General features: G+C 44.9%; 1 protein-coding gene across 1 annotated transcript; it reads right to left on the bottom strand.

The window, feature by feature from the left end:
- Nucleotides 1-16,702: 16,702 nt before the first annotated feature.
- Nucleotides 16,703-71,760, bottom strand: Snx4 (sorting nexin 4). The gene is made up of 14 exons (XM_032900137.1): nt 71,584-71,760; nt 52,915-53,036; nt 50,376-50,511; nt 48,830-48,979; nt 47,690-47,737; nt 42,362-42,417; nt 34,271-34,343; nt 30,635-30,696; nt 29,023-29,088; nt 26,880-26,969; nt 24,225-24,324; nt 22,498-22,643; nt 20,521-20,635; nt 16,703-17,765 (listed from the first exon to the last, which is right to left on the bottom strand). Exons 1-14 carry the CDS (start codon nt 71,722-71,724, stop codon nt 17,718-17,720), a joined length of 1,353 nt encoding a protein of 450 aa, XP_032756028.1. The 5' UTR covers nt 71,725-71,760; the 3' UTR covers nt 16,703-17,717.
- Nucleotides 71,761-72,089: the final 329 nt, after the last annotated feature.

Genomic DNA, 72,089 nt, shown 5'->3' with positions numbered 1-72,089 from the left:
AGTGTGCTCACATATATTAAATAAATAAATCTTAAAAAAAAAAAGACCAGCCAGACTCTTCATAGAGAAACCTTGTCGAAAACAAACAAACAAAAATATTTGTCGTTTCTATTTTATGTGCCTAGGTGTTTCCCTGCACGTAGATGTGAGCATAGCATCAGAAGACGGCTCCGTGCTGGGAGCTGGAGTTTAGGTGGTTGTAGGTGCTGATGTGGGTGCCGATGTAGGTGCTGAAAGGCGGAGAAGCGGAGCTGCTCTTGGCCAACGAGCTGTCTTTCCAGCATTCTCACCACCCCACAAAAGTAATACCTCTGAGAACTAATCAGGAAAGCCCGCCCAGCGGCCTTCGCTGCAGTACTCTTTATAAAAGCAAAAAACTATTTAAGTTTGCACAAATTTTCCTTTTGGAAAAAAAAAAAACAAAACCAGGGAGTAGCGTCGTAGTTCAGTTGATAGATGGCTCGCCTGGCACGCACAAAGCCCTGGCTTCTGTCTCCAGCAGCACATAAACCAGGCACATAAGCTGTAATCTCAGCGCTTTGGAGCTAAAGGCAGGGGATCAGGAGTTCAGGGTCAGCCTGGGCTGTACGTCAAGGGCCAACAGGACTGTATGGGGTTAGGGTAGGTAGGGGACAGGCAGGTGTTTCTCTCTGATGCTTGGCTTCTTCCTCAGTCTGTGTTAACAGCTTTTGATCCTGTATCTGAATTTTTATTATGCACTTAGATCCTTTTAAAAGTTCATTGGAGCATATTTACACTAACAAGCACGCCCCACCCCCATTCTGCCAGCAATTTACAACCCAGAGCCCAATCTAGTGTACAGGGGGCCAATTGCCTGATGGTGGCAGGGGTGTGCATTTTCTGGCATGGGGTTGAAACGTATTACAAAACTGGAGAGTTTGACTCAAAGCTGCCTGGTAAGAAAGCAGAAAGAAACACAGTGAGTTATGTAATTTTCATTGTCTGATTAAGACAAAGAATTCTAACCCATTGCGTGGAGGCAGCTGTGGCGGAGAGCTGGCACCGAGTGGGAATTTCTAACGTGGTTCTTCATTGAGAGGGCACCGAGGGGACCTTGACCATCTCAACAATTACGAGGAAGTCCTCTTAAGCTCATCCACCTGGGGGGCGCCCTGTGATGTCAGCTATCAGCTCCTGAGCAAGGTGAGTGTTTCTGTGGGCGAGCATTGTCTGCACGCCATACACTCACCCTCAGAGCTCCTCCACCTCCAAGGCGCTACCCCAGAGCCTGCTTCCTCGGCTTTGCCATGAAAGCAGCCTCCGGTGCATCTGAGTTGGAAGAAGATGAGAAGAGGCTTGTAGCCCAAAGAGGCCAGCTGTAAGCTAAAAATTTCTTTGGAAATTTGCAATTTATATTTTAAAGATCCATGTGAGTTTTACAGTTGGTTTCATAATGTGTTCATAGCAAAAGTGTGTTTTCTTCCTTAGAACTGAGACCAAAATCGGCGCTCTAAGGTTGGGCTGTATTTATCCAATTTGAGCATCCCTTGGCAGGCGATGTTGGACCTTCCCCTCCAATCCCCCACTTCCACAGACACGTCATGGTAAGCTGATGCTGATGTTGAGCCAGGACTCTAGAGGACTAAACTGCTTCTTTTCCATTGTTAACTGTTTTGGAACAGAACATCATACATTCTCTGGACGTCTAGAGGGAGAGGCTACGGGCTTTGGCCTCTCTCTCTCTTTCTCTCTCTCTCTCTCTCTCTCTCTCTCTCTCTCTCTCTCTCACACACACACACACACACACACACACACACACACACACCAGCATTTATGAGCTAGACTTACTTTCCAGGCAGCAGAGCAAGCTGTTGCCCACACAGCACAAACATCAAAGTGGTACCATAGACCAAAAAACAGTATTTATTATTCAAGAAGGGGCTGTTAAGTCCTAGTGTTTGCAGCTGGCTGTCACCTACCTGATGTTCCCTGGAGAGAAGAATGTCCGGGTGGCACTGGGCAGGACTGACCTCACTCAAATGACAAGGCTCTGAATGAGAGGGTTGAAGCTTCCCATTTGGCACAGGGGCTGCATAAAACATGCTAAGAACGCCTATGTGCCGTCCTTGTGCCTGTCTTCTCAGCCCCTGTCTAGTGGGCCCTTTTTCTGCCCTTTTGGGTATTAAAAAAGAGAATTGTGGGGCTGGAGAGATGCCCCATCAGTTAAGAGCACTGACTGCTCTTCCAGAGGTCCTGAGTTCAAATCCCAGCAACCACATGGTGGCTCACAACCATCTGTAATGGGATCTGATGCCCTCTTCTGGTGTGTCTGAAAAGAGTGACAGTGTGCTCATACATAAATGAAAATAAATAAATAAATCTTTTTAAAAAAAGAAAGAGTTGTGGAATTAGAGAGATGGCTCAGTTATTAAGAGAACTGGCCGCTCTTGCAGAAGACCCAGGCATGGTTCCTTGTACCTACACGGAAGTGCCGTGTCTATTATTCTAGTTCCAGGGATACAGCGCCCCCTTCTGGCCTATTGACAACACTGCATGTATGTGGTGCATAGGTACACACTCAGGTATGCACACATACACATAAAATTAAAATAAATATTTTTAAAACTTAAAGAGAGGGACGTGGTTCAAACAGCTCTAAAGGGAAGGACATTAGACAGATTCTCTGACTGGATTCAGAGCTGACTGGGCTGTCTGCAAGTGTCAGTGCCTGGATAGACCAAGGCGAGGGTACGTTCTGCTACTTCTTCACAAGAGTCTCACAGGACTCTGAGAGTGCATCTAAAGAAAATGAAAACCGTCTCTAAAAAAACACCCAAGGCTGACGCCGAACCGGATACCTCTTCCCCGGGGAAGCCTCCAAGTGGCCGGAGCAGTGTAACTATTTTAAGGAATACTCTCTGTTAGCAAGCCATCAAGAGGAGTAAGCTAGCAGCGAACGACTTCCCTGATCAGGAAGTATCGGGCTGAACTCTGCTGTGCCATGTTTAACGAGTCACTTAAACCTTGGCCCTCAGATACCTAGGGTGACATGGCTGTCCAGTGGGGAGTGCCACTGGGAGGCCAAGGACAAGGCAGCTGTGCAAATGCTTTCCCCCTCCCTTGTATGGCTAATGGCTGGCAGGACCTGCCGCACGTTTCTTTCTTTAAAAGCGTTTTTCCATTCCGTTTTCATTTGTTTTGTGTACATTTGTGTGGTGGTAGGGAATGGTCACCAGAGCACGAGCTTGGTGACCAAAGGACAACTTGTAGGAGTCGGTTCTCTCCTTCTACCCTGAGAATGAACCTCTGGCTTGTCAGGGAGCACCTGGCCATGTCGCTCACACCCGAGTGGCCGCATCCTTCACACATGTCCACAGGCTTGCCTAGTGGCCTTCTCCTGTCCCTAGGATTCTCAGCAAGTTTTGACTGTGACTCCATCCTGCCCCTGCAGGCTTGAGTATGCTGATGTTATTTATTTGCTAACCTGAACCACACACATCTTCCTACCTGGTCCTGTGAACAAAACTCCTCAACTCCCTTTCGGTCTGCTCCGACTTCTGGGATTTCCCTAAGATGATGTCACACCAGGGCTCATCCCATGGGAGGAGAAAGTCCCTCTCCTAAGGAACAGACTTCTTGAATGAAGCCCTATGCAGGCAGCACCGAGAATGTCACTCCTGTCAGCCCTGTTGTCATGACCTTGGACTCACTTGGTGGACGCAGCTAAAACGGAAAATCTGGAGAGGCACCCCGAAACTCCGCCCAGTTAACCACTTTATGCCATAGTTGTGTTCATTTCTCACTTTTATGCACGGCATGTCTGATTCCACTGGGGTAGCCTTTTTTTTTTTTTTTATAGCCCCACCCCTCCCTGGGGTAGTCTAACCTCAACTCTCCATGTCACCCTTCAGATTCATTAACATAGCTGGCATTTCCCCACTGTCAGCTCCCCACATCTGCTTGTCCTATCCTGCTCCAGTGGTCAACACAGCAGAAGCCAATCTTAGCCTGGGCGTGCAGATGCCCAAAGATGTATCTGAGTGTGTGGTTGTTCCCATACATAGGATAAGGGATCCATAGCAAATGGAAGGGATCTCCAAATTAGGCTAGGGGCTTTCGAAGAGCTGGAAGTGGTTTTATATCTGCTGTTTCTGAGGCAACAAAACAAAAATTCTTTCCGTCTGACTGTACTTCCTAGTGACCCTCCTGACCCCAAGCAGGTACGGGTCAGAGGAGCAAGTGGCCTGCCTGAGGCTTAGCACAAAAGCCGCTTCTCATTTAGCCTCTGGGCTCTGGGGATTGCAGAAGCGCCTACTCTATGACAGACAAGCATAGTTTGTGACTGTTACAGTTAGGGTTTCTATTGACGTGATACAACCCCACGACCATGACAAAAGCTTCCTTGGGAAGAAGAGTGTGTTTCATTTTACACTTCCAGGTTAAGTAAGGTTCATCACTGAGGGAAGTCAGGGCCTAGAGACAGGAACTGAAGCAGAAGCTTGCCAACCCACAGTGAGCTGAACTTTCCTACCTTGACCATCAATAATTAGGTAGGTAGGTAGGTAGGTAGGTAGGTAGGTAGGTAGGTAGGTAGGTAGGTAGGTAGTATAGATAGATAGATAGATAGATAGATAGATAGATAGCACCACAGGCCAATCTGGTAGGAGCATTCTCTCAATTGAGGCTCCTCTCCCCAAATGACTTCACCTGTGCCAATTTGACAAAATGGTCGCCAGCAGAGTGACCAAGGTGCTCTGTGTGATGAAATCCTGCTGAGTTCCCCAGTTGTGCCCATTAGAGCAAGCACAGTCCACTCATCCCCAGCCTTTTTGACCCTGTCTTGTTTCTCCGTGTCTGTCATGTCTTACTGCTTGCACTGCCCCCAGGCAAGTGTCTAGAACCATGCAGACCAGGACAAGGCAGCTAGAGGTGCTGCTTTGTGTGAGAAAGTAGGATTGGCTTCAAATTAACCAATCATTCTTCCTTACCACATCTACTTCCTGGCCTTGTTTCTGTCACACACCAGGAGAAGGGTGTTGTCTTCCGGTGCTCAACTAGATGGCTTTGCATGTTGGGAGAGAATTTAGAGGTGACTTTCTGCTGGGCACAGTGCTACGTAGCTTTAATCTCAGCACTCAAGAGGCAGAGACAGATGGATCTCTGAGCTCAAGGCCTGCCTGGTGCACCTCTGAGTTCTAGGACAGCCAGAGCTATAAAAACAGACCTGTCTGAAACAGGACAGATGGGTAACTTCTATCAGGATGCTTTGCAGCGCTCAGAGACTCCGCCTTTTTTTTTCCCAGGGCCTTGAGCTTGCTAGGCAAGCGCTCTACCAGTGAGTTAAATCCCCAACTCCTCTTTTTTTTCTTTTTTGAGCAGTTGAAAGTCTTGAGATTGGGCCTCTCTATGTAACCCTAACTGGCCTGGAACTTGCCATGTAGATGTGGCTAGTCTTAGACCTGTAGCAATCCTCCTGCCTCAGGCTCCCAAACATTAGTATTTTTTTTTTCTTTTTTCTTTTTTTCGGAGCTGGGGACCGAACCCAGGGCCTTGTGCTTGCTAGGCAAGCGCTCTACCACTGAGCTAAATCCCCAACCCCCAAACGTTAGTATTAAAGATGTGACCTGCCATGCCTGGCCTTGGTTAACTCCTTGATCTGTGAGAAATGTCCACATCATCTTTTGTTGGCTATGTGGAGACTCTGAGAGCCCCCTGAGTCCGACTGCTCCCCAAAGCCCAAAGTCAGCTCATCTGTCTCTGATTTATTGGAGAAGGGACTCAGACCTCAGCCTGTCCTCCCTAACCTCATGGGTCTTGTGGTTTCCATGGCTTCTCCAAAGATAGCTGTCATTATTCCCTTCCCTCCTTGATGGGCATCGCCGTGCATCTATCCAGTCAGTCAATGAAACCACACCCTCGACTCCGAGCTGGGCAGTGACTGCCAAACCATCAGCGCGTGGCAGTGACTGGGTACACATTCTAGTCCTTCAGAGGGCTAGGCCGTCCCTTTCCTTCCAGGCAGACACCAGTTTTCATGATGGGGGACAGCACAGAAGCCAAACAGAGGGGGCTCAAGGCCCTCAGTCAACAATCTTCTACTCAAAATGTGGGCCATTTTGAAACTGACAACCCACAAAGATTGGCGAGCTGTCCCTGCAGAGTCCAGCCTTCAGTATCACATGGAGCAAGTCTGTGGTGATGGTGTTTAAGGTACTAACTCGCCAGTGGTTCTGCTGTAACCGGTAACTGGTACAGTGGCTACGGTCTCCCATGGAGGCCTCCCCACAAGGTCAGGCAGACAGACAGCACCCCCTCTTTTACACATTCAGAGTGGACGGGCACACAGGATGGCCACAGATCTCACCAAGAAAGTGTCTTTGCAAATGCGCCCAGCTCTTAACCCCATCGTCTTCCATCTGCTTGGGGAACTCAAGACACATAGAACTGACTTTTAAGAATCATTTTTTTTCTGTTTATGTGTGTCTGGAGGCCAGAAGGGGACATCAGATTCCTTGGCGCTGGAGTTAGAGGTAATCGTGAGCCACTTGATGTGGATGCTGGGTACTGGGCTCTGGTCCTTTGCAAGAACAGCGTGTGCTCCTATCCCCCCACCCCCGCCCCGCCCCGATTTCTTTAGAACCCAAGAGATGATGATTCTTCTTCTTTTTTTTTTTTGGATTCTTCTTCTTTTTTTTTTTAACCTCTTTCCTTTCTGGATGGTGCTGAGGTGCCTTTGTGCTAAGTGCTTTAGTTACACTTTGATTGATGTGGTAAGATACCATGATGGGCTGGAGAGGTGGCTCAGTGGTTAAGAGCACTGGCTGCTCTTCCATTGGACCCAGGTCTGATTCCCAGCACCCACATGGCAGCTCCAGTCTCAGGGGATCTGATTCCCTCCTCTGGCCTCCACACACACACTCGGTATACACATGGCACAGACTTACACACAGGCAAAATACCCACACACATTTAATTAATTAACCGTAATTAATTAATTACGGTGTCAGAGGGTTAAAGTTCCTGATGGTGGAGCGAAGGTTTGGGGGCTGAAACTGCTGAGAGCTCACATCTCAAACCTCAGTTAGGGCTCAGGTAGGAGACAGAAACTAGGAATGATAAAATCTTTTGAAACTTCAAAGCCTACCCACAGTGACACACCTCATTCAACAAGGACACACCTCCCAATCCTTCCCAAACAGTTCCACCAACTGGAACCAAGCATTCAAGCATATGAGCCTTTCAAAACGCCATATTCCACTACTGAACTACAACCTGAGCCTAAGACTTCATTTTTAACAAAGATTTATTTATTATATATATAATGTTCTGCTTGCAGGCCAGAAGAGGGCACCAGATCTCATTACAGATGGTTGTAAGCCATCATGTGGTTGCTGGGAATTGAACTTAGGGCCTCTGGAAGAGCAGCTAGTGTTCTTAGTCTCTGAGGCTTCTCTCCAGCCTCTAAAATTCCATTTTATACAACACTTACTTATCATGTGTGTGATATGGTCTCACTGTGTAGCACTGGCTGACCCCAAAATTGTCTTATGTAGACCAGGCTACCCTTGAACTCACAGACATCCACTTGTCGCTGCCTCCCCAAATGCAGGAATTAAAGGCATGTGCTACCCTGCCCAGCTAAATAATTTTTTTTCCCCTCAAACACAGTTCCACTCTCTAGCTTCTTCTCAGTTGGCCCATGATGAAGAGCTTCCAGATGGTGCCCGTCACCCACCTTGTGATTTTGAGACATTCCAACCTGAGGTCCAGCCCCCAGGGCTCACCTGTATCCCTCACCTTGAAGCCAGATGTTCTAAGCTGCCCCAGGGATCATGAAATAAAGCAAAGGAGACGGCCTAGGGTTTTTTTTTTTTTTTTTTGGTCTTTTTTTCGGAGCTGGGGACCGAACCCAGGGCCTTGCGCTTCCTAGGCAAGCGCTCTACCACTGAGCTAAATCCCCAACCCCCAAGGCCTAGGGTTTTTTTTAGCAGGTAGGTGTCAAGTCTTTCCAGGTCAGGAGCTGTAATGTGACCCAGAAGCAACCCCACCTACATGCATAGGGGCTCCAGGATGGCCCTGGGATGTCTCTGTCTCTGTGTCTCTGTCTCTCTCTCTGTCTCTGTCTCTCTCTATCTCTCTCTTTCTCAGCTCAGCATTGCCTGGGAAAAGAACTCAATCATCAAGTCCCTTCCCTCTCCCCGCTCCCTCCTCAGTAATTGTTCTGCGAGTACTTGCAGACATTTGTATTAATTAGTTAATTTCATTTTATACCCAGTTAGGGCCCCAAATGGGGAATTTACAAATTAATGTCAAGTCACGATGCATATCAATGGACTCCACAGCCCCCCAGCCTTCTGGTTCGGGTTTGAGTTTCTAAACAGCCAAGGTGGGATATTTCCTTCGAATCCTCAAAAAAAAAAAAAAAAAAAAAAAAAAAAAAGGCAATGCTTGTGACCCACTGAGTGTCTAATTGCATGGCTCGTGAGGGAAGCACCCATGAAAACTGAAAACGCAGCCTCCGGTGAGCCTCTGCTCTTCTCTCCTCTAGCCTTCACCACCAGCAGACTCAGCCCCAGCCCAGCTCCAGGCACAGACCTCATAGGCCTGCCCTTCCCCAGCCCTTCCTCCCATTCTAACTGGGGCTGGTTATCCTAAGAGGAAGATCTCGGCAAAGTCACCTTCCCTCTCTGGCCTCAAGCTTTCTCACAGCTCCTGGGAGAAATGGGTTGCTTTTTCAAGGAAATGAGAGGCCCTGCTAGGAACACAGAAAGGCATGGCTCTTAGGATGTTGTTGCCTGGGTTAGTCTGGTACTGCGTAGTTCAGGACGGTCTCAAAGTCACAAAGTCTCTCTTGTTCAGCGTCACAAGGGCTCTTATCACAGGCATGGGCCACCATGCCACGACCGTCAGGTTCTGGACTAGGATGTCAGGAGAGCAGGGGTGGCCATGGCTCAGGGGAGCTGATCCCAGCTGAGCGGGGACCACTAGGCTACATTTTACCTGCGCTGGCAGCTGCTGGGAGCAGCCTCTGGCTTCATGGTGATGCCCAGGGCCTGGAAGCTTCTCTCTCCTCTGGCCGTGGCGTGGACAGGCACCTGGAGTGACTAATCCATGCTGTGAGTTCAAAGATCTCTGTCCCTGAGGCACCGAGTGTGGGGCCAGGCTGGTGTGAGGCTGACTGTGTGAAGAGAGATGTCTGTGTGCCAGTCCCAAGCTGAAGAAAGAACTGAAGCCAGACACTTCCTGAAGAGACGGGTTCTGCCCTCAAGGCACAAGTCTGGCTCTGTGCCAACTGCTTCATCAGCAGAGTCAAGTGAAAAGTAACCTTTAAGTGATACATGTATTGTGTCCATGCACACACACACACACACACACACACACACACACACACACACACACACACACACACGTGTATGTGCCTGTGCGTGTGCATGTGTTGCATTATGTGGTAGGAAACCCAATATTTCATATTATATGTGCTAGGTAGGTGCTCTACCACTGAGCCACACATCCCAACCCAATCCTTCTCCAAATGGGTCTTGCCATGGTAATATATGTGTATGCCACCACTGCTGGCCCTTTTTCAAAACTGTATTTCAAAGGGAGAAATATACACCCCACTCGGGAGAACCAAGAAATGAGAGGTTTTCATACAATTAGATCAGAAAGATGCTATGGTGTTGGTTTTTTTTTTTTTTTTTTTTTGGTTTGGGTTGGGATTTTTTTTTGGGGGGGGGAGGAATTGTTATTTTATTGGGTTCTTATACCTACCACTTCCAACCCGTATTCTACCTTAATGCCTTCCATCCTCCCACCCCCAACGCTAGGTAGAGAGAAAGAAGGTTAGGAGGGAAAGGGGGTATAGATCTCTTTAGACTTCTTCTGGCTGATAAGGGGCATCGGCTTCCTTGTCAAGTCCAATCTCCATCTTCAGGATCTCTAACCAGCAATGCAGCAATGCAGCAATGCAGCAATGCAAATGAGAAATGCAGAGAGACAGGAGAGACCAGCAGCAGGGAGCTGGAGAGATGGCTCAGCGGTTAGGAGCACTGACTGCTCTTCCAGAGGTCCTAAGTTCAATTCCTAGCAACCACATGGTGGCTCGCAACCATCTGTAATGGGATCCAATGCCCTCTTCTGGTGTGTCTGAAGACAGCTACAGTGTACTCATATACATGAAATACATATATATATATTTTTTAAAAGAAACCAGCAGCCGCTGCCACAACCCTGCTCAGGGCTCTCACATTTATACCCTCTCATGAGTTCCCAGAATTCCAAACATAAACTGTCTGCAGCTGGCAAAGATCACGCCCCTCCTAGAGCACGAGACAATCACAGCCAGCGGCTATGGACAAAAATGAACCAACCCCATAACCACACCGAGGATTAAAACAAAAACATTCACATAACATAAACTGGGTTTTGAAAGAAACCAAAATTCTCAATACATCCTTCATCACAAAAAATGGTGGCTGGGAACGTGATGAGTCTGGACTCTCCCAGGCCTGGAAGCCCTCCTTAGAAGACAGGCAAGTACACAGTTCCTTCATAAAAGGCTTCCCTGCTCACCATGGTCCCACTGCCTACACCCTGGGTCCACATTTTGAATCACTGTCCTCAGGGACGGTCCCCTCATAGCCAGGATCACTAGGGCTGAGTCAGCGCAGGACACAGAGGTATCCCAATCGGGGCATCATCCAAGCCTGGTGAGTGCCCAGAAATCTGCTCTGAGTAATTAAATGTAGGTAGAAAGGTCCAAGTTTAAAGGTCTATTTACTTATCATCCTTTTACCCTGAGGACAGGGCCTGCTTGGTTAATGTTTACTTTGTTGAATAATCTAGTTTTAGTCACATCGATAAAAGTTCATTCTACTTTTATAAAACAAACAAAAGTCTGGCAAAGTGGAGATGGTTGCCATCGATGACCCCTTCATTGGCCTCAACTGCATGGTCTACATGTTCCAGTATGACGCTACCCATGGCGAATTCAATGGCACAGTCAAGGCTGAGAATGGGAAGCTCGTTATCAATGGGAAGCCCATCACCATCTTCCAGGAGCGAGATCCCACTAACATCAAACAGGGTGACGCCGGTGCTGAGTATGTCATGGAGTCTACTGGCGTCTTCACCACCATGGAGAAGGCTGGGGCCCACTTGAAGGGTAGGGCCAAAAGGGTCATCATCTCTACTCCTTCAGCCGATGCCCCCATGTTTGTGATGGTTGTGAACCATGAGAAATATGACAACTCCCTCAAGATTGTCAGCAAATGCATCCTGCACCACCAACTGCTTAGCCCCATCTGGCCAAGGTCATCCATGACTGGCCGTGGGGCAGCCCAGAACATCATCCCTGCATCCACTGGTGCTGCCAAGGCTGTGGGCAAGGTCATCCCAGAGCTGAATGGGAAGCTCACTGGCATGGCCTTCTGTGTTCCTACCCCCAGTGTATCTGTTGTAGGTCTAACATGCCTCCTGGAGAAACCTGCCAAGTATGATGACATCAAGAAGGTGGTGAAGCAGGTGTTCGAGGGCCCACTAAAGGGCATCCTGGGCTACACCGAGGACCAGGTTGTCTCCTGTGACTTCAACAGCAACTCCCACTCTTCCACCTTTGATGCTGGGGCTGGCACTACTCTCAATGACAACTTCGTAAAGCTCATTTCCTGGTATGACAATGAATACGACTACAGCAACAGGGTGGTGGACCTCATGGCGTACATGGCCTCCAGGGAGTAAGAAACCCTGGACCACCCACCCGAGCCCAGCAAGGACACTGAGAGCAAGAGAGAGGCTCTCAGTTGCCAAGGAGTCCTTGTTCCAACTTGGCCCCCAGCACTGAGCATCTCCCTCACAATTTCCATCCAGACCTCCATAATAACAGGAGGGGCCTAGGGAGCCCTCCCTACTCTCTTGAATACCATCAATAAAGTTCAAGGCACGCCCTCCCCCCAAAACAATACTAAACAAAAAGTTTCAGCCAGAGGTTTCTCCTTGGTCCGTTGGCTCTACTGCCATCTAGTGGCATATTCCTAGAGTGCAGAGCGGCCATCTGGGACAGCCATCTTGCCTGGGCTAGAGTCCAGGAAGGGCCTATAACTGAGTAAAGTAGCCAGCCTGACAGATTCAGTCCACTCTGAATTCCTATATCCAGATACTAAAATAGAATGTGCTCTATATGGGGGAGGGAGGCTATTAACAACCAAATGAACCAATGACCATCAAATACCTAGTGTCTTGTAGTTATTCAATGTCTTGGTGGAGAACTTGAGCTCACGGAGTGGTTTCCAGCTTTTTTTTTTTTTTTTTTTTTTATTGTCTGTTTGTTTAATGTTTAATTATTTATTTTATGTGCATGTATGTCAGTGTCAGGGTGTCAGATCCTCTGGAACTGGAGTTAAAGACAGTTGTGAGCTGTCATGTGGTTGCTGGGAACTGAACCCAGGTCCTCTGGAAGAGCAGTCAGTGCTCTTAACCGCTGAGCCGTCTCTTCAGCCCCTTCCAGCTGTTTTGAATGAATTTCTGTCACTGACCCCAGTGAGGATGTTACAGACAGCATAGGTCTACGCTAGTCAGGCACCAGAGGAGGGGTGGGGCAAATCTAGCAGGTGATTTTTAATAAATACAGAGAAAGTCAGCCAAGGGCCCAAGTACTGGGAGAGAACTGACTGGATGATGGGGGGAGCACTAAGTCAAAAACACTGGAAGATTCTAAGAACAAACAACTCAACAGAAGACAACTGAAAATTCAAGTCATATAAATCTATAAATGAATTGACTTTGAGGCTAGCCTGGGTTACACAAGATGCTGACAAAACTAAGGGGTGTGGGCTGGAGAGATGGCTCAGCGGTTAAGAGCACTGACTGCTCTTCCAGAGGTCCTGAGTTCAATTCCCAGCAACCACATGGTGGCTCACAACCCTTGGTAATGGGATCCGATGCCCTCTTCTGGTGTGTCTGAAGACAGCTAAAGTGTACTCATATACATGAAAAAACAAAAAATAAGGGGTTCAGAGGTAGTCGTCCCTAACTCGCTTGCCACACAGACACAGGGGCCTGAGCTTGGTCTGAAGCATCCATCTAAAAAGCATCCCTGTGTGCCTTGCAATCCCATCATCACTAAGGAGGAAGCATCACTGGCCCAGCAGTGTAGCCAAGCCAGTGAGCTCCAGATTCATGGAGGGAACATGGCTGTGGTCGCCAAGTGGACACACTTGGGAGGAGGATACGCCAGTCAAGAACTGCCTCCAGCAGACTGGCCCATGGATGTGTTTTGGTAGCATTTTCTTGATTACTGATTGGTGCAGGAAGGCCCGGCCCATTGTGAGTGGCACCTGCTCTAGGGAGGCAGCCTGGGCTGTGTAAGAAACTTCAGCACTTCAGGTGTGAGAAAGCCAGTGTTCCTCCGTGGCCTCTACTTCAGGTTCTCACTTGACTTCCCTCAAGAGGCCAAAACCTGTAACCCAAATAAACGCTCCATCCCCAAGGTGCTTTTGGCCACTGCTTTTATCCGAGCAACAGAACGCAAAGGGCATGGACCTATAAGGTAGGTTAAAATGTAGAAAGGAAGTGAGGAGAAATTGGGCAGTCAGGTATTGTTGTAGGAGAGGAGCATTATTTGTTGAGACAGAGTCCCACAGTGTAGCCCAGGCTGGACTCAAATTGTTGATCCTTCTATTCCTACCCCCTAACTACTAGTGTGACAGATGTGCACTACATCTGGTGATATAGAAAATTCTGACACATCTAGACTATACTTGATAGATGAAGTAGAACAAATCACAATAAGGAAAATACTGGAACTCCAGTTCAGAAACTTCCATAATGGCCCACAGGGTGCACTGATTCCTGTAGCTCCCTGAAACACATACTGGACATTTTATACACTCATCTCTTTCCACACGTGCAAAGCAGCCATTTCAAGCACTTCATCCTGCATCCTCTCCAGGGGAACTTCAGTGGATTTAGGGGATGGTGCCTTTGAGCAGAAATGCAGGGAAACTCTCCCAGAGGAGGTTATGGGGAGACCTATGTCCAGGGACATAGCTGATGCCGTGGTGCCTCCAAGTTTGTGTGCTTGGATGTTAACCCCCAGTGCCGCAGTGTTAAAGGGTGGCTGGGCCGGTGTGGTGATGCGTGCTTTTAATCTCAGCACTCAGGAGGTAGAATCAGGTGGATCTTTTGAGTTTTGAGGCCAGCCTGGGCTACACTGACAGATCCTATTTCAAAACAAACAAAACAAGCAGTTGAACCATGACTTAGTTAATGTTGATTATGAAAAGGCTTTCAGTCATTGATCTCTTATGTTGTCGACCCACCCACTCATCCACTCATCCATCCATCCACCCCACTCACCTGCACCCACCCATCCATCCATTTTTGAGAGAGGGCTGCATGTAGCCTAAGATGAATTCATACTCTACATAGCGAAGGGTCCCCTCCACTTCTGACCCCCTCTTCCTCTGTAGTCTGTCTTTACCGTGTGCTGATACATCAAGACTGTAGACGCAGCCTCTGCGCCTTAGGCTTCCCAGTCTCTAGAAAGGTTTGGCTTCTCTGATCCATGTCTTGTTCAGTGGCCCCAGCCAGCCTGTTACTTTGTAGACCTGGATGCCTTCAAACTCACAACAATCCTCCTGTCTCCGTCTCCTGAGTGCACCTCGAGATTACACCTATGCCTTTATCCTATCTGGAATATTGTTAACAGTCACATAATCAGGCTCTGAGGTCTGCACACTGCCTCGTGGGTGTGCCCTTTGCTTCCTCGGCCAGCCTGCTTTCAGGCCGTGTCCCTGGCTATCCAGGTGCTCCACCAAGAGCTTCAGTTTCTACCTCTACCAGAGGATAGGGGACTTTAGTTATCCCTTGGCTGGTGTACATCGCAAACTGAACATGAGCTGGGAGCATAAAGGAGCAGCTCAGGACTCCCCTGTCAGGCAGATATGGGAGCTTCCCAAGCTGCCTCTGGTTTCCGAATGGGGAGCCCGCTATTCTCGGCCTGCCTGCCCTGCCCTGTGGGGCCTAGCTCATGTAGACCTGGTGCTCTAAAGCCACCTGGCAAGAGGTCACCGGCCTCCGGCTCACATGCCAGGGTGTCGTACACCGGCTCGTGTTTGGGAAGGAACTGGAGAGGAATCTGCGACTATAACTTACCTGTGTAATGAAGCAGCAGCGTTCACCTCAGACTGCTTAGTCACCGGTTTCCTCGAGGCCTTCCCACACCCACACCTGCCTCACAGCCCTCGACAGCCTGAGCTCACCCTCCCAGGGTACTGGAAAGGCAGTGAGTGGAAGTGGCGGCCACACTTGGGAAGGCCACACAAGCCAACTGGCCCTCTAGTCGTAACTACTTAAGGCTTTTTTTAATGTGTGTGTGTGTGTGTGTCCTGACCATGTTCTCTATGTTGGTCAGTAATTCACACACTCAAGTGATCCTCCCGTTCAGTGTCTCCTGGAGAGCTAAATTATAGATCCAAGTAGGTGCTGTACCTAACTAGTTTCTTCCTCTATTTATGGACTGAAGCAGGGTCTAACTCTGCAGCTCAGACTGGCCTTGAGCTTTAGGTGATCCCCCCACTTCCTCCTCCCCAGTGCTGGGACTGTAGGTGTGAGTCATCATATCTGGCCTTAGACTTTAAACAAGAGGAAACCGTATCTAGGCTATAAAGAGCCCGGAATCCTGTCTGAAAGAACTGCTTCAATTTCAGGGGCTCTGTAAGTTCTGAATCAAAGCTACTGATACGACAGGAGTCTCCACATCTGCCAACGTGGGAGATCTTGACGCTCTGTAACTGACAGATGAAACACAACAAAACAAATTACAGAAAAGAAAGCACATTAACTCCGCAGTTTAGAAACTTAATGGCCTACGCGGACCCTACAGCTATTCTAAACACAGAGGACGTTTTATACACTGAACTCTTCCCTTGCTTGACCCTTCGCTGCTCTTTGGATGTGCTGCACTTGGTCTGGGCTCTGCATCACTGGGCCTCTCACTACGCACCAGGCACCCGAGGCTCTGACCTGCATGGTCTGCCACACCCTGAACAATGCACCTACCGGCCTGTTAGCATCTAGGACGGCCAGCTGGAGCTGTTGTGTTTTTAAATAAATCACTTGAACTAGCTCACGTATAGTTTAGTGCTACTAATTACATTCATAATGCCATACGAAATGATGGCAACATTTAGTTCTTTTCACTTTATTAACCTGAAATTCTACCTTCAATCTTGGCGACCACCCTCCAGTTCCTGCTCCTATGGTTGGGATCTCAGTGCCACATAGCTGCGATCCCAGTATTTGTCAGTCTGTGGCTTATTCCACACTGTGCACAGCAGTAAAGGCTAGTCCACATCACAGCACCTGTCAAGATTCCTTCCTTTTTAATGCTGAATGACACTCCATTCAGTGTATCAAAAAATTATACCTAATTTTTTTACAATCTATGTCCATCAATATTTATGCCAGGTGGTGGCGGCACACGCCTTTGACCCAGCACTCCAGCACTGCAGAGGCAGATGGATTGCTCTGAGTTCAACAACAGCCAGGGTACACAGAGAAAGCCAGCCTCAAAAAATAAAATAAGACAAAAGCCAAAACTAACACCCAGCAGCTTCCATGTTCTAGGCATCATGAGTACCGCTACTGTGAGCACACGCATATTTATCTTCAGAAACCCTGTTTTCTCACAAAAAATCAAGTATTTACATGAATGGATCATCTTAAAATAATACGAATCTTCTGGAAATAAAGACAACACTTCCTTTATTATATAAGTTTGGCAAACAGCACAAAAATCCAGCAACATTTTAAACATGTAAAAAAGTCAAATGTCAAACGGTACTGAGTATAGTTTGAAACATTAGAAAGAATGAGTGCACAGTTAGGATTCTGAAGCTAGCAGAGCAAGGCTTGGTTTCTGGACATGTACATGAAACACACATTAAAACACAACAACATAATTTATCTTTACAAAACCCACAGCCAGGCAACAGGAAAGCACATCAGTGGGGAAGGTACTGGCCCACGTGTGTTCACTGAATCTCACACGGAAGCTACATCTACCCTGAAATACCATGTGCACAGGGCCAGGCAGGGAACAGAGGCTGCTACTGAAGTTAACAATTACTTGAGAATAATAATGCTCAATTAAATCTTTCTGTATAGCAATTTCTAGATTATAATAATGAATTTATTCCGCTGCAAATCTGAGAAGCTGAGACTTATTTGTCGGCAGTATAAAATTTCTGACCAGTATCAAAATCTTGGTGGAACACAGACTGAAGGCATTTTCTAGTGTCCACAGTTGGTACAGGATCTAGAACAGGGAGGAAAACCTTAGACTTCACGATAAGGTTCTGCTGAGCTCTGCAAACCACAGCTCAACTCTAAGGCAGAAGTGGGTCCTACAAAGGCCACACGGGACCTCGTCTTGGGGAGACCTCTCCAGGAGGAGATCCGGCAGTCGGCACTGAGAGGAGCACAGGAAATCACTCACATCCTGACATGCAGGCACTGCTTCAGACGCCGGACTGTCGGTGTATCTTACTAACCTTTTGGAATCAGCACCAGTCCCCAGAACGTCAAATGGCAGCATTTACTCTTCATTAAGCCGTACCCTTTGGTGCTCTAGGAACACACCATGCTTAACAACGCCGCTCTGCTCCGTAGGCTTTTATGTATCAGGCAGCAACTGAGTTTCTTTTACTTGTGCTTCATTTGGGGCGCTTTGACTGAAGAGAAGTCACTTCACAGAATTACATCTTGCTGAAGCATTCCTTAGCATTGGTCCAAACCTGAATTCCCTGAGAGCAAAAGAAACTTTATAATGCGATTCTACACAATCACTCAGACTCACAGCCAACATCAAGGTGACAGGGGCCTCTACACGTCCCTCTAACATCACCAAGACTGCAGTGTCTACTCTCACTCTTGTCCAATGCGGTTCTGAGTCTTAGGAGAAAGAAAATGGACACCAATGGGGTCAAACAAGTCAGATTATCCCTAGTTGCAGATGATACGACCCTGTGCTTGAAAGAGAGGAAGGCTTTACCTGAGCTACCCCGTGAGGCCCTATCTGGGGGAAGAAAACAAAGAGCAGGTGAGGTGGAGGACCCATGTGCACGTGCTCCCCCCGACCCCAGTACACAAATATGTGATATTACAAAAGAAAAACATGATGGGCCTCAGCACTGCTATCCATGCAAGAGGTCCACACGAGCACTCCAGTTTTCTCTGGGGGAGGAAAAATGTATTTTCTAAGTAACTGTAGCTACCAAAATATCCCAAAGGATGCACACCAAAGTGTAACAGAGAATTATTTTGAAAGGCATCTTGGTGGTAGTTGGAGGACTTTGTACTTAGTATGTTCTGAGTCACTGAAATTTTCATTATATCTGTGATCAATTTTTAACTTGTTTGTTTTGAGACAGGGCCTTACTATGTGGCCGTGGATGGGCAGGGACTCACAGACCTGCCTGCTCTGCCTCCAAAGCGCTAGGACTGAGTGTGCCTTAACCACCACGACTGGCCAGGGCTGGAGAGACGGCTTAGGGTTAAGAGTGTAAGCGCTGAGTCTGGCAGAGGACCTGAGTTGGGTTCCTAGTGCCCGCCCAATCAGGCTGCCACAACCACGACCTCCAGCTGTCGGGGGCACCCATGTGCACACCCCTGTACAAGACACACACAAACATATTATCAAAAGTAAGCATACGTCTATTTTAAGGAAAGAAAAAAGAAAAAAAGAAACCCAGAAGCCCTGGCCTACTTGATCTGGTAAATTAGTGTGTTAGTGTAACACACCACACAAAGGTTAATCCAAACACTCAGAAGAACCATTTACGTTTGTCTTGTTTTGGAGACGGGAAGGGGGGGGGGGCAGGACCTCATGCAGCTCAGGCTACTCTTGAACTCTGTGTGGGAACTTCTGATCCTCCTGCCTCAGACCGAGCTCATCAGTGCTGGGATTGTAAGGGCCGTCAGCATGTTACACTGTATGTGGTACTGGGGACTGACTGCCACCACCCTTAACCCGCTCTGTGAGCAGCCAGTGCTTGCTTTGTTTCATTCCTGCTGCAGCGCGGCCGTCTAACTACATCTGATGAAGAGCTGAGTTAGAGCTCATGATGATGCTGTATTAGCAATGACATTGTATGTAAGCACACATGCGAACTGTGGATGCTCACATTACCTCGGTAAACCAACACTAATCTTTTTTTTTTTTTTTTTTTTTTGGAGCTGGGGACCGAACCAGGGCCTTGCGCTTCCTAGGTAAGCGCTCTACCACTGAGCTAAATCCCAGCCCCAACCAACACTAATCTTAACCAGCTGTGCTAACGCCGGGGCGCGGAGGCAGGAGAGTCTGAGGTGACCCTGTGCTGCACAGTTCCAGGCTAGCCTGGGAAACACAGCGAATTCAATTCAAGCCTGGGCTATATGGTGAGTTCCAAGCAGTTAGTTTGAGCTACACGGCTTGACTTTATCTGGGCTGTAGCTCAGTGGGAACTCTTGCTCAGCATAGGCATGACCCCGGGAGAAAAGATGTGAGTGAACGGATCTAAATTAAGTAAAAATTTAAAAAAACCTGTCAAATTTCAAATATAAAAATCCTTTATACCTAAGCATATACACAAAAAAAATGATGGGATTCTATGGTATTGTTCTTAGGAAATAAAAGGAATGACATTCTTACTAAGCTCTGTAGTAATTAGTCTAGAATATGCATAAGAATCATCTGTGTGGTTTATGAGTTTTCCCTGTAAGAAGGCCAGACAGACTGTCTTAGTTAGCACACTCTCCTGAGCTAAATTATTTGACATGCTAGACATCAATGTTCAGACGTGGAACAAGTTTCTGTGACTCGGGAACACGAAGTGCACCCATGAAACCTTGGCACCACAAAGCACACACACAAGCAAGTGTGCAGATGCCACGGGGTGTGGGAACACTGGCAGAGCTAAGATAAGGATAAAGACAAGAAGGAGCGCTTTCTACTGTGGTCTAAATGCTACTGCAGAAAGGCTTCCTCCAGCTTCAAGGTTCTTCCTTCACTAGAGTGTGGCTGTACAGTCTGTAAGATTTACCTTACTGCCAAGTCATAACCGCGCTTCCCCAATAATGTCTATTATTTGTGACAGCAGCTGACACGTATGAGGCACGGTATTCTAAGGCCCTGTTCAAGAACAGCATGTATGTAACCAAGTCATGTAGTGGTGCATACTTTCAAACACAAATTAGGCACAAACTTGGAGACACAGTAACTTAAATTGTGAAATTAGGAAAAGTTAGTAAGAGAACTCACATAAGCGTATGAGCCCTTTCACAATGTGCAAGAGCTGGTGTGGGTTCTGTGGGTCGGGTCTGACGGCAGCACCAGGACCTATGACGCCATCACACGGACCCTTTGTTTTCAGAACTAGGTTCTCACATGTTTTAGGCCGAGGAAGACCTTACTCCCAATTCTCCTGACCCCATTCCTGCTTCATGTAGCACTCCACTGATTAAGCTACTTCCCCACACGTGCATCCCTGAATGAAGCTGCATCCTCCCAGGGCTGGCTACCTTTTTGCACATGCTGATCTGCATGACAGCATAGCTGATGAGGGCTTCCTTTAGATCCCGGTTCTTTTGTTCTTTGAAGCGTTCAATATCAGCCCATGCATTTTTCACAAATTCTCTGAAATACAAATACACAGTCATGTTTATTCTCATCTAAAGACTGTACATTCCATGCACAATCAACCTGTGTGCATAGCCAGTTTCTCCAACTGAAATCCTAATACTCCCCCAATATGGGGGTGGGGGGAGGAGCTAATGCACTTATGGATTAGGAAAGCTGTAAGACCTACAAGGTCCCTCCCAAGGTCACAAAAGCGGTGAACAAACTCTGGGTAAAGCGTCACTTCTGTGGAGCCACTGCAGGCTGGACAGGAGCTCCAGGGGTGTGGCCCTCATGAGTCATCCTTCACGGCTTGTCAGTAACCCCAACGAACTCGCTGGCTCACCACGCTAGGGTGACTGTGTCTGGTGTGTCATCTGTGACAGACATCTGTTCATATCTCCTCAGGATAAGTTGTGCCATAGTTTCTTAAAATTGTCTCTGTAGAAGAAAAAGCTATTGCTTGTGTAAGAGAGGTGCTTTCCCTTCATGTATATCAGAGGAAAAAGGTATCTGGATACTCCCCTGTAGTACGCCTAGTATTTCTGTGTACATTAATACTTTTGGCCATAACAGGTCTACCTTCAAACAGATATGGATGGTCCTTGAGCCACTCAGAGCCTTGTAGATGCCATAGGAAATGCCGGCCCTGGGCCACTGGAAAGTATGTACTAATTATGAATCCTGGTTAGCATGTGCATGACTGAAATGACAACCTGGGGCCTGAGAGCTCAGTGGTTAAGAACACTGGCTGCTCATATAGAAGACTGGGGTTTAGTTCCCAGCAATCACATGACAGCTTACAATGTCTACAACCCCAGTTCCAGTAGATCTGACACCCTCTTCTGTCCTCCATGGGCACTAGACACATACACTGTGCATTCACTCCCATGTAAACTAATAGGAAATATTAAATGACAATCTGGATCTTAAACTATGACTGCTGGGCTTGGAGGCAGATTCCCAAAGCCCAGCTACTAGGGAGGGTGAAGGGGAAGGGGGATTGGACCCTGGAAGTTCACACAAGTATGGGTAACACAGTGTGACTGAGCCCCCAACCCTAACCAAATGGACGCATGAGTGAATAATCCCTACAGGCACCTTTTAATTGTATCAATAAAAACCAGTTTGACTTTTTTAAGAGTACACAGTTCCAAAACTCAACAAAGCCACTTTAAAAAAAATCTTTTTTGTCTGTTTGTTTGTTTTTCAAGACAGGGCATCTCTGCCCTGGCTGTCTTGGGATACACTTTGTAAAGCAGGCTGGCCTCAAACTCGAGATCTTCCTGCCTCTGCCTGCTGAGTGCTAGGATCAAAGGTGCACACCACAATGATCAGCTGATTCTCATTTAGAAGAAGCAAAAAGAAAAGGAGCCAAATGATGAGAGCAGATGTGAGATCTGAATTGTAGAAATATTTATGAAGACTATATTCCAAGTCTTTATGCAAGGCAGGAAGGGGACACACCTCTCAGTTACTTACACTGAAGGTCCCATGAACCCACTGACCAGCCTCCACCCAGCACCAACAGGCAGAACACAGAACACACTACAGAACAAGGTCCACGCCCTGACAGTGTGGGAGGGAGGGGGGCACTCCCTGTGAAGTGGCCCTGGTGCTGTGTTCGGCAGGATGATCAGACTTTGTTAATGAGGTAAAAAGGGCACAGAGAATGTGCAAAAATACAAATCATGAAAAGTAAAGAACAAAAAATTACAATTCTGATTCCTACACCACCACCCCACCCCGCACATCACAACTGTTTCTAGGCTCCAACTTTGTGGTCAGCACAGTCAGCGTCCAGGATGGCACAGAGCAGGAGCCGTCAGAGGACACCTAGCCCGTCACGTCTAGCGCTGTTAAGCATCGCGGCATTTTACCTGCCTTCCAGGTTTTTAGACTTCAGCTGTTGTTCCCCTTCATTTATCTGCTCCTCTAGCACCTTGATCCGGGCTTCTCTTTGCTCTGGAGTTTCCTGACCAAAGAGTTTGGTAGTCATTCCCTTCAACGAGAATGTTCTCACAGTCTAAAAGGGACAGAAACAGATGAACAGACAAGGCCGGGTACATACAGTGGACATTACTCAACTAACGGGAAGAATTCCAGCATGTGCCACATGCCGGACGACTCGAAGGGCATCCTGACAGGACAGCCAGGGACCAGCACTGTCTCACTCTGCTAAACAGGGGTATCAGTCAGAGGCGGAAGTGGAATGTGGTTACCAGGACTGGGAAGAAGGCAGTTTTAGTTTGAAAATATGCAAGTGTTCTAAGGATCAGCTGTAAACAATGTAACTACCCCACTCTACTTGAAACTGGTTATTATGGTACTGTCTTTCTGGACACAGGGTCTCGCTATGCAGACTAGCAGCTTCAAACTCAATGGACTGCCTGTGTCTGCCTCCCGTGCTGGCTTCCTAACAAGTGCATTTAGACGGAGCAACTGTCTGTGAGCTGAGTGACAGAGAGGCTGTAGGCCCTGGCTGCTGCCCTGTTTCTAGATCCTTCTCACAACATATAGCCAGTGAATTCTGGCCAACTGGCTGAACTGTACAGAGAGATTTATACAAGATACAGAGTTTTCTTCACAAGTACACAAACACGCCATTAAGCATTAAAGAGTACAACATACTCCCTTCTTAGCAGAAATGTACTGATTCTAATTGGGTAAAGCTTTGCAAGGTAAACGAAGTATCAAAAAGTTTTCATTTTAAGATTTATTTATTTATTATATATGAGTACACTGTAGCTGTCTTCAGACACACCAGAAGAGGGCATCAGATCCCATTACAGATGTTGTGAACCATCATGTGGTTGCTGGGAATTGAACTCAGGACCTCTGGAAGAGCGGTCAGTGCTCTTAACCACTGAGCCATCTCTCCAGCCCCCTATTTTTAAGATTCATGTGTAAAGTGCATGGGTATCAGGTGCTCAAAGAAGCCAGAAGCTGGGACCAGACCCCTCATAGCAGGAGGTAAATGTGATTGTGAGTTTACTGTCTTAAGTGCTAGGAATCAAATTCGGTTCCGACAAGAGCAGCATGTACACAAGTACTCTTTTTTTTTTTTTTCCCTTTCTTTTTTTTGAGCTGAGGACCAACCCAGGGCCTTGTGCTTTCTAGGCAAGCACAGCAAGTACTCTTAACCGCAGCCCCTGAACTAAAATCCCTATAAACACCTTGCACAGTTTTGATGGCTGTTATCTTTTTATATCAAGAAAGTAACCAAAAGGGGCAGGAGAGATGGCTCAGTGGTTAAGAACATCCGTTGCTCGTTCAAAAGACTCAGGTTTGGTTCAACACTGGCTGACAACTGCCTGTAACTCCAGTTCTAAGGCATCCAATGCCCTTTCCTGGCTTCTGCAGGTTGGCGGGGTATGGCACATGCACACACTAGACATAGACACACGCACGTGCACACCGACACACACACTTCTATTAAGTCTTTTTAAATGGCAAGGGAAGCCAAGACACTGTCTAGGGGTGATTCTGTAATCTGTAATAAATAAAGCTTTCCAGAAAAAAAAGGCAACCAACCTCACGATTCTCATTACGACCGCACCCACCCCCACCGCACCACCCCAGCTCCAGAGACCTGAAGAGCACTCACCCCAGTGGCCAGCTCCTCGCACTGCTGCTTCTTGGAGGCCAGGTCCTGAGCAGCTGTCTCCAGGTCATACTGCATCAGCTCATGCTTCCTGCACACAGCCCTGGGGGGAGCAAGGACAGCACTAAGGTGACTTGGCTTCCTTATCGTAGCAGGAATGTCGTTAGGGGCCCAGGGAGAGGCAGTCATAATGTCTGTCTAGTTTCAGAGCCTTTCAACCATAACTTTCAAGTTTAAAATGTAGTAGCCCAAGCCTGAAAATGAAATCTAACAGAACCTAAGCATAAAAACTTTACATATCCACAAACAAAAGATAGCTTACATAATTATTTTTGTAAGTGTACAACTAATTGTTCAGTATGCAGCAACCTTTTTTCTGAAAGAGTCTCATTACGTGTAGCCAAACTATCTTTGAATTTCAAACCCTCTTGCTCTACCTCCTGACTGCCGTGTCATTTGCAATTCCCACTATGCCCAGCTCAAGAGCTCACTCTGGGGCCTCATGTGAGTATTCTTTTAAAGGGCAAGATCTCAAAGTTGTCTTCTTTTTTATTCTAGAAATATCTTGGCCTTGGTTCATCATAATAATGAACTATTCTTACTATAAAAACAATTCTAATACAGAAGTGCACAGAATAGGAACAGTACCAGAGTCCCCACAAGCCTACTCTACACACTGAAATGTGTCTAACCTTCCAGGACTCAGCTAGGCATTTATGACACGCTCACGCACACCTCCACTGTGCCGGCACCTTCACACTTAGTCATGAGCTGTGGATGTCAACGGTCATCATTCCATGATTTGTAAGACTTACACAGAATTTCACTGTATTCAGCAACTTTCCATGACGCTGTAACCTGAGAACCTATTGTGGTGAAACTTGCTTCTATGTAAGGCAGGCAGGCAGAAAGCCAAGAGCCTGCCAGCATTCTCATGCTGAAGGATGCGGCTCTTCTGTATTCCTAGTAATGTTTTTTCAAAGATGTATATTTGAAACTGAGTGTTCGAGCCTGTGTGCTGGGATGGTCATGTGAGCGCAGGTGTCTGCAGACACCAGCAGCACTGGATTCCCTGGCACTGGAGTTACGGAGTTACAGGAGTCAGCCATACTGAGAGCTGAATTCCGTCCCCTGGAAGCGCAGTAGAAGCTTACTCTACACCAACTCTTCAGAACCTTTGCCGTCTTCTCCCCCATGAGAACAGGGTCTTATTACTAAGTACTCCTGGCCGGCCTGGAACTCAGTCCACAGACCGGGCTAGCCTGCACCTCGCAGAGATCCATGTGCCCTGCCTTCTGACCACGGTGACTAGTGGGCACACAGCATGCCGGCCTCCAACACAGTGTTCATATGGCTTTTCAATGTGACAGAACTAATCAAAAGCGAACCCTTCCAGAAAGATAATTTTTCTAACTTGAATTAAAGAAAAAAATGAGCAGTGGTGGCAAACGCCTTTCCCAGCACTCGGGTTCTCTGTGAGTTCAAGGACAGCCTGGGCTACAAGGCAAATTCCAGGACAGCCAGGGCTACACAGAAAAACCCCTTCTTGGAAAAACAACAACAAAACAAAGAAAGGAAAAGAGAGAATGGTAGTTGGAATGAGTATGTTCACGTGTGAATGACTGACTGAGCCCCGGTTGCTGAAATTGCTTGGGAAGAACTAGGAGGTGTGTGCTCTGAGGTGTCAAAAGCCCACGCCATTCCAGTTAGCTCTGCCTCTCTCTTCCTGATGCTTGTGGATCAAATGTTCTCAGCCACTGCTCCCGTGGACCTGCTGCCTGCCGCCATCTCCCACTCTGCTGTTCATGGACTGGCTTTCCAAAACTGTATGCAAAAGAAAACTAAATGGTTTCTTTTGTAAGCTGCTGCCTCAGTCACGGTGTCTCAAGAGCAGCAGAAAAGGAACCTACGACACGGAGGGAGGAAGACCACACTACTTCCTTACGCAGTCGTCTGTCTAGCAGAAACTCGGTTGTCTCTAGGGCTCTACACTCTGCCTGTATTTTGGGCCCAATCTTCAAACTGGAAAAAGCAGTCAGAAACAGGCCAGAAGCGCCCAGCAGAGGCTCTTCTGAAGAGATGCTTTATGGGCGGGATGTCTTATTTTTATGCTTGTTAGAGGAATACACTGTGGTGCAGTGAGAATTTTGTTTTGATAAACAGAATTACTATAAGAATATGTTTATGTTTTAATTCCAGTGTGGGATTTGGGGCTACAGCAGCTGACTATGATTTGCCTTGCGTTCCAGCAGAAGCATGGTTTGCCATTGACAGATAGTTTCTATGACCCTGAGATTTCTGGGGACTTTTCAGAGGGCAGATAAATGCTAGGGCCCCAAGAGGCACAGGGGGTGTTGGTTGTTTGTTAAGTAGTTGTGTGACAGAAAGCAACAGGAAATTAGATACCCTAGTGCCCATAAGTAGTAGGAAGTCGTCTAATGACAATGTCCCCCCCTTTCCCTCTATCCTTTTTTCTCTTCTATCTAGTGTTAGGAGGTTGGAAGAGTGGAAGAAAATCTGTGCAGAGGTGTGGAAGAAAAAAGTAAGCACAAATTAGCCAAAGTATGGCTACACTGGGGCCTCATGACAGGGTCTGACACAAAGAAACCATTTAAAAAGCAACCACCTACATCTGCGGGCCTGTCATTAGATACCCACCGAAGTGCTTCCGCATAGAACAAGTACTCCTTCAGCTGGTCTGCATAGTGCTCCTCGTCTTCCAAGATATCGTCAATAGAAGACGCATACCTGTGTAAGGAACACTCGAACTGTGTCAAGAAGAACTAATGTTTTAAAGTGGCAGCTCACAAGCACCTACAAGTCCGTCTCCAGGGATCCCAACAGTCTCCTGGTCCCTGTGGGCATCTGAACAAACGTGTCATTCACACACAGGAACACACACACAAAGATTAATGCTTTAAAAATCTTTCTTAAAAACTAGTTAGTTTGAATATGGCATAAGAGAAATTAATATTTAAAGAAAATATTTTCCTACCTCTGAGTAGCCTAAGGTGCACTGACTGAGATGCAGTGTAAAAGTGAGGGTTTGTATAGGTTCGCTGTGGCAGTGTTGATCCAAGCTCATTAACACACCCAGTACTTGACATACTCATCTTGTTCGTGATGAGAGCATTTAATACCTTGGTTTAAAAGAGCTATTTAAATACAGTAATTATATTTTATTGATATAAGGTGTGTGTGTCTCTCTCTCTGTGTGTGTGTGTGTGTGTGTGTGTGTGTGTGTGTGCGCGCGCGCATGAATGAGCGTACACACAAGCACCATGGTCCATGGTGGAAGACAGAAAACAGCTTTCAGGTGTTGGTCCTTTCCTTTCACAATGTGGGACCTGGAATCAAACTCAAGTCATCAGACTTGGAAGCAAGGGCCTTGACCCACTGAACCCCCTCATTGGCCTCAATGTTGTCTTTTCTTTTACAATTTTTTTCATTTTTGTTTTGATAGGAACATTCACATATGCATTATACATAAATTTATATTCAAAGGAAAAAAATTTGAGGGCCCATCTAAGTGTCCTCAGACTCCCTGTGCAGTGAGGGGTCTTCTGGTTCTCCTGCCTCTATCTTCCCAGTGCCTGGATGACAAGTGTGTCCTACCACAGTGGGTTACCATGGTGCTGGGGACTGAACTCATGACCCTACCAACTGTGCTGTATCTTAGACCTGGAACAATGTGTCAGTGCCAATGCTGCAGTGGACTTAGGCACATGTGTGTTGTATCAGTATCTCCACACCTTTTTCAGCTTCTCCAATGAAATGGTACCTTATGCAGCACTCATTTCTATGAATTTTACATTAAGAGTTCTTTTTCCTCTCTGGGCCTGGTGATACATGCCTTTAATCCTAGCACTCAGGAGGCAGATCTGTGAGTTCTATGATAGCCAGGACTATGTAGAGACTCTATCTAAAAACAAACAAACAAAAACAAAAAACCCCCCAAAACCCCAAAGCTCCTTTTCCTTTGTACACTCTCTTCAATATTCTCCTAAAAGCTACACTTTTAGTTTTACTATAACATATACAGTAATCTAAATTGAATTACTTTTTATATAAAGTATAAAATTATATAAAATATAAAATCTCTTTATGGCCATAATATAGCTCTACAATTAATCTTGAAAGCTAGATTCTTTGTCAAAACTGGTTTTGGCTATTTCAACATCATATAAACTTTAGATCAGTTTTTGTCTGTTTTTAAGACAGGATCTCACACAACCTTGGCTTGTCCTTGGCCTTAGATTGGCATTTCAGACTATGATATTCTTTTACATTCTAGATGAGAAATGCCACTCTTAAACAACAACAACAACAACAAAACCCACTTTTTATGAAGCAGCTTCCCCAACCCAGAGTGTGCTCTGGCCGAGGTTCTGCTACTCCAGGAAACCAATCAGCAGACCTCTCCACAGCACCTGCCCTGAGCTGGGCCTCACGGCTCCGGCCTCACCCCCATGGTGTCAGCTACAGTTCTGGAGTCTCTGGAAAACCCTGGTGGCCTTCTCCAGTCAGCAGCTTTCAGCTTTCCAGGTTTGTCCAGCCAGAGAACCCAGCTGCTCGGGGACTCAGAGCCACTGTCTTCCCAGCTCTGGCCGGCAGTGCAGCCCTACTACGTGACAAGGCAGCAGAGGCCGAAAGGTGAAGAAGCATCTTGAAAATATTTACTACTGACAGTGTTAAAGTGCGTCAAATAACGTTCTGTGACACTGGACAGCACATACAGACTCTCTCTCTCTTCTGTCACTACACTGAGCAGGCCCAGTTGCTTAGCCCCTCAGGTACTCACACGTCCATGTGATGCCCGGCACTCTGCAGGCCGTCGCCCATTTCTTTTTCAATGGCACTCCATTCACTAGAAGAAAAGAGAACAAAAATACCATCAACTAGCTCTATGGGATATTATTCAACGGGACAGTTTACAAGATCCTTTTCTAGTTAGGACTCAGATTTGGATTTGCTGTCCTGTGATTCAAGTCCACTGGCTTTCCCTTAAAATTTAATAATTAAAGGTGAGAACGCAGGCACACAAAGCTGGCTCAGTTGGTAGAATGCCTACCTATCTTGTCCCAAACTCCAAGTCTGATCCCCAGTACCATCCAAACTAAGTATGGCAGCACATACTGTAAGCCCAGCACTCGAAAGGCAGAAGCAGAAGGCTCAGAAGTTCAAGGTCATCTCTGACAACATGAAAACTTTAAGGCCAGCCTGGTCTACACAATGAGTTCCAAACCGGCCAGGGCTACCCAGTAGGATCATGTCCCCAATGACCTAAGGTTGGGCTCAGTTCCCACAGGACAGCCCACAAACTCTAGTTCCAGAGGGGCTTTTGGTCTCCATGGCCAGAGGCATGAGGGTACACATATATACACACAGGCAGAACACCCCAATATAAGATCAATTAAAAAGCATTAAAGATGATCTAAGTAACCACACTGGGAAAGTCGCATATACATACATATACTATCTTCCCCAGTTTGGGGACTGAGCCTAGGGCCTCATACAACTGGACAACTGTTCTCCCCTGAGCTACATATACCTCCAGCCTTTACTTTCTAATCACTGAAACACTGAAACACTTGTCTTGCCAAAGTCTTCATATATTATAAAATAATAAAAATAAAAAGAAGAGAAAGTATCCACTTCTATTAGATAGTAGTTTCCAGTGATTCTCCCCAGGCAATCAACAGAGAAAGTAAAAGACCCTGTGCCCCTCAGTCAGGAATCTCACCCAGTATAGAGAATTTCCTCCCCACTTTGTTTACAATGCCTTTAAAATAAAAGTATTTATTTGAAAAGTGAAAGCTGTTGCTTCAGGACATCACTGACCACTGCTCTGCCAGGCACAATGAAACATGGCTGTAAATGTCAACACTTGAGAGGCAGTGATGGGTGGATGGTTTTAAGTCTGAGATAAGCCTGGGCTCCAACAGAAGGAGTTCCAGGCCAGCAGAAGCTACAGGGTTCTCAAACCAGCCGGAGTCTAGAGAAATGTAAGCCCAAGGACCAGAGTGTGGACAGCTAGCACTCATTCAATATGACAGACAATCCATCTGTGATCCCAGTGCTTGGGAGGGAGAAACGGAAGCCTCCCAGAGCAAGCTGGTAGCTAGACTAGTCCAAACTGGTGAGCTCTAGATTCAAGTAAGAGAACATTACTTCCTTCGATGATAAGGTGGAGAGCGATCACAAGAAACCCAATGTGAACCTCTGGCTTCTACACACATGCACATACTTCAACATGTGCACACTCCCCAACATGTGCATCTACTCACATCTGACCACACGCACACAATTAGATATACACTCTCCTGACTCAATACAGTATAAAAGCTTTAAAATACTGTTTTTAAGTCAAAAAGCTAATTGGAGCTAAATGCTTTTGTTCATATGACACTTACCTAAAAACTCTCCCATAATTCCCATGTACTTTATATACACCATACAGTCGATCTGCTACTCTCTGAAATATTTAACACAAATTGGTATTAGGTTGAAATCATATATAGATTACCTTTTAAAAATTCATATACATTTTAAGAGATGAAAAATATCATGCTTAGTACAATAAACCAAGAAAATACAGCAAATACTCTCCAAAACCCCATCAAACACTAACACAGAATGAGCGTGTACCCGAATATTTACTAGGTGTTCCCGGTTCTTTTTATCAGTTGCTAATTACTACTTTTACAGTTCTGACAGCAGGAGAAGCAGGACTCAGCCCAGCACATCAGCACCGGCTTTAAACAGCTGTAGTAAACCAGGGTCCTGTATTCTCACAGTCGGAGCTAAGGTACAGAGGAGCTCCTTTCTGGAGGAGAAGAGGACACAGGAAAGGAGAGCCTGTGACATGCTCTGCACAGTGCACACACAGCTCTTCTCCTCTAAGTCTCCTAACACACTTCAAAGATTCCTAGCTGGGCCTGGTGGCACACACCTCTAATCCCAGCATTAGAGGGACAGAGGCAAGTGTATCCGTGAGTTCAAAGACAGCCTAGTGGGTTGGGGATTTAGCTCAGTGGTAGAGCGCTTGCCTAGCAAGCGCAAGGCCCTGGGTTCGGTCCCCAGCTCTGAAAAAAAGAAAAAAAAAAAAAAAAAAAAAAAAAAAAAAAACAAAGACAGCCTGTTTACAGAGTGACCCTAGGCTCCCTATAGGGAGACCCTGTGTCCAAAAAAAAAAAAAAAAAAAAAAAAAAAAAAAAAAAAAATAACTTCTGATTCTCTCCTGCCACCCTCTCTGACTGAGCTGCAAACACCAGACATTTCCATATTTATGAACAACTATAAATACTACATATGATGTCAGCAACTATCATTCACATCTTTAAAATGCTAGCAGTATTTTTAGAATATTAGAAAGGTTATATTAAAATGTGATTCTGTCTGGAGAAGAAGCAAAAGAGTACAATAGGAAACAGAAATGTGCAATTAAACAAGTATGAGTTCATATTTGCTTTATATGTGTTTTGCCTACATGTATGTCTATGCATCGCATGTATATACTGCATGCACATCTCAAGAGGGCACTAGATCCCCTGGAACTAGAGTTGCACATGGTTGTGAGCCACTGTCTAGGTGATGGTAACCTATTGGGTCTTCAGAGCAGTAACAAGTGCTCTTGGCCTGAGCCACCTCTCCAGCCCCATGAGGGCAGTTGTTATGTAGAGCTGTGAGACTACATCAGAGTTCTCCACATCTTTATGTTGTGTCTGTAGCAGATAAGGGCATCATCTCCGTCAGCTGGTGTGCCAACCAGGGTGACCCACCAGGTGTCAAGTTTTCCTCCCATCTTTTGTCCAGAATGTCTGTAGGTGGCTAAGAGCATGTGCTCCTGAGGCAGATTTAGAGTCTCACTCTAGATCCTGGATCTGTCTACTGGGAGGTATTAGAGTTTACAACAAATGACCTGCCTAGACTCTCATTATTACAAGGCACACATCCATGTGAGAAGAGTGAACACCTACAATGTGATGGGCAAGCACCAGTCTCCTGTTTTTAGAAAACAAATTCTGAAAGATTACAGTATTTGTCTGGTGTGAACAGCAAGGACCAGATTCAAACTTCTTGGCGCTAAGGCCACCTGCTTTGCCTAAGTAGTTCTGTTTGACTTAAGTATTTAACTCATACCCAGCAGTTTTAAAAGACTTTTTCCTAACAGAAAAGATAATACTTCTATTTTTCCTTTCCTTTCCTTTCATTTCTTTCATTTCCTTCCTTCCTTCCTTCCTTCCTTCCTTCCTTCCTTCCTTCCTTCCTTCCTTCCTTCCTTTCTTTCTTTCTTTCTTTCTTTTTTTCCCCCTAAAACAGGGTTTCTCTGTGTACCTTGGCTATTTTCAACTCACTCTATAGACCAGGCTAGCCTCAAACTCAGAGATCCACCTGCCTTTGCCTTCCAGAGCGCTGGGATTAAACGTGTGCACCACCACCACCTGCCTTAAACATCTAAGCCAGTGGTTCTCACCCTTCCTGATGCTGCAATCCTTTAACAAAGATCCCCATGTTTTGGTGACCCCCCCAACCATAAAATTATTTTTGCTGCTACTTCATATTTTGCTACTGTTATGAACCATAATGCAAATATTTCTGGAGACAGAAGTTTGCCAAAGGGGTCCACTGATCTAAGTCTTCTTCTACAGTTGACATTGCATTAGGGAAAGTCCCAGGGAGCTTTCTGTGTGGTTTTCAAGCCTATGTTCATGTGGGCCTTTAACCTTCTATCCTGCTGATACTCTCCATGTGTCATGCCCTTTCTCCCAATTTCAGAACATGGTTTTAAAACCCAAGTTAGTCAGAAGATGTCACGTGGTTCCACAGTTACAATTAGAACTTCACAATAAGTCATATTCAATGTGTGGAATTTTAAGGTAATGAAAGATCCAGAAATTTGAGCTCATCAACTCAAAATTCTTTCTAATATTCAGTCCTTGCTTCCAAGTAGTAAGGTAACAGGGAGAACAACCCACTCCAGTGTGGCTTTCTTTACTTGGCATTTTACAGTATATTTAAGGAAGCTATTATGGTTTGATAGTTCTATTACAGCTTTGTGTATTGGAATCTTGGTTTTCAGGAAAGTGTGAGGCCTAGTAAGAAGTCTTTAGATTACCAGGGACAATATCTCTGAAAAGATTCAATTATCGTGGGACCCCAGCAAATGCTTGTTGAGGATGGACTGTTAAAAAACTGAGCAAGGTGGGCCCCTCCCCAGGCTCTGGCTTCCTGAGATCTCTAACACATGTTCACACCATGATGTGATCTGTCACGTTGGTGGGCTCTTTTATTCAATATATTCCATCTCAGGAGGATTTTGGCCAACATATGACATGACCCCAGACCAGCTGATCCTGTCTCCGGTTCTAAGGTTTCCTCTGGGAAGATTAGATGACAAATTTCCAGGTACTCTATTTACTGAAACATATTTTTCCCCACATGCATTACAACATGTCCAAGCATACTGGTTGTTCCTTATCCCTTTTGTCATGGCAGACTAGTACCTTAAGTACATTTATTCAGTGGAATTTATTCTGTGGAATATGCAATGAGGAAGATGAGGCAGGGGGATAGTTAAATTCAAGCCTGGGCTGCACAGCAAGACCCTGTCTTAAAGGACCACAGATACAAGATGTCCTAATAGCCACAAATTATCCCACAAGGCTTCAGGAAAAACAAAAACAAAAACAACAACAACAAACAACAACAAACCCCAAAAAACCTCAAAGGCTGAGGAATTATTCTATGGAGTCTAATATAAACTCCTTTATTATTTACATTCTACTCTGAAATGACAGACATTTTGATAAGATGTCAAGTCAGTTACACCATGACACGCCAGGAAGAAAGTGACGGGTTCAAACTCTTCCAACTGTTCCTAACAGAAAAGCCCCCGCCCCACTTCTCTTAAAAGGCAGGTTGTGATCTGAACACACTGGATTTTCATGTAAAATCGGCCACCCGTCATGAATGCACCCAGTACTTAGAGCATGCTGACTCAGTGACAAGGCCGTCCTTGGGGTGTCACAGAACTCTGGCTCACTTACGGCTCTGACGCGAAGGAGGTGTGAGATGACGGACTGCAGCTCATCACTGTAGTGCCTCAGCTCCGTGAATCTCCTGGAACAGGAAACAAAACCTCGCTCAGGAAAACAAGCAGTCAACGTTTCCACACAAAATGGCAATTCCTCAGAGTAATGGAACTTCTCTCTAATCCCTGAACATTATAAACCAATACAAATAGAAAAATATTCTAAAATAAAACAGCATCAAATGCACACACAAACTGAAAGCCAAAAAAAGATGCAAAAAGAGACCGAGGTAGAGATAAAGCCTGTGGGTATGGAAAAGTATTCTGAAACTAAACAAAGCAAAACAAAACAGGAAAAAGTCTATGGTGCTGAAAAACACATACTGCAACCTGAATAGCGTCTCTAACGTTCTATATTCTTAACGGTTCTGTTACCTTTGTTCCCAATTCTCCACAAAGACCCCAAGCTTGTTTAAAATAGCTGTGTCTGTTTCACTCTGTGAATGTTGGTGTGCACCACTTGCACCCTGGTGCCCATGAGGTTAGAAGAGGACACTGCATGCCTTGCACTGGAGGGAGCTACAAGTGTAAACCATTAGGTGGGATCTGGGACTCAAACTTGCATTCCTCTGGAAGATCAACAAGTCTTCTAAGCCACCGAACCATCTTTCTAGCCTGACACCAAGATTCTGATGTCACTCTCCACACAGGTAACCGAAGCCAGCATGTGGGAGAACCTCACTTTCACTTCTGTCGTGTTACTTCCCAACTTCTTCTTCTTCTTTTTTTTTTTTTTTTTTTGGAAGCTGAGGACTGAACCCAGGGCCTTGAGCTTGCTAGGCAAGCGCTCTACCACTGAGCTAAATCCCCAACCCCACTTCCCAACTTCTTTTTACCACAGTTAACCCACTGTACTCTCAAGTCACCCTTGAAGTTTCTTCTGTAGTACTACTCCCTTTCTTTACCCTAATCTAAGAATTTCTGAAATGTCTGTTTAAAAAGCCTACTGAGAGGGGCTGGGGACATGACAGAGTAGGGTAGAGAGATGTCCAGGAAAGCCAGAAGACCTGAGTTCAAATCCCAGGCACTCACATAAAAGTCAGGCATGGCCTTCATGTCTGTAACTTTAGAAATTGTAGGGTGGAGATGGGTGGATCCTGGGAACTCACTGGCCAGCTAGGCTACCTGGACGGTGAGCTTTAGGCTCAGGGAGAGACACCATCTCAGAAAAGTAAGGTGAAAAGCAATAGACAAACCCTAATGTCCTCTTCTGGAACCTGCATCTATCTATTCACATATACCATTTACACGCACACACACACACACACACACACACACACACACACACACACACACACACACACACATCGCCCTATTGAGACCTTGGCATGGTAGCTTACATTTATAATTCCTTAGCTCTTGGGAAGCTAAGACAGATGGCTTCCTGTGAATTTGAGGCCAATGCAGATTACAGATTAAGGTACTAGCTTTAAAACAACGACACTAAAAACCCAAGCCAAAGCCACTACTGGGGTCTCTCACTGGGAGAAGAGAGTGAGGAGCCATAGACAGAGGTCCCTCAGGTCTGATTAGAACCACCTTACCCCAGGGTCTCAGGTGCTGGTCACCCTCAGGTCACACTAGGGAAAGGCTCATCGTAAGAGTGCAAGTCTTAGATTCTCAGCCATCTTCTCATTAATCTTTCAATAAATATTCACTCCATCATTTGTATGACTGTGTTTATGATTATGATGATAGCATGTCACCACATTCCTACCTCCACCTTGGAACTCTCTCCTAACCACCCTGAACAGCAAGCACTCTTACAGTTACTAACATAGCCAAAGCTTGACCTCTCTGTCCCTACCTCACCCCACACACGCTCTGCTCCCCACAGCCTTAGAGAGTGAAGCCTGAGAGCATTCTGTCCTCATCTCCTCCGCCCACACCCCCTCCTTACACCAGCCCCTATGCTCTGCTTCTTAAACACTGCTGAGATCTCCTTGCACTCCCCCAGCCTCTCTGCCAGTCCCTTAGGGCAGTATCAGCAGCATCTTCTCTCTCCTGGAATTCTCTTACTGTCCTGACTAGACCACTAGTCGGCTCACACATTCTAACCTGCCCACGCTGCTTGGAAAGTCTTTCTAAGGTCAAAACCTACATAATTCCTCTGCTGTTAGACTAGCCACTGATCCTGAGACAAAACCTAAATTCTTTTTTTAAAGATGTATTTTAATTGTATGTGCTTATACAAGGGACTGCAGAGGTCATAACTATTGGATCTGGAACTGGAATTACAGGTGGTTGTGAGCCACCTGACAGCTGCTGGGAGCCTAACTCAGGACCTCTGGGGAACAGTAAATAACAGGCCCTGAGGTCTGACATCAATGATGCAGCTTAGGACACTACCCAGAGTCCCTGCTCATCTAGTCAGAAGCTGCTGGCCAGCCTGAGGTCCAAACAGCCTCTGCTCCAGGCACTCCTCTAACGGCCGTGCTTCTCATCTGAGAAATAATCTGGGCATTAAAGGGCCAAAAGCGTGGCTGTCCTTGAGTCAACCCACACTGGAAAGACAAGTTTACACCCCAATTGAGGCAGAAAATTGACTCTATAATTTTGCTTACATTTATAGGATAAAAATCTTAACACTTTTGAGACAATCAAACTCTGGGGGAGAAAGTGGGAATGGACAGTGAGAGAGTGAGACTTCTCATTTTATAATTCTCCATATACCGCAATCTGCACATACGCCTGACAAGTTATTAGGGTAGAGTGCCCAGTCAAACTACTTTTAGATGTCTAGATTAAATTATAAAGAAGATATTTTCCTAAATAATTATGAAGTGCTTTCTTTATAGAGAGCCAGTGCTTAGCTAGCAGATTTTCCTGCAGAGGCTAATAACTGCATTGCAGTATTAGTAAAGGTTGGGGGAAATTGTTAAACTCTGTCAGTCCTTCATCAAATCTTATATATTTGTGTTTTGTTTTTGTTTTTTCAGACAAGGTCTATATACTATATAACCGTGGCTGGCCTAGACCAAGTGCTGGGATGAAAGGTGTATACTACTATGTACAAGCCTTGATCAAATCTTATGCTAAGGACTAGGAGTCAGAAATCCTTTACAGTTAATTCTTCTAGGCCTGATTCCCTAAGGTCCTTTCCTTTTAGATCAGGCCTAACTACAAAGTTCTTACTGCCCCATTGGGTTATGAGAAATTTCACAGGAAGTAAGCAGTTGATGGTGCAGTCCACCCAAGTTAAGGAAACTGAGGTCCTAACTTGCCAGATGACACACTGTCCAAGGCACACCGCTCTTTTACCACCTGAGGAACAGAATGCAGTGTTTCCTTTCAAGTGACAGGAGGGTTAGGGAGGAAACAGCATCTCTGTGGGATCAATCACATCACCAGAGCCAGCGTTAAGACTCAGACACCCAGAGAGACGGTCTTCAGAGACCAGATACTGGGCATGGGAAGGCTTCAAGGCGAGGCTGAAGACTCCAGCAAGCCTTGGACAGCAGCAGCAGCAGTGAGAAACGGAGGCAAGGATTTTCCAGAATTGAGAGCTAAAGTCTTTGCCAAAGTTAAAATCCAGCACTGTCTGCACATCAAAATAAGGACCGTCTCAGAACCTGTGACATGGTATGGCTAGAGACTAAGGACACAGACATGATCGGGTCTGAATGCCATACTCTCACAACACCAACCATGTCCAATCCCTGAACCAGAGGCAGCTGGGAGCTATCATGTAAACACAGATCCCAACGGAGCCTGTGAGCCAGGCTGTCTGCACCATGCAACCCTGCTTACCTCCTATTCCTCCCTAGACACTGCCCAGTCACTCCACTGCACTGCTCTTCTCTCCCCTACTGCTACATTCTCCAGCCTCCAGTCACTGCACCGTCTCAACCGGACACACGGCTGCCCAAGCAAATCGCATCATTAAATAAATCATTATTTAAAACTCATCTTGGAATGACCTCCTTCAAGGCTTTTTTCTGAATATGTATCTTCAATCTGGAAGCCCAAAGGCACAAACATAGCTTTAGTCAGCTGTTGTCTATTTTATATTGCTCTCCTGTTTTCTTATGGTTTTAGTCTTGACTGTCTTACTACTCTGAAAGTATTAAGTCATACGCTTTCTCTTACACTTTCTTCTTAAAACTTCTTCCTTCCTTCCTTTCTTCCTAAGTCAGGCATAGTAGTGCACACCTTTAATCCAAGCACTCAGCAGACAGAGAGCAGGTAGATTCGAGGACAGCCTGGTCTATATAGTAAGTTCTAGGAACCAGATACATAGTGAGACCCTGTCCCACTTCAAAAAAAATTTTATTCATTTTATGTGTGAGTGTTTTGCCTCCATGTATGCGTGTGCATGGTGTTCACAGAGGTCAGATGAGGGTATGGGATCCCCTGGAACTGGAGTTACAGATGTTGTGAGCTACCATGTGGGTGCCTGGATACTGAACTCGAGACCTCTGTGAGAGCTGTCAGTACATTTCCACACGGAGCCAACTCTCCAGGCTGCACTTACACCTTTACAGTTGTGCAATCAGCCATCACCTAAGAGAAGACTCCCCAGCCCCAAAGGAGCTCAGTGTATGGTAAGTCTGTGTTAGTATAGAAACCACAAATGTTAGTCAGCTGCCGCCTTCCGCTCCAGGTTCTGCGTTTCCAGCCTTAGGGACTCTTACTACAGTGCTCCAAGCCTCTGCTCTGTTTTGATTTTTATTTTTCCTATTTCTGTGTGAGTAAGTGGGTGTGAGCATGTGTGTGCTATGGCATACATGTGGAGAAGTTAGGTCTTTCCGTCCACCAAGGCTAGCTGGCCTGTGGCCTTCTGGGAGATTCTCCTGACTCCGCCTCCCATCTCCCCAGTCTTTCACCATCACATCTGGCTTTTTAATATGGGCTCTAGGGATCCAAGTAATTGTCAGGCTGCACAGCAAGCGCTTTCCCCACTGAGCTGCACTGCCAAGACCTGAGCCTCTTAAAGGCAACTCGACTCTACACCATTTATGCTACAGTCTTAGCACAAGAAAGAGAGCGAAGTAGAAGATGTGGAGACTCAAAGGACCTAAGCAAGTCCTTTAAATGTTACCATGTAGTTCCCCTTTAAAAGAAGAGCTGTGACATTAAATATGATTTAATTGAAGCCAGTATTTTTGGTTTTTTTTTTTCAGGCAAGAAAAATTAGCAACTAAAGTCACAGTAAATTAAACTTCTTGGCAAGGTTATAATGGACACAAGATTAGAACTGTTTATTTATACAAAAACAAACTAGTAGATTTAAAAATAAAACCGAGGTCCCCAGCTCCGAAAAAAAGAACCAAAAATAAATAAATAAATAAATAAAATAAAACCGAAATTTTCATAATCTAGCTGGCTTATCCTCTCAGTTCTGTCTGAATGGATTTAGTTTATTTGCAGCACAGCATAAAGAGGCCCTGAGTGGCCACAAATGACCTGAGCTGCATTTATACTCTCAGTGCAAGGTAAAGGGCGTTTATAGAGCCCTGAAGTCATGTAAAACAGACGATGCCAGCAGATCCCCCTTCTCACTGCTTTTAACAGTTAGGTCTGGGGAAAATGAGCTTCTATGAAGCAAGTACTAGAAACAGCATTTTGGTCATCTCTCTGAAATAATTATTCTGGTTTTCTGGAATTTAGGAAAATAAGCGTAAAGCCTTCTTGTGATAGATACCATTTTAGTAATGAAGTGATTATTTTAACTTATTATTAATCAGCTGAGCCAATCAGACTTAGTACAGAGATTTTACATATTAAGATTCTGTTAAAATAGGATTTAAAACAAGTAAATTTCCTTGCAACTACAGGTTAGGGTGATCGTTTTGTGCGCAGTGTAAAGACGGTCTCCATTATTCAAATGCTGATCTCTGTGCTGGCAGAGTCTGAGTGCAGGCTGGACTGGGAGCAGCGCCTGGCTCAGTGTTATATAGAAACTCTTCCCTACCATCCTCTGACTGGTTTAGTAAAGAGCTGAATGGCCTATAGCCAGGCAGAGGAGGAAGGGCAGGATTCCAGGGGAGCTAGGAGCTCTGGGAAGGAATCTGAGGTAGCACAAGATCTGCCTTGCAGAAGCCAAGAAAAAGAGGGAACTACAGAGCCACATGGCAGAACTCAGATTAGAACAAGCAGGTTAATTAGATTGTAACAGCTAGTTGAGAATAAGCCTAAGCTAAGGCCAAGCTTTCATAATTCATAAAAAGTCTCCATACCATTATTGGGAAGCTGGTGTATTACAGAAAGTCTGAACGGCTATGACTACACATTAATTTTATTTTATACTCTGATGATAATATCAGTGGCCATATCCCATTTAAAATTCTAAAAACCTGCAAACAATATGGATAAATAAAACCCAGTAATTCAAATAACCTTGTATAGCCAAGAAAAATATGAAGAAATTCAATTGACAAAGTCTTTTTCATTACACTGATAAACATTTGACTTAAAAGAGCTAGTTAACAAAACATTAATATTAAAGGATCAATAAAAACAATAGATCCTCTAATGAATATACATCCACCATTGTCACAAACTTTGTTTCTTTTAGTTATAACTTGTAACTTTAGTTCTGATCTATAAAACACCTATTATTAAACATGCATGTCATTATAACATTTTTAAAAACTTCAATGGGAGCTGAATGAAAGAGGCCAATTTGAAAGGCTACCTTTGGGTTGGGGATTTAGCTCAGTGGTAGAGTGCTTGCCTAGCAAGCACAAGGCCCTCGGTTCGGTCCCCAGCTCCGAAAAAAAGAAAAAGAAAAAGAAAAAAAAAAGGCTACCTTTTTATTTGGTACGTCAGTACTAAAGAACATAAATTATGGTAATAGTAAAAGTAAAAAGTCACTCGAGTGGAGGGAGAGAGGATTTCAGGACATCAGTTACGTCTACTCTGCGTGGCCCTGCAGCAGTACACACTCATCCCAAACCACACATGGCAAGAGCTGCCCCAGCGAGCTCAGACCAGCAACCAGCTCTGTCTGTGTAGTGCACTGCTGTGAGAGGTGGAGGAGGAGAGTCTGGGAGGAAACGGATGGAGGAGGTGTCTACACCTGATCTCAGTGTTGCTGTAAACCTCAACTAAAAAAGAATGCACTGAACAGCAACAGCAGAACAGAATATGCGAAGTGTGGTGACACATACTAGCAAGTCCAGCACTCAGAAGGCATGATGAGAGGGCCGTGAATCTGGGCCACATGAGACCCTCCGTCAAAACACCAAAATGGAGATAAATATGCACTTCACACGCATACACATAAAATAATAATAGAAAAAACAGAAACAAAAGGCCAATGATGATCATTACCACTTTCTAATTTCCAAGAACTTAGAATATTCACTTATATTTTATATTCAAAATTTATGTTAAACATCAAGAAGGGCTATAGATTTAACTTTAGTAACAGAGGGTCTGCCTAGCACGAGAGGACCTGGGTTTCATGGTTAATACTGTCATCTGTACATTATAATCAGACATGACATGTTAAAGCATCTCTAAAAGCATGCTGTCTGCAAAGAAGCGTGCAGTGGAGAAGCGGCCCACCCACCAGACTGAGAGTGAGCAAGCTCTAAACCCCTAGTGTGCGTCCTGCCCCAGCGTCACATCTGCCAACGCCCGCACCCAGGGCAGCACCAGACGGACGGTCATGACGTCAAAGACTCATGCAACGGCACCGCAGGGCCCTTACCTTCCTGGATTCTGCCTCAGTTTTTTGGCACACAAACTAGATTGTTAGTATATAGAGAATACATAATGTTCTTAAACTGTGCACATTTGATAAGCAGTCACACAAGAAAAACTACAGGAAATTACTTCTCATTTTTCTGATATCTTCAGCATGTAATGAATCTTTCTAGGAGAAAAAGCAATGGTCTTATTTTCTAAAACTTCAGACACAATCTTACCCAAATTATAAAATTTCAAAATCAGTTTTAGACTTTAAAAAGGTTTTACTAAAAGTGAATTATTATTTAAAATTTAGCAAATTAAGTGCATACATTCAGAAATGAAAAATTAAATAGATTGATAGGCACCATTCAAAACAACATTGCAAACTGTTATTAAAACAAAGCCTTACTTGTCTGGGTTTTTCACTCTGAATGTTGCATTAAGCGCTTTTAACCTGGAGTCTGCCTGGAAAAAATAATTTGTTGACTTAATACAATTACATTTCAGGGTATGAAGTTCAAACATTTTTACTTTTCCTTCAAAATTAAAGTGTTCGAGTACCTTTTTTATATCACATGTTGTAAGCACATTAAACATACTGAAGAATACTTAGTAATTCTTTTTGAGAAAACTACACAGGCATGATTATGAATTAGAATGACTATTCTTCCATGAGTGCCAGCCTTCAGTGATTCCGAAGGACACCTTCAAACACCAATGTACCAGTGATGCCGTCAGCTCTGCATATGGTGTGAGTCACAGCACAAGTCTGACTTCTCCCCACAGCCTTGCAAGAGAAGCAGGGATCCGCCTGGGTCAGCCGTGCACGTGGTGCCTCATGAAGATCCTGTGCTCTCCGAACCTAATCCTCGGGTGGACTCTAAACCAATGGCCTTCCTTTTTCTTATCCTAATCAACGTCTCAGAAAAAAAGAAGCTACCTATAATAAGTAATGCTCTGCTAGACGAGCAGGCTGGATGGCATCGCACTGCTATACAGCCATGCCATCGAGTTGACGCCATCCCTTTCTTTCTGTTCTGTTGTGGCTTTTGAGACAGGGTCCCACTCATGGAGCCCAGAGCTTGCACTCCTTGACCTCTGAGCGCTAGCTTAGCACAGGATTGCAGGTGTGAGACCATGCGCCTGGCCTAGCAGACAGCGTCTTATTTCTAGATAACTGTTCTCTCAGAAGACAGAGAGATAAACACTACACAAGGATCTCATTTCATGGAATGTATGCTTAACATATTTAAATCCTAAACTTTTACAAACACCTGAGCCAGGGGTGGTGCGCATACCTTTAGTTCTAGCACTTGGAAGGCAGAGGCAGTGGACCTCTGTTTGTTTGAAGCCAGCCTTGTCTAGATAGTGAGTTCCAGAACAGAGACAGTGAAACCCTGTCTCCAAAAACAGGAAGGAAGGAAGGAAACTAAATAATTTTTTTTTTGCCTAAGCACAGTGCTCATTGAAAAAAGGTAGTTCAATTATTATTTTTTTTATTTAAAAATGTCTACCCTCATGAAGACTTTACATTATTCTAATTTCCAACTCACAATTACAAATGTTCTCAATTAATAAACCAGAGTAAACTGAAGCCACCAGGACTCCCCCATCCCCTAGGAAACAGAAGCAATGTGATAAATGTGTCCCCCCAGCCTTGGCCTCTGCAACATCAGAGCCCAAGGATCTGCCCAGCTAGGATACTGAAAATATGTAAAAATTTATTCCTTTTGTTTTATGTGTATGAGTGTTTTGCCTGCAAATATGTATGTGTATCAAAAGTGTACCTGGTGCCCAGAGGCCAAAAGATGCCTGGAACTTGAGGTACAGATGGTTTGTGAGCAACCACATGGGGGCCAGGAAAAGAACCCGGGTCCTCTGCAAAAATAGCAAATGATCTTCATAGCTAAGCTACCTCTTTAACCTCTCCAATCTTGCTTTAAAATAATAAATAAGCTTATTTATTCATGTGGGGGGTTTTGCCTACATGTAAGCCTGGCATGTCTGTGTACCGTGTTCATGCCTGGTGCTTGCGGAGGCACTGGGTCTCCTGGGACTGGTTACAGAAAGATGCTGGTAAGCTACCACTGGGTACTGACACTTGAGCTCGGGTCCTCTGGGAGAACAGACAGTACTCACTATTAACCACGGGGACATGTCTCCAGTCACCCCAAATCTCACATCTGTTTGTTTATTTTGAGGCAGGATTTCCCTATATAGCCCAGGCTGTCCTTGAACTGAGAGACCTGCCTGCCTCTGACTCCTGGAATTAAAGGTATGCTCCACCATGTCCAGCTTCAAATCTCACTTTTTTTTTTTTTTTTTTTTGGTTTTTTTTTTTTGGGCTTGGGGCCGAACCCCGGGGCCTTGCGCTTCTTTGGCAGCCCCCTCCCCCTGACCTAAACCCCCACCCCCCAAATCTCACTTTTGATCCTACAATTTTTTCACCTTTTTTCCCCCTGAGACAAGGTTTTCTCTGGTTGTCCTGGCACTCACTCTGAAGTCCAGGCTGGTCTCAAACTCACAGACCTCCGCCTGTCTCTTCTTCCCAAGTGCTGGGGTTAAAGGTGTGCACCACCACTGACCAGCTAGAATATATTCTTTTTTTCTTTTTTAAAGATTTATCTATTCATTTATTTTATATAGCTGTCTTCAGACACACCACAAGAGGGCATCAGGTCTCATTACAGACGGCTGTGAGTCATCATGTGGTTGCTGGGATTTGAACTCAGGACCTCTGGAAGAGTAGTCAGTGCTCTTAACCACTCTCCAGCCCTGGAATATATTCTTAACAGACCACTAGCTTCCACCAACCCAAAGGCTAAGAATGTCATCCAAAAGCATCTGAAGCCTACAGCAGCACTTTCCTGGCTTTGCTGTAACCTGTCCACTTGCTGTCCCCACCAGTATTTTACAAAAGGCACTAATGTATGACTGTCTGTTCTGTGACTATAAAATTCATGCACCCTCCACAGCACAACACATCAATCTAGGCAACCTACCTTCGTGTTTCCAGCCCACACTTGTTAACCTTAGGATACTTCCTTATTCCTTTCTTGAGAAAGAAATGTGTTTTGTGTTGCTAGCCACTATGACTGGCTAACACTCACCTTAAAGTAATTCTAGAAAAATGAACCTACTGTCTCATTAACAATGATCATAGTCATTTTCTTTTATACTACTTATCACTTTTCAAATTATTTTTATTTAAGTAATTTACCACATTACTACACACTCCTTAAAAACATGTCAGTCACCCTGGCTGGCATAGCACTTAGAGGAATACTCAAATTCTGCAAGCACCCAGAACGTGGAATCTCAGAGACTAGCAGAAGCCTAAGCCTTGTCTCTGATGCTCCAAGCAAAAGGAAGGGTTCCAGATGCTTCTCAATCAGGCTCTAGTCATCTAAGACTGGGGCACACACAGCAGCAAGTATTCTCATAACAAAGTTAACTGCATGTCTCTGCACTGAACAAGTTTATGTACTCATTACTCTAGGAACAAACCCTTTGCTCTGCTTCCACTGAATTACATACCATAATTATTTACTCGAATACTCAAAACATGAAGTGGGGCTTGGGAGGAACACTGTATTTCTAAAAGTAATAGTAAGCCATGTTATGTCCATTGAACACTGCAGAATGCAATGTTTCCTAATTATAGCTTATATGATATATGACCTTCACAGAAATTAAATGTGACCTTGTATGTATATGCCTATCTATGTATGTATGTACACAGTGTTATACATGAATGCATGTGTGTATATTTATGTTGTGAGGCTTTCCAAGAAGACCCCATTTCCTTCATGGAAGACTTGAAACAAGAAGTATCCATAATAAAATAGAATTAAAACAAAATAAATGAAGCTATGGAATATCTCCTATTTCTTTCAACATGTGGCTTTTTGAATTATTAATTCAGTGTTTTATATTAAGTATCACCTTTCAAATACTTTATAGAAGCCTCAAGTTTTTAACCACAAGGCTGTGCAAAAACAAAACATTACATAAATACTTGAAAAGCTATGTGACCACACAATTTAAAGGGCTGTGCAAACAGCACGTTCTGTCATGACCATCAGGTGCTTTCATGGACTAACAGATAAGTGACTAATGGTAAATCAGTGACTAAGTAGCATGATAAATACGCACTTAAGTTACTTGATTTTAGTCTTGTGTTGTACTTATTCACTTGTAATATATCTTATAATATCCCTTAGAAAACTCTTCCAAATACGAGTCTTTTTAAAAGTTTCAAATTATTTCCAATCCATCCCTGAACTAAAATCACAAAGTTCCTTTAAGCAGTACCAAGCACTGAATTAACAACCAAGGAACTGGGTCTGCCAGTAACATACTCAACTAACGAGAGTCAGTTCACGACAGCTCCAGACACTGCATTACTTCCTGCTTACTTTGTGCTGAATTCCAAATTCCCAGATGCCAACACATGAAGCTCCAGGAATTACTTAGTTTTTGTTTGGTTGGTTTGCTGCTTTGAGGATGTGTTTCAAGTAGGCAAGGCTATCTCCAAACTACATAGCTCAGGATGACCTTCAACTTCTGATCCTCCTGCCTCCGCCTGCCAAGGGATTTTGAGGTATCCCACCAAGCCTAGCCTGAGGTGTGTTTAAGCTACTGAACTTATTTTTCTTGCTGGGTGCATCTTTTTTTTTTTTTAAGTTTTGATCAAAATAGTTTCTCACAATGTAGCTCTGGCTGCCTTGGATTTCATTATGAAGACCAGGCTGCCCTCAAACTCCTCCTGCCTCTGCCTCCCGTGTTGGGATCAAAGATGCGTGCCAGTGTACCTGGCTATCATTTATGATCTTATATTAGATACGGATCCAGCATTTCTTATCTAAAACGCTTGGGACTTCACATTGTCTCCCGACTTTGCCAGCTGAGCATCCCTAATGTAAAATGAGAAATACAAAATACTTCCAACCCTAAAATTGAATGATACCACTAAAATGTTTTAAATTTGAAACATTTAGTACTTGAGAATATTTCAGATTTTCATTTTAGGAACATTCAACTTGTATTTTAAAATTTTGTGTTATGTTTGTCTACCCTACTCACATGATTAACACCAGAGAAACCCCTTTAAATCTGAGATAACCTGTGCTAGTTGGCCCGCAGGAAGGTCTGGAGAGCTCCACTTCTACACTACTGAGCTTCTCAATCTGCAGGCCACAGCTTCATTTCCAAACCCCACTGCTAAGGACTGTGAGCCTGCATCACTAACAGAGGCCATTGCACAATGACTCCTACTTACTTCAGACTGGGGACCACGTCTCATGCTCCGGAAGCATGACAAAGGTCTCACCCTTTAGCCTACCAATGTTGGAAAAGCCAAGCATGCGTTTCCTAAGTATCTCGTCTCACAGGGTAAGCAAAATGTGTGAGTCAGAGAACAAGTAAGGTGGTCAGACAAAATTTAAGGAAATGAAAACGAAGACATACTAGTATCCTATAGGAAAAATCTACAGACTGAATTTAATTACTGATTTAAACTATCTTCTGATAGAATTAAGAAACCGCCTATGGTAGTCAAAACAGCACTAAAACTACACAAATCAAAAGTGACCTGGGTGCTTCTTTGAAACCCGGCCAAGGACATTAGACACAAAGCGGATTCCCATCATTTGCTCAGTCAGCTCCAGTGAGTACACGCTGCTATGCTGGGAACCGTAAAGGGATGTGAAGAGTCAGCCCATACGACTGTCCTTACCTTCAGCTGAAATCCAGTCTCATTCACAGTCTCCTTCCAGTTACCTTCCTAAAAACCAAAGTCAGTTTTAGAGACCATTACTGCAAAACCAAACAAGTAATAAATAACATTCCACATAAATAATCTGAGTATCTACTATTCTGTTCTTAACTCAAGTGATATGGGAGACGTTAAAACCATTCTCTACTTCAAAGCTAAACATACAATGCAGACTCCAAACATCGAAAACACACACGTCCAAGACTAAACATACAATGCAGACCCCAAACACTGAAAACACATGTCCAAGACTTAGACACCTGGCTCTGAACACTAAAGACTAACTGTAAGTTCTCATTTAGGTAACTGTAACAAAGTCTTAGCATCCTCAAGTATGGAAATTGACCTTTGGTGGGGCTGGAGAGACAGCTCAGTGATTAGGAGCACATGCTCTTTAGAGCAGAAGACCCAGGTTTAGTTCCCAGTGCCCACACTGTGTACCTAATTCCAGTTCCCAGCCCAGCTGGTGACCTGCACACATGTTGTGCACATATATACATTCAGGCGCACACGCGCGCGCGCGCACACACACACACACACACACACACGCACACGCACATGCACACTCACAACTAAATAAGTAATCTTTCACAAGCTCAGCTATGGGGCTGGCGAGACGGCTCAGTATGCAGGTAAAGTACTTGCCATGCGAGACTGTCAACCCGAACTCAAACCCAAGAACCCGTGTACAGGTACAGAAGAGGCCGACTCTACAAAACTGTCCTGGGACCTCCACGTGTGCCACGACAGGTGTGCTCTTCCCCACATCACACGCAAGAGAACACATGCACACAATAATATATAAACTAAAAGAAAATCACAGTCAATGACATAATCCAATGACTCAAATTTCACACTAAACCAAACACAATAAACTGCCTATCAAAAGCTGACTCAAGGGGTTGGGGATTTAGCTCAGTGGTAGAGCGCTTGCCTAGGAAACGCAAGGCCCTGGGTTCGGTCCCCAGCTCCGAAAAAAAGAACCAAAAAAAAAAAAAAGCTGACTCAAAAGGACTCAAGGATTAGCATTTTATAATTTTTTTAAAAGCTTAACTCTAGGTTTTTAAATATTTTTAAAAGACTAATTAAAAGAAAAAATACCTGTGTTAGAAACAAATAGAAGATTTTGTCTCTACAGAGGACCGGATGTGAAGCGACCCTCAAGAGGAAGTTTTCTAAGCCTATCCGTCGTCTCTCCACAAAGTCTGGATCCATGTTGTCAGCAGACAGTTTATGCCACACGAACTCTGCCTAGGGAAACAAAGCAACCATTAGGAACAGGCTCAGCCGCAGGCACACTTAGCTCTCACCCTCTGTCTAAGCCAGGATCACCATTGCCGTGAGGAAGCACCATGAGCACAGCAACTGGGGAACAAAGGGCTGATTCGGCTCACTTTCCCCAGCCCTGTCATCATCAAAGGCAGTCAGGACAGGACCTCACACAGGGCAGGAACCTGAGGCAGGAGCTGATGCAGAGGCCATGGAGGGATGCTGACTATAGGCTTGCTCTCCATGGCTTGCTCAGCCTGCCCTCTTATAGCACCCAGGACCACCAGCCCAAGGACGTCACCACCCACAATTGGCTGGGCCCTCCCTTCTAAATCCCACATCAGTCACTAATTAAGAAAATGTCCCATGGGTTGCTTATAGCTCTATCTTCCAGAAGCATTTTCCCAACTGAGGTTCCCTTCTCTCAGATTACACTAGCTTGTGTCCAGTTGATATAAAACTTGTCCACATGGGCTCAGAGGTTAAGAGCACTGGCTGCTGTTCCAGAGATCCTGAGTTCAATTCCCAGCAACCACATAATGGCTCACAACCATCTGTAATGGATCTGATGCCCTCTTCTGGTGTGTCTGAAGTGTTATTTGTGTACATTAAATAAATATTTAAAAAAATAAAAATAGGGGTTGGGGATTTAGCTCAGTGGTAGAGTGCTTGCCTAGCAAGCGCAAGGCCCTGAGTTCGGTCCGAGAAAAAGAAAAAAATAAATAAAAATAAAAATAAAACTTGTCCACACACTCTCATAAAAGAAACTTCTCTTTACAAGAGGAGGGCACTAAAGAAAACCACACGTGATCAAAACAGAGAACAAGTGAGCCTGTGGTGCTTAAGGTGCAGGGACCATCTGAGGCAGAGACGGAAGGCTGCTGGGAGGCTGCATCTCCCAGGAGTGACAGGGGAGTTATACCTGTAAACCTGACTGCCTCAACAAGACCCCCACAAGGACGACACTTAGACACAGGCTAGTGTGGAAGAGGAAACCTTATGGGGCTTCGACCCTACAAAACCTGTGGGCAACTAACAAACGCTAAAAATGGGAGGAGTCTAAAATGGGAGGAGTCTTTCCATTGGAAAAGCCTAATTGGTTATCCAGTACCAAGGGTCAGCCTTGAAATCATATATATACAAATAACATTATACAGATTGAGCAAACTGTATCTATATATTTAGGAGAAATATATATAGGAGGCAAAGGCAGGTGGATCTCTGAGTTGAGGACAGCTTGGTCTACAGAGAGAGTTCCAGGTAGCCAGGGCTACACAGAGAAACCTTATATGGAAAAGTCAAAAACAAAACAGAAAAACACAAATAAATGAATGGCTCACTGCTGACTTCTTGGCTCCTACTGCTGTCTGTGTCTTACCCGCTTTTCTGGGAGGGGTGGCACGACGACATGTGGGTAGTACACTAAAAGGTAGTTTCTCAACAGCTCGAACTCACTGTACCGCCGCCACAGCGAGTCTGTGAGGACGCTCTGACCGTCGGCATGTTCAACTGAGCTGAAAAGGAATCAAACAGCATTTCTATTACTTAGGAAACAGAACACACACCACCACCTCGTTCAGAACCAGCCACACGATGAAGAACTTTTCCTGTTTCCTTGCTTAATCCTTCTAACTCAGGGAACCAGGGAATTCCCTGTCCCCTTTTACAGATGAGGATGCAGCTGGGCCAGATCCATCTCAGTCCAAAGCCCTCACCTGCGTACTTTCCTTCTGCCCGAACTCTGGAGAAAGAGCTACATTAGAGACGTTCTAAAAGTCAAAGCATAATATTGATTTCACAACATTCATTACATAAAACACATTTGTAACACTGTTGCTACCACAAAGAGGGAACAACTTCATGACAAAGACCAAGACACCATAAAACCTCAGTCCAGGATATGAATAAATCAGGTGGATCTGACTGAATACCAGGAGACGTCCACACAAGCAAAACTGCTCTGAAAGGGCAAGGAAGAAAAACCCACAACCTATATCTCTCTTTTTTCTTTTACAGGGCCAGCAGGCCTCTCATGTTTTATCTACATAGAAGTCTAAGCTTTAGTTGGGAGAAAAATAGGGTAAAAGAGTGTACTGGTTATGTTAAGGCACTAACGACTTTGGCTACCCTCAAGAATGCAGGATTTTGGTTGTTGTTTAAGGTGGGGTCTTCACTATGTAGTCCTGGCTGGCCTGGAACTCACTGTGTCAACCAGGCTGGCCTGGAACTCAAGAGATCCACCTGCCTCAGCCTAAGTCCAAGGATAAAAAGAGAGTGCCACCGGGGGCTGGAGAGATGGCTCAGTGGTTAAGAGCACTGACTGCTCTTCCAGAGGTCCTGAGTTCAATTCCCAGCAACCACATCATGGTGTCTCACAACCATCTGTAGTGGGATCTGATGCCCTCTTCTGGTGTGTCTGCAGAGAGCAAAGAGTATACTCACATGAGAAAGAGAGAGAGAGAGAGAGAGAGAGAGAGAGAGAGCGCACAAGCCACCATGCCCAGCTGAAGAAACATTTGAAGCACCATCAAGACCTCCTTTCCCATTATTCCCGTGACAATAACTTATTTGCTCCACTGAACAAAGTGACAGAGAAGCAAAATCAGTCCTGAAACAGTCGTTTGAAAAGTGTTTCTAATCATGTCAGGCTCAGCACAATAGCTGCCCATCTGTTAGTTTGCTTTGGTTTTTAGATGGACTCTACCATGCTACCTCAAACTCCTAAAGTTAAGTGATCCTTCTATATGGGCAAGCAGTAAATGATGCCTTAGATGAGTGAGAGAAAGAAAAGACATTAATTTTCCTGCCTTAGCCTCTTGAATAACGAGATTTACACTATAGTGTAGACTTGGATGTCCTGGAACTCACTGTGCAGACTAGGCTGGCCTCAAACTCACAGAGATCCACCTGCCTCTGCCTCTCGAGTGTTGGGATTAATGGCATGTGCCACCTTGCTCGGCTTGTTTTATTTTTAATTATGTGTGTTGTGTCCCTGTGTGTATGTGCCATGTGAGTGCAGGTGTCCTCAGAAGCCAAGGTATTGGATCCCTGGGAGCTGGGGTCACAGGCAATTGTGAGATGCCCAGTGCAGGTGCTGATAACTGAAATCTAGGTCCTCTGCACGAGCAGTACATCCTCTTACCATTAAGCCATCTATCTGGCCCTACACGATTGCTCTAAGCAATATTGCCTGTTTTCACTATTATTGTTTTGAGACATGGTTTTACTATATATACAGCCCAGGACGGCCGTAAGCCCCTGATCCTCCTGCTCTTAGTGTGCACCATAGCCTACGTGTAAGTAGTAAATGTATATACATATGGCTGGGCATGGGGTGCAGATGCAAATACAGAAGGTGGAGCTCTGTGAGTTCCAGGCCAGGCTGGTCTATACAGCAAGTTTCAAGACAGCCAGGGCTACAGAGACCCTTCCTCAAAAGCAATAAATAAACAAAAAGCAACAATAAATAAAACAAATATATTAAGCGTATCACTAAGTCTGTAAGTTACATATTACTAAAAAGAAAATACAGTATGAAATATAAAAAACACAAATGGCTCCATGGTAAAAGTACAGGAATGTTAGATCACAATCCACCACTAATCACCTTTATCTAAAAATGACTTCAGTCTTGATTTCCAACTTTAAAAGGAAATATTTGACTTTATCTTAACTTACAAGCAAATGTTATCATTGGGCTTTCTTCCACATTAGAAGAATTTAATAATGTCATACTGTTTCCCAAGACATTGAAGCATTGCCACATGTTCTAAAAGACAAATTTCCATATTTTCTCTTGAAACAATGTCCTATCACAAGAATGCACACCCCACGCCTCAAAAAGAATTAGTTATCCAGCCTCACTCTATTGAACTGTTTGCCCCTCCATCTAAATCAAGACCATCCTTGCAACCTACCGAGTTTCAATGAGGTAAGCAGTGTACGTTTCTTGCATGTTCACGGCATTTCTTCCAGTTCTCTTCTCGGCTTCTGAAACACTGATTTCTATTTTCTTCAACCAAAAATTATTTCCTGTCATCTGGACAAAAATAAATGAAACAATAAAAGCCCTTTAAGATGGTGCTGATAGATGAGGATAAGAGGGGGGTGAATGTGATCAAATGAAAATATAACAAAACGCCATTATTTTGTGCAATTAATCCATGATGGTGAAAATGGTACTGGAAAACCCAGTAGCAATACCAATAATACCCAGTACTGGTAAATGTCAGTGTTTAGACTTGGGGCAAACAGCTGAGGCTTACATTTTACAAAGCAGGGCAGATCTGATCTCTAGGTTACCCCTGCACGCCTCAGGCTCTACCTGTTAAGAGGCATGACTGGCATATTCTGCCCTCTCCCCTGAACTTTCCCCCCTTCCCCCAGACATTTTGGTCTTTCCTCTCTCCCTGTGTGGTCATGCTCTTTCCCCCAACACTCATGTCACCCTTCCCATGGCAACATCCCTAGTCTTGTTCCCTGTGACCAGTGTACCTACCCAGAGAGCGAATTCCCGTAAACCTGCCTTTATATACTTTAATTTGGCCTGAATTGACTCATTTCACCACTGAAGAAGAACTCGTCATCAAATATTTCAAGATGGTTTGTGGGCTGGGATGATAGCTCAGTGGGTAAAGTACTTGCCATGGTAGCATGGGGACCTGAGTTTGGATCCCAGGTGCCATATAAAAGCTGGGTGAGGCAGCACACATCTGTAACTCCAATGTTCCTTCCATGGCACAATGGGAGGCAGTGACAGAATTCCCAGAAGCCCATGGGCCAATTAGCCTGGCCTATGCAATGGAGAACTATGAGACCAAGGTTATCCTCTAACCTCCACACGCATGCACCACAAACACACACAAATACATTATTTAAGTTGTTACAGCTTACTAAATGGCAACAGCAAGTGATAACATCTCTTTATCAACACACTGCAGCACACCAGCTTCTTGAGAGGTATTTTAATAGCTATCATACATTTAATGTGTAAGCAACCAAGAATAAATCTGTACAGGAACATATAAGAAAATGTCTTAAGATGGGGTGCAGCGAAGAGGTAGATTCCTGCTTACCATGTATGAGGCTCTGAGTTCAAGTCTCATCATTGTAAAAACAAAAATCTTTAGGTTGTTCTATAAACAGAGGATTGTGGGAAGACTATCTAGTAGATTATCAAGTACCAAGCATCTGCTAACTCATCAACACAGTACATGCACAGATTCTATCTACAAAAGTGTCTGCAGAGACTCGGAATTTAGCTCAGGGGTGGAACCCTTAAGCCCTTGGCTCCATCCTAGCTCAGTTAGGTTACTATTGCTGCAATGAAAATCTTGACAAAAAACATGTTGAAAGGGAAAAGGTGTATTCTGCTTAGACTTCCAGATCAGCGTTCATCATCCACCACACACACACACACACACACACACACACACACACACACACACACTCCTCTTTTAAAAAAAAAAAAAGACTCCTTTGTGGAAAGACAGCAAGAGAGGGTATGTTAGGAAAAATATATAAGGATAAACACATTAAAAAATGCCATAATGAAATTCATTATTTTCTGCAATTGTTAACCTTAAAATTAATACATAAAAAGAGATCTGAAAACAAAAGAGCAGTTTCCTTTACTTCTACTAGAAGACGTGCAAGTCTATATATGAAAAAAAAACAAAAACAAAAGAAGTGGTGGCTGACGGGTTTGTGTGTTTATGTGTGCTGCACACGCGGGGCAGTCTGTAAGGAGAGAGAACAGCAGTAATATTGGTCCAGTACAAGATGTTTTTATTTTATATGTATATGAGAATGCCTACATGTATGTATACCATGATGCCTGCAGGGGCAGAAGAGGGCATCAGCTATCCCTTAACTGGATCTACACATTGTTGTAAGCCACCCAGTGTGGGTGCTGGGAGCCCAACCCCAGTCACTACTCGGGTGACCCTGTGTGAACCTTCTCCCCATTTAATAAAGGCTAGAGCCTGTGATTGGGCAGTGGAGGGAAAGGTGGGATAGAGTGTCTTTGAGAAGGGAGGAGAGAGGAAGACATGACGGATGAGAACCTCGTGGCCAGGAGAAACCACAAGTAGCAAAGGGTCTCATAGTTGGGGAACAAGTTAGTGCAGTGTTAGATCTGCCCAATCGAGGCACCTGAGTAGTGATCAGGGCAGCTCCTCTGGAGGAAGCAGAATTAACATCAGAGTACAAACAGCAGCAGGACAGCCCACGACAGTGCACAAACTGAGCAGCCCCATTTCCCACACCTGGGATTAAAACAGAAACATACTCATATAAGATAATTGGGTTTTTAAAGAAACCAAAACTCTCACTATACTGGAGCCTACCATTATATTAACTGGATTGTGTGTTTTATACGGGCTTATCAGGGTTGGAAATTCCAATGATAGTCCATAGCCATTATCTATGATTGTGGTGTGATTTTTGCCAGCTGTAGATAGTTTAATTCTGGGGACTCTGTGAGGGTACAAATTTGAGAGCCCTGAGAGGGCCTGTGGCAACTGTTGCTCCCCTTGCTGCTGTCCCCTCTCCCTGCTGCTGGCTCTTCCTGCTGTTGCATTTGCTGTTGCTGGATTGCTGGATTGCTGGATATTCTGACAACGAAGACCGGACTTGCCCCAAAGAACCCAATGACCCTAATCAGCAGGAAATAGCCTATAGAGGTCTATGTCCCCCTTTCCCTCTAACCTTCTTTCTCCCCACCTAGTGTTGGGGGATTAGAAGGGGATAGGGTGGAGTAAGGGCAGGAAGGGTAGTAGAGATAAGAACACAATAAAGTAGACAAGCCCACACCAACACTCCAGTGAGTGAGTACATGGGCAACACACATTGGACTTTTTCTTCTTCTTTCTGTTGGGGGGGGGGGTCACAGGGTGGGGGCAAACATGAGAGGACTCAGCAGTGAGTGTGCATGATATGAAGTTCCAATAGTCAAAATAAATATTATAGGGGAAAAAGCTACACAGGTTGTAGTGATGACTCAGTAAAGTGTTTGCTACTGATGTGTAAGAACCTAGGCTTGGATCCCCAGTACTCACAAGAAAGGCCAAGCCAAGGGCTGCACTCTTTTAATTCCAGCCCTGGAAGGATCTACATGGTTTACGAGCTGGCAAGCCTAATTCGATCGGCTAGCTCCAAGTCAGTTAGAGACATTGCCCCCCAAAAAGAAGGTAGAAAGTGGCTCAGGAAGATACCCAATGTCAAAATCTGGCACCTCAGAAGTCCATATACATTTGAACACACAGAAAATGCTACGGTAAAAGCAAGAGTTACATTACACAGAGAAAATTAAAGTTATGCATGGCAGTACTAAAAATGGAATCAATGATGAAAAACAGATAATATACTTAGGAAGCACGCCCAGGAAAAATGCAGACAGTGATGTAAGTAAGCTCAACAAACCTAAGACAAGCCAGTAAACACCAGGGTGAGGAAAGCCACACTGGCTGACACACCCATACAGCGCGAGCCGAACTTTATGATGTGCCACCATCTGCTCCAGAGAAAACTCTGAAATTTGAAAGCACGCACTGATAAAGCAAATTACCTTCTCAGCCCCAAAGATAATGCATTAATCATGATTTTAGTCTGACATACTATCCAGTTAAAATAAACACAAAAATTTTAAAAATCACTAAGTTCAAGAATAATAAAGCCTCTGGGTGGACAGCGGCGCACACCTCATCTCAGGACTCAGAAGGCAGAGGCAGGCGAGGCCTCATTAGCCTGATCTTCACACCAAGTGTCAAACCATCCAGAGATAATACAGTGAGACTCAAAGAAAGTAAAAAAAAAAAAATGATATAAGATTATTTTCAAAAGAGAAATCAAGAGTGGATGGAGAGATGGCTCGGTGTTTAGGAATATTGGTTATTCTTCCAAAAGACTGGATTGAGTTCCCCGCTCCCACAGGATAGCTCCAGCTCCAGGAGACCCAGCATTCTCTCCTAGGCACACATAGTACAGATATACATGCAGGGAAAACACCCATACGCCCATACACATAAAACAAAATAAAATTTTCAAAAGGAAAATTAAGAACCAACCTTTAGGTGTGTAAGTGCTTGGAAAAGACATAATTTTTCCTATGGATTGAATAAAAACTTAAAGGCTTCAAACTGAAAGGATTATGGTCAATGCATAATAAATTAGAAAATTTTAAAAATTCAGCATAAGAAAAAAAAACACTCTAACAAGATTCAGGTAACATACAGTGTTGGCATTTCATCTAGCCTCCGCCCCACAGTTACCTGGCAACAGCCAAGTGTGCCTGACTCACTATAAAAGGGCTGCTTGCCCCCTCCTCACTCTCTTGTTCTCTTGCTCTCTCCTCTTGCTCCTGCTCCCCTTCTCTCCCCATTCCCCTCCCCATTCCACGTGCTCATGACCGGCCTCTGCTTCTCCCCCTCCCCTCTAGCCCCCTCACTGCCTTTCTTTCATCTCCCCTCCCCATGCCCTGAATAAACTCTATTCTATACTATACCATTCTTGTGGCTGGTACCTCAGAGGGAAAGGGATGCCTCAGCATGGGCCCACATAGGAATCCCTTCCCCCACACCTTCCCTTGCCTACACCAAACATATCCCTAGCTTCTGCATCTTTTTTTAAACACAACATAAAGAAATAAAGCGCTGGAGAGATGGCTCAGCGGTTAAAAGCACAGACTGCTCTTCCAGAGGTCCTGAATTCAATTCTCAGCAACCACATGGTGGCTCATAACCATCTGTAATGGGATCTGGTACCCTCTTCTGGTGTGTCTGAAGAGACTGACAGTGTACTTATACAGAATAGATAAATAAATTTTTTAAGAGGGGGGAATCTGGAGAGATGGCTCAGAGGTTAAGAGCACTGATTGCTCTTCCCGAGGTCCTAAGTTCAATTCTCAGCAAACACATGGTGGCTCACAACCATCTATGATGTGATTTTGGTGCCCTCTTCTGGTGTGCAGGCATATATGAAGGCAGAACTGTATACATAATAAATAAATAAATCTTAAAAACAAAAAGAAAGAAAGCCTCTGCAAAAGAATGAAAAGCAGATTTGCTTCAGCTCCTCAACAAACCCCAGATGACAGCAGAAAATGGAAGTTATTCCTTCTAAAGCAGAATATTTTGAAGAAACTGATAAACTGTTCCTAAACTTCATATAAAATGCAAGTTAGAAGAAACGGGTTTATTTGGCTTACACTTCCACATCCATAGTCTATCACTGAAGGAAGTCAGGACAGGAACTCAGATAGGGCAGGAACCTGGAGGCAGGAGCTGATGCAGAGGCCATGGAAGGGTGCTGCTTACTGGCTTGACCTCATGGTTTGCTCAGCCTGCTTTCTTATAGCCCAGGCATGGCCTCAACCACAATGGGCTGGGCCCTCCCTCAACAATCACTGATTAAGAAAATGTCCTACAATGACAGCACCCAGGAAGCAGAGGCAGGTGGATCTCTTTGCGTTTGAGGACAGCCTAGTGTACAGATCGAACTCTAAGACAGCCAGGGCTATAAAGAGAATCCCTATCTTAAGAAAAAGAAAGAAAGAAAGAAAGAAAGAAGGAAAGAAAGAAAGAAAGGAAGGAAGGAAGGAAGGAAGGAAGGAAGGAAGGAAGGAAGAAGCAAGCCTTAGCCAGACACTATGGAGGCATTTTCTCAGTTGAGGCGCCTCCTCTCTGATGACTAGTTAGTATAAGGTGACTTAAAACTAGCTGGCACAATTGTCTTGGTCATGTTGCATCATCACAGCAATAGAAAAATAACTAAGACAACAAGGAACCATCACACAACAGGTAGTGAAAATGTCTAAAAGGAAGCAGTATCAGCATCTCAGAAAATTAAAGGTGGATAGCTCCTGTCTCTTAATTACAAAACCCAGAATAATAAATACTATGGATGCATTCTTTACGACCATCATAATATCCAGGTCTGCTTGGCTAGACTGAGACCTGTCTCAAACAAACAGTTAAATACAAACTTCCCACATGATTGACAATTACATTCCTATAAACCTGCTCAAGGGAATGCTTATCTAGACAAAATTCTTTTTTTTTTTTGAAAGATTTATTCATTTATTATATATAAGTACACTGTAGCTGTCTTCAGATACACCAGAAGAGGGCATCGGATCTCTTTACAGATGGTTGTGAGCCACCATGTGGTTGCTGGGAATTGAACTCAGGACCTCTGGAAGAGTAGTCAGGTGCTCTTAACCGCTGAGCCATCTCTCCAGTCCTAGACAAAATTCTTAACAGCTAAAATCCAAAACAATGTCCATCAAAAAATGAAGAAACAAAATACGAAACTGCCAAAATTCAAGTATTATTCAGTGAGAAAAAAAGAATGCATGCTATAACAAGGATAACCTCAAAAATATTCTAAGTATGCAATAAAGGACACTGCCTTCCCCCCCCAAAAAGGGCCATTAAACAGGCCCAAAGCATCAAAAATCTATGGCTCATAGATCTCCAGAAAGTCAATTCCACCATACACCTGGATAAATCAGTCTGACTTATCACCAAGGTTTGGTTTGGAAAAGCAATTCCCCCTTCCCCAAAAACAATTTCAGGGTCTGACTTTACCTGCACTCCCATCCCACTCTGGACTACAAAAACTTATTCTCAGCCCCTGCATGGCATGTTCTCCTGCACCCTTAGTTTGGAGGCGCCAAGCTCTGTTGGGAAACCCTCTTGTAAGGACGTAGTCTACCATGACTGATAGCTCTGCAAAGTGAAGGACTCCCTTTTCTAGGGAGGCTTCCTCTTCTCCACCTGACCTTATCCTCTACCTGAGGAGCGTCGTGTGTGGTGAAATTACTGGTTCAGTTTCCTTTCTCCCCATAAGAACCTGCCAGACAAACACCTGGAACCCCTCTTCATGCAAGTGAGGCATTCCCAGTACCTTAAGCCTCAACTGATGATCATTCACCTGGAAACCCCTTCCCACTCTCCCAGGTAGAGCCCTTGTTCACCCAAATAAAGCGCACAAGCTGATTGTCTAAGACAGCTGTAACACTAAAACCCTCAGAGAAGGCCTCCTGCCATCCTACCCCAGGCATTCCCTGCTGGACCAGGATCCTGCCCCTTTCTCTGGGGTCTGCTTCATCCTTTCCAGCCTGGCATGCAGTAGCACCTGGACCCACTGAGGGAAGAAGTGGAATGCAGAACCACAAAGCTTACCAATGGAGGTCTGCTCCTGCTGTTAGAGGGCAAACTGAAGTCTTTATTCTTTCTATTTCTCTGCTGACTTAGCTTTTACATGTTAAGCAGCCAAACTCAAACAACAGCAGTGAATGTTAAGCAGCTACTTATGACGAGGGTAGGAAGGGAAGGGGATGATCAAACACTAGGGGGAGGAGGGAACTTGGGGGATGACAGATGTGTTCTAAAACCAGGTTATGAAGATGGCTGTACAACTCTGCTAATTAACTTTAAAAAAAAATCGCCCAGAAAAAAAAAAATCACTCTGCCAACGTAATAAGCCAGTTCAAGCCTGATCAAAAGTATAAAAAGCAAGTTTATTTGGGGATGGCTCCTGGGAGAATTCACTAGTCTCAAGAGATAAGGTGAGAAGTCACCATGTAGACAGGGAAATGGAGAGGGAGATGGGGAGAGGGAGGAGAAGGGGGGAAAGAGAGGAGAGAGGGAGAGAGAGAGAGAGAGAGAGAGAGAGAGTGTGTGTGTGTGAGAGTGGGAGTGTGTGAGTGCAGAGAAAGAGAGAATGCAGAGAGAGAGAGAATGCAAAGAAAGTAGCAGAGGGAAGAGCAATGGTTATCAAAATCTGAATTATATAGGAAAGAGTCTCTGGGGAAGAGCAGCACAGCCCCTGGACTGGAAAAGTTCAGGGTAGGGAGCAGGGTACTCTAGCCATACCTGTACCAGGCAGGGACTAAGGGATCCTAGGAGAACCTGGAGGCCAGATGTGCGTTGATAACAAATACACACTTGTTCTGAGTTTGAAACTTAAAAAGCTGTACATTTACAATGGATGGATTTTTTTCAGCACACAAATTATACCTAATTTTTAAAAAACGTGTCTGTGTGTGTGTGTGTGTGTGTGTGTGTGTGATTACACACCTGCACACCTGTAATCCCAACCAGGGAGGCTGAGAAGAGCCAACAGTATAAGGCAACCTTGGCTATGTCAGTGTTCACATGTGGGTCTCACACTGGGCTCGTCCACCCCACTTGCTTGCTCTATGAGAAGATCATAGGCAAAGTTAAAAAGAAACGCGTCCAGAAGAGCATGAACAGGGAACACGCTGAGGAGCACCTGACAACTTTTGCTGAAGCACATCCAATCATCAATTTAATCATAGGAGAAGACCGACACAAACTGAGGGAAATTCTTCAAACGTTCGTTACTGTTGACCAAGTTTAAGATTGCAAAAGTAAAGAACAAGTGACTTTTGTCAGACTAGAAGAAACCAGGGACAACACTAACAGATAAGCAGAGCTGCACTGGACCTCTGTTCTGAAGAGCATTCCTGACACACCTGGCAAAATGCACAAGGCTGACAACGACTGCGCACTCAACAATGTCACTCCCCTACTTTTGCTGGTGGTGCTGTGGCTACATAGGATACTGACCTTGCTTGTCCTGAAATACTCTTGGGCAAGAGATGAAGCAACGGCTGTTGGCAAACTGATCTCAAATAGTTTCTGGGAAAAGGCTCTTCAGTCTGTTTATGTTATACTTTGAATATGCAATGTGTCGCTCATACTGACTACTCAGTCCCCTGCTGGAGGAACAACTCTGGGAATCTGCTGAGCACAGGAGCAGCAGCCTGTGCGGAGGAATTAGGTCACTAGGGCAGTGTCTTTGAAGTGGCTCCTCAGGCTCCTCCCTGCCCTGATGAAGTGGACAGCCTCCTCCACATGTTCTAGCCACTGACTGACAGTCTGCCCCAGGCAAATGGAGCCATGACCAATCCTCAAGTTGTTTCTATCACGTACTTGGACACAATGACACAAGTACAAATCATAAATTTGAGGTTTCAAAAGTTTTCTGAGACAAAGTCTCAATTTGTCCTAAGCTGGCTTGAAACTTATGAGGAGGTCCAGGTTGGCTTTAAACTGTAGACATAAGCTATCATACTCCAATTCAAAACAATTTTTTTAAAGAAGTATTTATTTAGTTTATATGAGTACACTGTAGCTGTCTTCAGACACACCATCAGATCCCGTTACAGATGGTTGTGAGCCACCATGTGGTCACTGGGAATTGAACTCAGGACCTCTGGAAGAGCAGTCAGTGCTCTTAACCACTGAGCCATCTCTCCAGCCCACAAAACAACTTTAAACGGTCATACATAACAAATTTTGTTTCAGTTATATTTCAGGAAAGTAAAAAAATACACAGTCTCCAGATCATTGCGATGGATAATATTAACAATATCTCCCATTTTAGTCTGTTGTGGACAAAAGCCTAAACAAAAACAAGTTACAAAGCATTAAATATGACAGAATAAAATTAAAATCAAGTCAGTGAAGGAACACAATACTTCCAGTTCCCTCTGCATGGTGGTTTGGATGGGAATGGACCCCATAGGCTCATATGTGCAGTCCCTGTTGGTGGGGCTGTTTGGGAAGACTCAGTAGACGTGGCTTTGCTGGAGGAGGGGTTGGAGGCTGGCTCTGAGGATTCAGACGCTGATGACATTTCCAGTGTCTCGCTCATTGCCTAGTGCATGTGATGTGGGTAAAGTCTAAGCTACTGCACCAGCTCCATGCCTGTCTGCTACCATGTTCCCCGCCATGATGGTCATGAACCCGAACCCTGTAAAGCTGTGAGCCCCAAATTAAATGCTTTCCTTTATAAGCTGCCTTAGTCATGGTGCTTTGTCACAGCAATTGAAAACTAAGACATGGTAAACAACAGAAATTAAAAAATACATTACTTATATAAGACATAAAATGGTAAGAATGGATGAATATGAAAATAAGGCAAAGAAGTTAGAAGAGAATGGCATATATCCTCAGGCCCAGCAGAAACCGATCCGATTCCAGGAAAAGATACGTCTGGAAGAGTGCTTTCGATCAACTTTCTCTCAGGTAAGAACCAACTTCCCAGGAAACTGTCCCAGGGATTTCTGGTGTGACTCTGAACAGAGATTTGACTCCTCTGCCTCAGTTTCCTCATTGTAGAGTGGAAACAGACCCTACAGTGTTATATCCCCAGATCACAGCTCTAATCCCAATGTGATGATGCTAAAGTAGGGCCTGAGGCTGCACGGACGGTCACCGAGGAGGGACATTCACTCTCCTTGAGCAGAGTTGGGTCCTGACACCTATATTGAGTATGTTCACATACCTGCACCTCCAGCTCAGGGGCACTCTCTGGCCTCCACAGGCAGACACACATGGCACAACTCACAAAGAAATGAAAATGAAGTAAATTTAAAAATTCATGTATTTATAACTTTAAAATTTTTTTTAGATTATTTTATGTGTATGAGCATTTTGCCTTGATGTCTTAGTTTGGGTTTTATGGAGGTGAAGAGACACCATGTCCAAGGCAACTCTTACAAAGAACAACATTTAATTGGGGCAGTTTCCAGGTTCATTATCATCACGGTGGAAGCATGGCAGCACCCAGTGCTGGAGAAGGCAGAGGGAGACAGTGTGTCACACTGGATGTAGCCTACCCCCATAATGACAAACTTCCTCCAACAAGGCCACACTTCCTAATAGTGCTACTCTTCATGGGCCAACCATTTAAAACACGAGTCTATGGGAGCCAAACCTACTCAAACCACCACATATATGTGCGTGAGCCACATCCACGCTGGTGTCTGAGGTCAGATGAGAGCATCCAATGCACTGGATGTGTGGGAATTGAACCCAGGTCCTCTGCAAGAGCAATGAGTGCTCCTAACCATTGAACCAACTCTCCAACCCCTGAAATTTTCTTTGTTGTTTTTGTTTTGTTTTCAAGACAGGGTTTTCTCTGTGTAGCTCTGGCTGTCCTGGAACTTGCTCTGTAGACCAGGTTGGCCTTGAACTCATAGATTCACATGCCTCTGCCTCCTGAGTGCTGGGATTAAAGGCAGGCGCCACCAGCCTGGCCTACATTTATTTAAAAAGAAGTGAGGTTTTTGAGGAATATCAGATGAGTACAGAGCCTTGCTCGTAGTAAGCAGAGTCACGCTCTCATAAAGACCCCGGAGAGCTCCTTTCTGCTTCCTGTCATGTGAGGACCATGAAAAGGCAGCCTACAATGAGCCCACAGTAGGCCTCCACCTGGAGCTCAGACTGCCTTCCCAGACTCTAAGACCACAAGTAACACATTTCTATTGCTTAGAAGCAACCAAAGCTAGACTTGTTAGAGCAACCCACACAGAGTAACTCTGCGCCTACCGCACAATGATCTTGAGATCATTTAGTGAACTAAGGTATAGGTATGACCCCTTCCCTCCCAGACTCATGCGTTTGAATGTTTGGCCTATAGGGAGTGGCACTAACAAATTACTAAGCACAACTTAATGACTACCCAGCCAAATGTTTACTACTATATGCAGGCTATTGCAAAGCCTGCTGTTCGGGAAGAATTTACGGTAAGATTATTTAAAAATCATTAAGGTCAGGCTAGAGAGATGGCTCAGCAGTTAAGAACACTTGCAGCTGCTCTTCCAGAGGACCTGAATTCCATTCCCCAAACCTATGTTAAGTACCAGGCAGTTCACAACTACCTGCAACTCCAGCTCCATGGATTTGACACCCACTTCTGGACTCCTCAGACACCTGCATTCATATGCATATACTCCACACAGGTACACACACATATAAATGAAGACAAAGCTTAAAAAAAAAAACAAAAAAAAACAAAAAAACTTTTATGAAAGTATTACAGTGACTGCCAGGCATTCTTTAATCCCAGAATTGGGAGTAGAGGTAGGTAGATCTCTGAGTTTGGGGCCATCCTGTTCTACAGAGTGAGTTCTAGGACATCCAGGGCTACACAAAAAGCTTATCTGAAAAAAAAAAGGAAAAAGGAAAAAGAAAAAAGTATTATGATAAATATTCATGAAACCCAGCATACTGTTTCTAATACTACTATTGCATTATTATTTATTTAAGATTTAAGTATTTTATGTATACACATGCTCTGCTTGCATGTACATCTACACGGGATAAGAGGGTCTTGGATACCATTAGGACCATTTGTAAGAAACCATGCAGGTACTGGGAAATGAACTTGGGATCCTCTGGAAGAGCAGTCAGTGCTCTTAACCACTGGGCCATCTCTACGACCCCATCACATTAACATAAGCATTCCTACTATGATTCTTAAAATATTTATCTATGTGTGTGTGAAGTGGAAATTTCTGCTTTTTTTTTTTCCGGAGCTGGGGTCTGAACCCAGGGCAGCCTTGCGCTTGCTAGGCAAGCGCTCTACCACTGAGCTAAATCGCCAACCCTAAATTTCTGCTTTCTTTGGGAGTTCAGTTATGTCATGCGATGTTTTGCTGAAGCAGACACGGGTGAGAAGATGTTCGCGGAGGCAGACACCTGAGAGCACAAGTGATGTTTAGAAAGAATAGAAACATAACCCACAGACAGAGGGACGAGGTTCTCGCACTGGTTCTCCTTGCACCGACTCACTGATCTTCACTTGTCATGACATTATGGAGAGTAACTCGTCAAAAACCTTGTGATAGTCCAGAAGGCTGCTTCTTCCTCCTTCTGCAGACTAGTGCTGATTCTGTGGAGCCTGGACATTCCTTCTGGACTGAGACACTGCTACTGATTCGTGTTTGGTGTTTTGGACTGGACTGCTGATATCCTGATAATAAAGACTGGGATCTCCCCCAAAGAAGTGCTTCTAACCAGGTCCACAACCCATTTCTATTAACCTTTTTCCCCCCTACCTCTGGTATGTGGGGTAGAAGGGAGGTTGAAGCATTTAAGAATCTTTATTAAAGTAGGTTTTGGGGGCTGGAGAGATGGCTCAATGGTTAAGAGCACTGTCTATTCTTCCAGAGGTCCTGAGTTCAATTCACAGCAGTCATGCAGTGGCTCACAACCATTTGTTTTTTGTGTTTTGTTTTTTTTTAAAGATTTATTTTATTCATATGAGTACACTGAAGCTGTCTTCAGACACACCAGAAGAGGGCATCAGATCCCATTACAGATGGTTGTGAGCCACCATGTGGTTGCTGGGAATTGAACTCAGGACCTCTGGAAGAGCAGTCAGCGCTCTTAACCGCTGAGCCATCTCTCCAGCCCCACTCACAACCATTTGTAATGGGATCTGATGCCCTTTCTGGAGCACGCACAGTGACAGTGTGCTCACAAGCCTACATGTGTGTATCTGAGTGTATTTACTGTATCAAGAGCATCCATGACTGAGCATGTGACAGAAGAGGACATCAGATCCCCTGGAACTGATGTCACAAGTGGTCCTGAACAAGAATGAACCAGGTGTGCTGTGACAGTGAGAAGACAACATTTCAAGAGTCCGTTCTCTCCTTAACCTCTTCTGAGGCAGGGGCTCTCCTCTTATTTCTGCCACTGTGCTGCAGCAAATGTGAGCTTCGGGCTGATTCTCCTCCATGTCCCATCTCACCATAGGAACACTGGGACTAGGATTACAGAGCCACATCACAGTCCATTACTGAGGGGGTCAGAGCAGGAACTGAAGAAGAGGCCATGAAAGAACACTGCTTACTGGCCTCCTCCCTCGGGCTTTCTCAACCCACAACCACCTGTCCAGGGGTGGCCCAACCAAGCTTGGGCTAGGTCCTTCTCTGTCAGCAATCCAGAAAGCACTTCATGACATGCCCACAGGCCAATCTACTTGAGGCAATTCTTCAACTGAGAATCCCTCTCCTAGCCTACTTACTAAGTTCCAGTCTAGTGATGAATCCTGTCTCAAAGAACACGGTGGTAGCTGGTCACAGTCTAGCTTTTAGGCCCAGCACTTAAGAGGCAGAGGCAGGTGGATCTCTGTGAGTTCCAGAACAGTCAAACCCTGTCTCAAAACAAACAACACAAGGTGGACAGCACCTAAGGAATGTCACATACCATGCATATACCCATATACCATATACAGCACTTTTACTCACATGCAGAATCACGTATGGTATATACACACAATAAAAGAATTATTCCTTATATTCTACTTATTTAGAGGCAGTCCTAAGCACTCTAGGATGGCTTTGAATTTACCATAGCCAAGAATGATCTGAACTTCTGATTTTCCTTTCTCTACATCCTGAACACTGAGATTGCACGCACGTACCGGCATGAGTAGTTTACAGAATGCTAGAGAACAAACTTGGGGCTTCACGCACACTAGGCAAGCACTTTACCAATCAAGCTACATCCCTAGCTCCTAAAGGTATGATTTTAAAAAACGTGCAGCTTAATCAATGTTAGTCAGCATTCTGTTACTAAAACTACATACCTGGTCAGGGGAGTCGACCTATACTGACTCACAGTTTTGGGGACTTCAGACTACTGAGCTAGCTCCTGTGTTGTGCCAGTAGCAACGTGGTACAAATGGTTGGGGAGGGAGTACACTCACATCAGACCTAAGAGTGGGAGAGTGGGAGAGAAGGGCGGGAGGGTAGTGTGGTAGCTGAGTGGCATGTCTCAGGAGGATAGGAACACTTAGACAGAGCCTTTGGAGGACGTCCATCACTTGGGTGGGCTTTGAAAGTGTTTAGTGCCTCATCCGGCCTCCCGTTTTCTCTTTGCATCCCTCCTGGGTATGAAAGTGTGACCAGCCAGCTTCCTGCTTCTGCCCCTATGCCGTGCCCACCCTGACATAAGACTTGCTTGTTGTTGAGGCACGGTAAACCCTTCTTTGAGTTGTTGTTTTGACACTGCAATAGAAAAGTAACTAAGACAGCTATCAACACTGCCTTCAGGGCACAGCTGCAGCTGCAATGACTTGACTTCCTTCATCTACACCTCTCAGGTTCTACTACCTCCAAACAGTGCCACAGGCTCAGAACAAACTTCTCACCAAGACATTCCAGGAGACACTCGAAGTCCAAGCTTTGATCCTATGATGGACTGATAAAATCTCTCTTCCTTTTCACATTATCCCCACCAGCAGATCCACATAGATCTGCTGTTCACCAGAGAGGGAAGGTGCTAATTAGGATGTCTAAGTCCAGTTGAGCAAACTCTCTAGGTCCTGTCAGCACTCCCAAGCCTCAGGCCCTGTCCCTCTGAACACCAGTCATGAGCTCCTCAGCGATGACGCTCAGTGAGCGTTACTTTCCTGAAAGCTTTCAACCTGGAGAAGGAGCGCTCCATTCTCTCCAGTCCCCCTCTGTCTGCTAGTTCTCCTCCCCTTCTGATTACTGATCACTTTTCTTAGAGATTGGGTTTCTTTGTTTCTTCCCTTTTCTAAAATATTGATTTTGTTTTGTTTTTTTAAAGATAGGGTCTCTATATGTAGCCCTGGCTGTCCTGGAACCAGGCTGACCTCAAACTCAGAGATCCACCGGCCTCTGCCTCCCAAAGGGCTGACATTAGCGACGTGTCACCATGCTCCCAGCCTCTACATCACTTTAAACAAAACTGACTACAGTTTTGTTCTGTTTAAATGAATGTGCTCTTTTATATACATTCAAGGGGTAAGAATACACAAGGAAATGAGATTAGACTGGAGAATCATGGAAGGAAAAACAAAAGAAGGATATGCACACAAACACATGCACATGTACATATATATATATGTGTGTATATATATATATATCAACATGTATGCATAAATTAACATAAACGTTTAGATTCTATACTGAAAGTTCATATTAATTAAATATGTGTGTTCACAAAATAATAAAATTTTATCATCATAATCAAAGTCAAAGTCCTTATGATGCCTAGAGCAGACACAAAGGTTATGTGCAGTTCTGTAGGAAAGCATTTGCCAGGCATATGGGAAGCTCTATATTCCATCCCAGAACTAAAATAGGGGTGGGAGTGGGGTCATAACCACAAGTTTGGAAAACATTTTAAGCCTGACAATATTCAGTACTCATGGACACATCCGGCACTACAGATGGGAGTGTATACTGAATAACCACTGTGGAAAGAATCTAGCATTGAGTGCTGCAGCTCAGCATACCTACCCTATAATCCTGAGAGCCCACTGCTAAATTTAGACTAGAATCTTAGACATTTTGAAATAATAGATATTTAAGAGGAAGTTCATGCAGTATAACTCTCTGAAACAGCAAAAATTTCATTATGCAACTCTCCATGAACATAAGAGATAGATAAACCATGGACTATACAGAAAAGACCAAAGCCATAACAATCAATGAACTAAAACACTTTTGAGATAAATCCCAAAAGAAGACACATGGAAAATATTTCATTTATGAAACTTCAAAGTTGAGTAAAACTAAAGAATGCATTATTTAGAGATACAGTCATAAAGTAAGAGGAAGGTGTGGAAGGGTCACATCTGTCATCCCATCACTTGGAATCAAGAGAAGCATTCCCAAAACTTCCAGGCTAACCTGGGTAAAGGTGAGAACCTATCTAGGCAGAGCAAAAATACCACAAAACGGTGGTTCTTGACTATAATCCAAGATCAGGAGTTCCAGGGTGCCCTGGGCTCCATGAAATCTTGTCAAAACAAAAACATATAGAACAGTCTAAATTTGGGCTGGGCAACAGCTCAGTGATGAAGAACACTCTGTGGCCAGGTGGTAGTGGCACAAGCCTTTATTCTCAGCACTCAGGAAGCAGAGGCAGGATCTCTGTGTTTGAGGCTGGCTGGGCCTAGAGAGCGAGTTCCAAGACAGCCCAGGGATACACAGAGAAAACATGACTAGACCCCCCCCCCAAAAAAAACCAAACCATTATGTGGCCTTGCAGAAGACCCAGATGCTATTCACAGCATCCACCTGCTGGCTCACAATCTTGTCCACCGCCACTTCCAGAGGATCCAATGTCCTCTTCTGATCTTCACAGGCTCACAAATGATTCACACACACACACACACACACACACACACACACACACACACACACTCTTGGACAATTACTCATACATACAAAATAAAATAACTCTTAAGAGTACATACTGCTCTGCTCTTCTAGAGGACCCAAGTTCAGTGTCCACTACCCATATCAGGCCATTCCTCTAACAACTGAAGCTCCAGAAAGTCAGACCCCCACACAGACACACACAAAATAAAAAAGAAAGCAATGTCAAAACTAGGTATTAGCTGGGCATGGTGGCTCATGCCTTAAATATCAAGGAGGCAGATCTCTGAATTCTGGGCCAGCAGTGGCTACACTGCCAGACATGTCTGGGGCTGGTGGGGAGGGGTACATACTATATGATTACAACTATATGACATTCCTGAAAAGGGAAACGATAGAGATGATGAAAAGACCAATAGGAGAGAGGCTGGGAAGAACAGGCAAAGGACAGGATCTTTAGGACACTTAAACGTTCATATGACAGTATGTTTCAGATCCTGTCATATTCCCAAACCTATAGAATGTTGGTCACCAAGAGTGAACTCTAAACTATGGACTTTGAATGCCAATCTGGGCTCATCAAGTTTACCATAAACCAGTCTGGTAAGAAACGTTGATTAGGCACAAATCTGAATATGAGAAGAGAGTGAGTATTCCGTAAAATCTCCCTGTTTGCCTTTCAACTTTACGGTGAACTTAAAAGGGTTCCTAGAAATTAAAGTTTTTAACTTATAAGTATACAGAAATGATCTAAGTAGTCAAAACCTCCAACTGCTGAGGCTGGTTCCTGGTTAGCGCTCTCAAAACTTAGTCCTCTCTAGAGATGCATAAATAATAAAAATGTTAGGGTTACCTTAGCACAAATACCTATTCCAGGGGGTGGGGGTGGGAGGAGGAAGCAGTGGGAACGGCAACAGCAGCAAAATGGCTGGAGAGAGTCTGAGCAACTGAGGGTCGAGCCTCTGAGCAGGGAGTTCTACTACAAGGCGCTACAATGAGCTTCCTGAACGCTTGTTTATCAGGGTCTACAAAATCTGTGAAGACCCTTTAGAACGGATGCATTCACAGATATACAACGCTACACTCCGCACCTTAACTCAAAAGGTGAAAAACACCGGTTATCACCGAGGGGCAGGGATTGCAGGAGACAGATCCGCCTCCAGGGGAAAACAAGGCACTTATCCCAAATAACGAAATTACAGCCAAATGAAGAGTTCAAAAAACGTTTCTTCTGTCCCTTCTCTTCTCTTTTACGAGACGCTGTAGTCCATTTCCCGAAAGGGCAGTAGGCCAAACCCCCGTTACAGCGCACACTCGCCTCTCACCCTGGGTGCAGCCGCCTCCCAACGACCCCCTCCGCCCACCGGAAACAGCAGCGAGCCTCTTCAGGACCAGAACCCGGGGGACGCGCCCACTGACACCGCGGGCCAGGCCACCACGGACGTGCGTGACATTGCCCACGCGGCCCTCCCGTACGCGGCGCCTGTGAGTCCATTTCCACTCAGTTCCGGGTCATCCTCCGGCCTTGGGGACCGCACCCACCAGACCCAGCCAGGGCGGCCCGGCCCGGCCTGACCCGGCCCGCTAGGCCCGGCCCCAGGCCCAAAGCCTTCGCTGCCCCTCTCCTCACCGTGTCGGCCCCTGAGCCGTCTTCTCGGGTGCCCTCGGTCTCCTCACCGACCGCAGCTTCCAGCACAGCGCCAGGGCCGCCCAGCGGCTCCAGGGGTGCAGGCTGCAACAGCTTCTCAGGATCCGGAGGTGCCTGCTCCATAGCTGCAGTTTGGCAGCGCGAGTCCAGTGCGCCTGCGCCGCGCCTTGCCCCTCCCCCCAGCCGCCCCGCCCTCTACTTGCAGTAGCCCCGCCCAGCGCTCTCGGTAGTCCCGCCCCTGCCCACAGAATCTTCTCTTAGGCAGCAGAGACCCCAGAAGGCTGGACCAGCCAAGACCGACCTTGGGGAGTAGGAGAAACCTAGGGGGATCTGCAGAGGATCAGCTACAAAACTGGAAATCTGGGAGAACCGTTGAAGACAAAGAAGCGAAGGTCAAGTGAACTCAAGAAATAAGTGCAGAAGTCACTCAGATTGGGGATCCCTGGAGGAATTGTGTCGTTCAAAAGAAAGAGAGGGTTGTCTTCTCA

The sequence above is a fragment of the Rattus rattus genome, chromosome 4 (genome assembly GCF_011064425.1).
Source record: "Rattus rattus isolate New Zealand chromosome 4, Rrattus_CSIRO_v1, whole genome shotgun sequence".
NCBI lineage: Eukaryota > Metazoa > Chordata > Mammalia > Rodentia > Muridae > Rattus > Rattus rattus.
The sequence above is the reverse complement of the archived record's forward strand: the minus strand, read 5'-3'. Positions and strand labels throughout refer to the sequence as shown.

Excerpts from the sequence above, each read along its gene's own strand:
- Snx4 (XM_032900137.1), bottom strand. The coding sequence starts at position 71,724 with ATGGAGCAGGCACCTCCGGATCCTGAGAAGCTGTTGCAGCCTGCACCC. Across the intron at positions 42,418-47,689 it reads AGACTGGATTTCAGCTGAAG|GCAGACTCCAGGTTAAAAGC; the intron begins GTAAGGACAGTC and ends TATTTTTTCCAG. Across the intron at positions 17,766-20,520 it reads AGATCAGCATGTGCAAAAAG|GGAATTCAGGTTTGGACCAA; the intron begins GTAGCCAGCCCT and ends TTTTGCTCTCAG.